At 48.5% G+C, this 68,762-nt stretch overlaps 8 protein-coding genes across 20 annotated transcripts; 2 read left to right on the top strand and 6 right to left on the bottom strand.

Annotated features, from left to right (window-relative positions):
- Positions 1-8,554: 8,554 nt before the first annotated feature.
- Positions 8,555-9,757, bottom strand: LOC120660994 (fasciclin-like arabinogalactan protein 1). The gene has a single exon (XM_039939669.1). The coding sequence runs from the start codon at positions 9,674-9,676 to the stop codon at positions 8,870-8,872; it is 807 nt and encodes a 268-aa protein (XP_039795603.1). The 5' UTR covers positions 9,677-9,757; the 3' UTR covers positions 8,555-8,869.
- Positions 9,758-13,452: 3,695 nt separating this feature from the next.
- Positions 13,453-13,932, bottom strand: LOC120662712 (classical arabinogalactan protein 11-like). Its single transcript, XM_039941803.1, has one exon. The coding sequence runs from the start codon at positions 13,930-13,932 to the stop codon at positions 13,453-13,455; it is 480 nt and encodes a 159-aa protein (XP_039797737.1).
- Positions 13,933-15,114: 1,182 nt separating this feature from the next.
- Positions 15,115-17,876, bottom strand: LOC120660993 (protein MICROTUBULE BINDING PROTEIN 2C-like). Of its 2 annotated transcripts, none has more exons than XM_039939667.1 (5): positions 17,592-17,876; positions 17,450-17,498; positions 16,850-17,134; positions 15,743-15,964; positions 15,115-15,587 (listed from the first exon to the last, which is right to left on the bottom strand). In XM_039939667.1, exons 1-5 carry the CDS (start codon positions 17,666-17,668, stop codon positions 15,438-15,440), a joined length of 783 nt encoding a protein of 260 aa, XP_039795601.1. In that variant the 5' UTR covers positions 17,669-17,876; the 3' UTR covers positions 15,115-15,437. The 2 variants fall into 2 exon arrangements, with proteins under 2 accessions (XP_039795601.1, XP_039795602.1); XM_039939668.1 differs by having other exon boundaries at positions 17,450-17,501; positions 17,598-17,864.
- Positions 17,877-22,683: 4,807 nt separating this feature from the next.
- LOC120660992 (dof zinc finger protein MNB1A-like) lies at positions 22,684-24,152 on the bottom strand. The gene has a single exon (XM_039939666.1). The coding sequence runs from the start codon at positions 23,755-23,757 to the stop codon at positions 22,987-22,989; it is 771 nt and encodes a 256-aa protein (XP_039795600.1). The 5' UTR covers positions 23,758-24,152; the 3' UTR covers positions 22,684-22,986.
- Positions 24,153-30,954: 6,802 nt separating this feature from the next.
- On the top strand, positions 30,955-40,013 carry LOC120660989 (protease 2-like). Of its 7 annotated transcripts, none has more exons than XR_005669786.1 (14): positions 30,955-31,355; positions 31,919-32,076; positions 32,355-32,577; positions 32,677-32,818; positions 32,925-33,128; positions 33,969-34,103; positions 34,405-34,533; positions 34,869-35,257; positions 35,846-36,056; positions 36,199-36,392; positions 36,546-36,807; positions 36,950-37,029; positions 37,484-37,619; positions 39,485-40,013. XR_005669786.1 is itself a non-coding variant. In XM_039939663.1 (12 exons), the coding sequence occupies exons 1-11, from the start codon at positions 30,994-30,996 to the stop codon at positions 36,793-36,795; spliced, it is 2,397 nt and encodes a 798-aa protein (XP_039795597.1). In that variant the 5' UTR covers positions 30,955-30,993; the 3' UTR covers positions 36,796-36,807; positions 37,484-37,841. The 7 variants fall into 7 exon arrangements, 1 of the variants encoding a protein (XP_039795597.1); XR_005669787.1 differs by lacking the exon at positions 39,485-40,013 and adding an exon at positions 38,702-39,379; XR_005669785.1 differs by lacking the exon at positions 39,485-40,013 and adding an exon at positions 37,700-38,144.
- A 536-nt stretch (positions 40,014-40,549) lies between these two features.
- On the top strand, positions 40,550-43,892 carry LOC120660991 (rhamnogalacturonan I rhamnosyltransferase 1-like). Its single transcript, XM_039939664.1, has 8 exons — positions 40,550-41,155; positions 41,551-41,618; positions 41,795-41,883; positions 41,960-42,125; positions 42,226-42,515; positions 42,597-42,801; positions 42,883-43,037; positions 43,315-43,892. The coding sequence occupies exons 1-8, from the start codon at positions 40,894-40,896 to the stop codon at positions 43,556-43,558; spliced, it is 1,479 nt and encodes a 492-aa protein (XP_039795598.1). The 5' UTR covers positions 40,550-40,893; the 3' UTR covers positions 43,559-43,892.
- A 1,605-nt stretch (positions 43,893-45,497) lies between these two features.
- LOC120660988 (transcription factor BIM2-like) lies at positions 45,498-53,308 on the bottom strand. Of its 6 annotated transcripts, none has more exons than XM_039939659.1 (12): positions 52,991-53,306; positions 52,731-52,844; positions 51,890-52,198; positions 50,605-50,817; positions 48,134-48,260; positions 47,948-48,017; positions 47,764-47,859; positions 47,621-47,659; positions 47,308-47,518; positions 47,066-47,207; positions 46,640-46,766; positions 45,498-46,009 (listed from the first exon to the last, which is right to left on the bottom strand). In XM_039939659.1, the coding sequence occupies exons 1-12, from the start codon at positions 53,001-53,003 to the stop codon at positions 45,896-45,898; spliced, it is 1,575 nt and encodes a 524-aa protein (XP_039795593.1). In that variant the 5' UTR covers positions 53,004-53,306; the 3' UTR covers positions 45,498-45,895. The 6 variants fall into 6 exon arrangements, 5 of the variants coding, with proteins under 5 accessions (XP_039795593.1, XP_039795592.1, XP_039795595.1 ...); XM_039939658.1 differs by having other exon boundaries at positions 52,731-52,853; positions 52,991-53,304; XM_039939661.1 differs by lacking the exon at positions 47,621-47,659.
- Positions 48,468-50,589, bottom strand: LOC120660987 (pentatricopeptide repeat-containing protein At3g12770-like). The gene has a single exon (XM_039939657.1). The coding sequence runs from the start codon at positions 50,532-50,534 to the stop codon at positions 48,558-48,560; it is 1,977 nt and encodes a 658-aa protein (XP_039795591.1). The 5' UTR covers positions 50,535-50,589; the 3' UTR covers positions 48,468-48,557.
- Positions 53,309-68,762: the final 15,454 nt, after the last annotated feature.

Below are 68,762 nucleotides of genomic sequence, written 5' to 3'. Positions count from 1 at the left end.
GTCGCCGGGCATGAAGACAAGGTATTGCGGCTAGACAAGGCACTCTACGGCCTCCGTCAGGCGCCGCGCGCGTGGAACGCGAAGCTCGACGAGACGCTGGTGGAACTCGGGTTCAGCCACAGTGAGTCAGAGCACGCGGTCTATGCTCGCGGGGAGGGCGCTGCTCGGCTGCTGGTGGGAGTCTACGTCGACGACCTCATCATCACCGGGAGCGACGCCACCGAGATCGCCAAGTTCAAGCAGCAGATGAGCTCCAGGTTCAAGATGAGTGACCTCGGTTTACTCTGTTTCTATCTGGGTATTGAGGTGCAACAGGGAGGCGATGGCATCAAGCTCTCCCAGGCGGCGTACGCATGCAAGATCCTGGAGCGTGCGGGCATGGGTACCTGCAACCCGTGCCATACTCCGATGGAACCCCGCCTGAAGCTGTCGAAGGCAAGTACTGCAGCGCCGGTGGACATCACTGAGTATCGGGGCCTTGTCGGCTGCCTCCGGTACCTGGTGCACACAAGGCCGGACATCGCCTTCGCCGTCGGCTACGTCAGCCGGTTCATGGAGCGCCCCACCTCCGAGCACCTCAACGCGGTGAAGCGGATCCTGCGCTACATCGCCGGAACGATCGACTACGGCTGCCACTTCAGACGCACCGGGGCGGAGCTGAAGCTGCTTGGTTTCAGTGACGCTGACATGGGAGGCGACATTGATACCAGGAAGAGCACCACTGGTGTGCTGTTTTTCCTCGGCTCAAGCCCGGTGACCTGGCAGTCCCAGAAGCAGAAGGTCGTCGCTCTCTCTTCCTGCGAGGCGGAGTACATCGCAGGGACGGCGGCGGCGTGCCAAGGCATCTGGCTGGCGCAACTCTTGGCTGACCTGCAGAGCAAGCAGCGTGCCGCCTTCCTGCTAAAAATGGACAGCCAATCAGCAATCGCTCTCAGTAAGAATCCTGTTTTTCACGATCGAAGCAAGCATATAGATGTGAAATATCATTTCATTCGAGAGTGCATTGGCGACGGGACGATGGACATTGAGCACGTCCGCACTGAGGAGCAGCTGGCTGACATCCTGACGAAGCCGCTGGCACGTGATCGCTTCTGTGAACTCCGTGTGCAGCTGGGTGTTGTCAAGATCAGCAAGGAACATCAGGCTTAGGGGGTGAAATGTAATCATCTTAACCCTGTGTTCCCGCTCAAACTCAAGTTCTGGTAGCATAGTGTTGGGCTCGGCTTGGATGATCATATCCTCCCGAGCGCGTCGTTGTAACGTGGCCACGGCGTGCGTCTTGTTCGCGTCGTGGCGAGTGCAGCCGCTGGCTGCGCGGCATGGCCTGGCGTGTGGGATGGCGCATGTTTCCAGGGTCGTGGCGCGCATGGCGTGCATGCCGGAGGGCGTGAGGCTAGCTCCGCCGCTCCTTCTTTCTCGTTTCCTTTTACAGTTTGTAGTATGTGTATAAATAGGAAATATATATGCAGAAAAAGCTGTCACAGTAGTGCACGGCACCAAAAAAATCCACTTGTGTTCTTCTCTGTTCTTGAGAGTTTGAGAGATAGAGAGTTCGCCGGAGTAACCATTCCGGCCGCCGGTGAGAAGTCCGGCTGACAAACAGTATAGAGGCCATGTCATTCTCCTGACCAAGCCCAGGCATCCGGTGATGGACGACCAAGAGGGATCCGCCGTGCAGCTGCGGCATCAAGAGGAACTAAGTTCTGATTCAAGGCATTCTCATCCCAAGACCGTCCACCCGGATTTAACAGATCACATACTCGCACTGCCGTTGCCCCGTCCATGAGACTCACCGGTTTCAAACCGATTCCTCCTGGGAGCCACTGATCACTCCAAACATTTGTTGATTGCCCATCACCAATGCGTCTAATACATCCCATCTGAAGGACTTTTCTTCCGGTCAAAATAGCATGCCAAGTATGAGAGGCGTTCTTCTTTTTGGTGGCTGACATAAAATCACTGGTGTGGTAATATTTGCCCTTGAGCACACGTGCACAGAGCGATTCCGGATTAACCATGAGCCTCCAACCTGGCTTCCCAAGCATCGCACTGTTGAACAGCTTAGGATCTCGGAACCCCATGACTCCTTCAGCCTTTGGCAAGCACATGTCCGGCCAATTCCTCCAGTGCAGACCCCGCTTATCTACCCCATTGCTCCACCAGTAATTGGAAGTAGCTGTCTTGATTTTCTGGCAGGTCGCTGGAGCAAGGACAAAGCAACTCATAGAATAGGTAGGGATAGCTTGTGCCACCGACTTGATCAAGGTTTCTCGTGCAGCACAGCTGAGTTGCTTCTCCCCCCATCCATTCATTAGACCACGAATTTTAGTTGGGATAGCCTCGAAAGATTCCTTCGTACTCCTCCCAACTGCCGTGGGCAAGCCCAAATACTTCTCACACAAAGCTTCATTTTGAATCCCAGTCGCATTCTTTACTCTCTCTTTCTCAGTATCATCACAGTTGTCGCTGAAACATATTGCTGACTTAGCCATATTGACTAGCTGACCAGAGCCCCTTTGATATTGGTGTAGGATCTCCATCAGCCATTATCCTCCTCTTTCCGAAGCTTGTGTAAAGATTAAGCAATCGTCACAGCAGACAAAAGATGGGAAATCCACGGAGCATGAATTCCCACCCGAACTTCTTTCGACAAGAATTGCGGGCCGATGTTCTTTAGCAAGCTTGAGAGACCCTCTGCACACAGCAAGAAGAGGTAGGGCGATAGAGGATCTCCTTGACGAATGCCCCGAGTCGGCGTAAAAGTCTCCGAGAGTCTTCCATTCACCCGCACACGAAAGGACACCGTCGCCACACATTTCATGATAAGTTGTACAAAGTTCTCATGAAAGCCCACTTTGAACAGGACAGCTTGAAGATAACTCCATTCAACCCTATCATAAGCTTTAGCCATGTCCAGTTTCACCGCACATCCCCAACTTTTCCTTTCTTTTGCTTCAAGTAGTGAATACATTCATATGCCACTAGAACATTATCTGTGATCAGCCTGCCCGAGACGAAAGCTGAATGCTCTTCAGATATAAGTTCATCCAGAATAGTTCGAAGTCTATTCGCAATCACCTTAGAGCAAATCTTATACAGAACATTGCACAAGGAAATAGGTCTGAAATGTGTAAGATCTTGTGGGTTTTTTTACCTTGGGACTTAAAACAAGAATAGTACTGTTGACCGCCGCCGCCATTTGGCCACCATTCAGGAAGGAAAGAGCTGTTGTGGAGATGTCGTGACCAACAAGTTCCCAATGGCGCTGATAAAACCCCGCCGTAAAGCCATCTGGCCCCGGTGATTTATTCGGATGCATCATGAAAACCGCTTTCCGAACCTCTTTATGGGAGAATTCCGTGGCGAGAGACACATTCATAAGCTCCGACACTCTCCTCGGTATATATTGTGTCACCAATTCCGGAGCTGTATCTTCTTGTGCCGTGAATAGGCTTCGATAGAAACCAGCTGCCAAGCCTTCCAATTCCTCTTGCGGCTCACACAAAGAACCATCTGCTCGACGCAGCGCTCTAATTTTATTTGTCCTGCTACATTGCTTTACCTTTGCCTGGAAAAAATTAGTGTTCCGATCTCCCTCATGCAACCACTGTACCCTGGACCTTTGCTTCTCCATGGCTTCCTCCCGAGCCAGGACTTCTGCTAGCCTTGCCATAATCTGTCGCTCCTCAGCTACCGGTCCAGCTCCGATAGTCTGGCCACGCACAGATTCAAGCTGCCTCCTCAGTTGTCCGAGTTCTCCTTTCACCGAGCCAAATTCCTCTCGATCCCACCGGGTTAGGGTGGATTGTAGGTGCCCCAGACTTACACTCACATCCTCCAGGTTCATGCACCCACCATTCCATCCCCCGGTCACTGTGTCATTGTAAAGATGATGCCGCTGCCACATATTCTCATATCGAAAAAGTTTTCCTCTACGGCCTCCTTGCAAACTCCCCGATTGGGGAATATGCACCAGCACTGCACAATGATCAGACTCCGTCGTTTGAACATGTGTCACAGAGGACTCGCCAAACATATCAAGCCAAGCTTCATCGGCCAGACCCCGATCCAGTCTGACCTTCACATTTTGTGAGTCCTCCCTCCGATTGTCCCAAGTATACGGCAATCCTTTGTAGCTCAAATCAGAGAAGCCACAGTAATCCACCGTATCTCGGAAGCCATCCATGCACCACCACTCTCTTTCATTGCCACCCATCTGTTCCTCCGCATGGAGGATCTCGTTAAAATCGCCTGCACACAGCCACGGGAGGGTTGCCTGGTTAAAGTTTTGTTGTACTGAAAAAGTCACTTATATACCTTTATGCCAAGCTCGTGTTGCGGAAAGACAACGTTTCGGAAGGATATTTTAACATTTTATCAGTCTGCTGCTAGAAGTTAGCACCACAGGTGTGTCTTGCATTTTCAGCTTGTAAGGGCTCCATACAAGATGTCTAGATAATGATATGGGAGTCAATATCATGTATTTGTTTTTAGAGTTTTTACAACGATGACACACATATCCGATGATCACGTATATCACGTTGCTCCAGTGAATGCGCCTTTTACCACACATCCAAAAATAAATTGTTAAAAACAAGCATGTCCATACGTGGGCACGGGAATTTCGTTAAACCCTAACGGTGCGGACTTGCACGCTCAACCTCCTTACATACACCACCGCAGGTGTGGGGCTACGAACTGTGCGGGGAGAAAGACATTGCTGCAATTACAGTTGTATATATCCCTTTATGATTTTGTTTTATCCCTAAAAATTCCATTTATATTTCACATATTTATATATAATGTCCCCGCAATGTCTTGTTCTACCTTCTAAAGGTAGATCAGGTGCACTATCATCTCCCTTGCTATAGGACTGGTGAGAACACTGAATCGCAAGGCAGACTAGTTTGCGCCCCAGCGTCGTCCTCTCTGGGCGACTTAGGCGGCTCCCCAACACCCACCCAACCACACCTCCGCCGCCGCTCCTTGCCTCCGCCGCCGCCGGAGTAGCTCGCCTGAAGTCCAGTGAGCTGCGAGGATGTCGGCAGCGGGGCCTTCCCCCTCATTCCGTCTTCTTTCCCCACCACACACGCCCTTCTTCCTCCCTTCCGCTCTTCTTCTCTCCGACGCCCTGGACATGGCAGACGGCTAGATCCGCTCGGGGGTGGCCAAATTTGCACATTGGTGGCTGGATCGACGCCTTGCTGGCTGTTCCAGGCTGGTACCAACGATGGTCGGTTCTAGAAGAGATGGCGGCGGGCGAGCGAGCGAATGGTGACTCCTGTCGGACTCCTCGGCGGCCCTGCAGAGGGCTCAGTGCGCCGGCGGCGGTCCGTCCCTGCACTTGTCATGGTGCCGTGGCGGCAGCCCAGTCCAACAGCGGCCGGGGGCAGTGACGGACACGACGTAGCGGCGGCATGCATGATATGGCTGCAGGCACGGATCTGCAACGACGACCGGCACTAGGGGGGTGCAATGGTGGTGCGGTCGTGCACCAATCTCGGCAGAGCAGCGGCATCGCATTTGGCGTGGTGGTCCGCAAAATCTATCGGGTCTGTGCAACAGTGTGTCGGCGACACCACAGTGCATGGCCGATGGCGGCTTCCTCGGGTGTACGCCAACGCCAACATCTCCATGGTGACGTCGTTGACTGCCACCTTGTGGAGGCGCCAACTGTCTCTTTACACTGTTGTGATGATGCGGGTGAAAACCTATCCTTCCTTGGGACGGCGTTGACGACGCCATTGGCGTCGTGTCCTTCTTGAAGACAACGTCAGGCATTTCTGGCACGAACCTTGGCTCATGTCGATGGCGCTTCTAGTATCGTGTCCTTCCTGAAGTCGGCATCGGACATTTTTTAGCGTGCTGGTTTCAGCATTCGTTGCTTAGCTGTGGCAGCGCGCCTCTTCCCTTTCTTTGTTTTCTTTTCTTTCTTTCTAAAATATGAAAATACAAATAAAAGGTAGCAAGTGGTGGCGGTGTTGGTTTGGGTGCTGCAGGGATGGCGCTCGGGTGGAGACCGGCTAGTATGGCTGAGTACGAGTTGTGCGGAGTGTTGTTATGCGGTTTGTGTCGATGTTCCAATCCAGCCGGCCAGAGTTGTTGCGGATCATGTCGATGTCCCAATCCGACTGATAGTTGAGTTGAGCATATATTGATGTCCCAATAATCCAACCCACTTGTGTTGTTGTTTCTTCCATTTGTTTTATTGCTTAGTCTAGGTTTTATCTTGTTTTAATATAATCGGCAGCTCACCTGTTTGGTTCGTTTAAAAAAATTCTCATTTGCTACACTTTGGATCAAATGGTTCAAGCTGGGCAATATTTGTATTCAAATCACAATATAAACCATAACAAGTGGAATGCCAAGGATTGGGAAAAATGTTACATGCCTACATTAATGTTTTAACATCAAAATTTGGGCGAATGGCTGATAACCACTGGACTAGATTTGTTGGATATACCTAATATGGATAAATATCGGGCATATACGTCCATAGGAGGTGATGCGAATTGAGAATATGGTGGCAGAGGACTTGAGAATAAGACAACGCAGAGCAGCAGAGGAGCATATTGGAGAGAGTAGTGACTAACTGATGCCTCCATTTCAAGGAAGCTCAATATAGCACCATACACCTATTCACTTCTCCGCCAACAATTATCCTCCAACAATCTAGTGAAATGTTGCACTTTTGTGCTTTCAACATTATGTTCCCTCTAAGGTTCATGTTAACCAAGTCGTAACCTACAATCTAATATTATATATGTTTTCAATTATATTCTATATGTTGACAATTGTATCATGTACTTGTTAATAGCAAGTTTTTTGCATTGAGCTAGCAGTGGCCCTACGCAAATGTTGACGTAATTATATAGGGGTCAATGTTCATGAGGTGAATCACGAAGATCTATAAGCTTAATCTTGTACAAATGGCACTGTATATAACACGAACTGTATATAACTCAGCATCAATGTACAGAAATAATTGCACGACAGTCTGATGTTATCAACTATTACAATTAATATTTAAAAACATAAATTATGAAAATATCACACAACTCAAAACACCTTTAAGAAGAAGAAGTAAAAAAAAATAGATGAAAGAAAAACGCATATTCATATAGGACGATCATATATCCCAACAGACCGCCTCACCCTGCGAATTAAGAATTATTATATTACTGTCTGAATCCAATCCGGCGATCACTGCCAGTTTCCATCCCGCTTCCAATCAAGCGGAGCGCTTCAAGGGCTGGAGTCGTCCGAGTCGCCGAGACCGTCGATGCCCTCGGGCCCCGGGGCGGCGGCCGGCCCGCTGGAGCTGTCCGGCGCGTCCGCGGCCGGCGCGTCCGCCGTCTCCGCCGCCTCGACGGCGAGCGGCGCCACCACGAAGGCCGCGAGGAGGAGCATCCCCACGAGGAAGATCGCTGCGCGAGCCATCGGCGACCGGCGTGTGCGTGCTCCTCGGTTTGGCTAGCTGGTGCTCACCCTCCTTGCGTTTGCGCTTGCGGCTTTTGCTGCTGATCGGCGTGGCGACGACGGGTGCCCGGCCCGGGCTTTATGTACGGGAAGGCGGCGGCCATTTTTAGGCGGCGCTGCGTCCGCGGCGGCCCCTGGCCTTTGGTTGCCTCGGCGGTGGCGCGCGCTCGCCGCTGCCCGAAACGAGCGCGGTTGCGAGCAGGTGGTGCGCTTGCAGTTGGGGGTTCGTGGCGCGCTGACTGGCTGTGCGATGGTTGGGGGTGCCCACTGGTCAGCCGGTGCCGTCGACCGCCGTGGTATTCGGCTGGGACCGGGCCTGAGGCCTACGTGGCAGCCTGCCAGGTTTCTTGCGTGACTGCTCGGCGAATGCTGAGCCCACCCAGATTTACGCCATCATCGAGTGAGAGTCACTGACAAGATTTGGTTTCGCTTCATTTGCTGTGAGCGGACCGACAGTCCAAAGTACTTTCCCGCACCGAAAGTTGTTTGGAAGCCCCAGTTGGCGGTGTCATCAGCTCTGGAGGCCCACCGTTCCGTCGTCGGTGGAGAGAGCTCAGCTCTTTCGGTGTCCCGTCGCAGAAGATTGGGCCGAAATGGAAGCGCATGCGTGCCATCTGTTGGCACTTGGCAGCAGTGCCGCCACGATCAACCTCGCCTTGTTTGTCCTCCTGGCCGAACACCAAACAGTTACCACTAGTACACTCCAAGTATTTTTTTACTGGTATAGCCGTACTTCTCCTGTGTGGCTTGCGTTGTTTGACCTGCGATGAGTGCCGAACGGCATCCACCGACAACTGGAGTCGCAAGAAATGAATGCGCAGCGGCGGCACTCGGTTCGGAGAAAAGGATCCGGCGATGGAATTGTTTATGGGCTCTAGAGAAGACCAGCAGAGTAGGTTCAGATTTTGCAAGTGAGTTTTGACCGAGAAGTTTTGTTATTAGTCTATATTTAATATTTAAAATGTGAAAATTTCTCTTTCAAAAATCTAAAAATCCAAAGTAAACTAAACACACTCTAAGTTTCTCTCGGACTCTCTAACAACCATTGCAATTGCAACCATAAAACCACCAAAGATGCGCTCGACAAAACCAGCAATTCAGCATCCACATTGCATTAGTCAGAACAAGAAAAAAAACAGAGCGCTCCTGATGAACTCTTGGGCCTCACTCCAGCGGAGCACAGGTACCAAAAAAAATCAAGGACAAAAAACTAAAATGAAGCACAAATATGTAAGCACACATACACTATTGGTTTCCTTCCAAGAAAGAAGCACAAATCTCGCAAGCACACCAGCACGCCATCACACCCATTGACCCATGGCCACACGCCATTGGATCAACTCCGAAACCGAGAACAAAACAGAACGAGAGAGAGCCCCTCGATCGATCGCTAAGCCAATACGGATGCCCCGGCCACGGTCGCCAACGCGGCGGCGAGCCACCACCGGACGCTCGGCGCGCGGGCCGCCGCAGCGCTCTTCTTGGCGTCCTTCTTCTGGTCCACCGGAGCAGAGCCATCCGCGTCGGGCCCGGGCGCGTCGGCCACGGCGGGGGCCGGGCGGTGCGCTGCCTTGCCGGCCGCCTTCGGCGCGTCCGCGGCGGGGGTCGGGGCGGGCGCCGGCGCGGGCTTGAAGAGCTCGACCGGCTGGACGACGGCGTCGATGACGTAGATGGCGAGCGGGTCCTTGTCCAGCGCCGTGGACTTGACCCGCGCGGGGGCGCCGGCGGACGCCGCGGTCTTGATGGTGACGACGTCGCCATGGTTCTGCAGCGTGAAGTTGTAGTTCTTGGCGGCGCCGTCGGTGGCGAGCGTGTTCATGGGCCCGTTGTTGGACTTGAGGCTCCCCAGCGAGTAGTGCACCGGCACGGCGTGGAACAGCAGCAGCTCGGCCTTGCCGTCGGCGGTGAGGTTCCTGTACTTGGGCAGGAACGCCTTGACGGCGTCGTCGGAGGGGCAGAACACCGTCATGCCGCCCTCCACGGCCGACTGGTACGTGGACGCCGCGTCGGGGGACGCCGCGATCAGGTCCGCGAACGCCTTGCACCCGCCCTTGGCCATCTCCGCCGTCACGTTCGGCGGCGGCGCGGCGGGAGCCTTCGGCACGGCCGCCGCCGCCGTCGTTGTGGCGGCCGCGAGGGCGAGGAGGAGGAGGGGAAGGGGGAGGGGGAGCCCGTCGGCGAAGAGGGGGCGGCGCATTTTGCGGGGGCGGGGCGTGGAGCGCGGTGGTTTGCGTGCGCGTGGGAGTGAGGGGAGTGGGAGTGGGAGCAGAGGACTGCCACTGGCGTGCACTTAGCTGGGTGTGTCAGCGCGGCGCCCCTGGACTTGAACCTAATTGCAAGACCTGCCATTTTCCCAAACATTTTCTTCCCATGTATAATGGGCTAATTGCTCCTCCGAACGATCTTCTTTGTCCTATCCTGCTATCCATCACCGTTGCGCTTTTCTCCTCCACCTCGGCTTGTCTTCACAAGTTGATCACTCCATCCAGATCTCGTGGCGTGTCGTGTGTTTGGTTGGATTTTTCGTGGAAGGGCACCTACTTGTTCGCGCATGTACACGTAGTTTTGTCCATTTCTTCACCTAGCTGTGCTTCATCGTAATAAAAAGGTCGACCTACAGAGAGAGGGGGGGGGGGGGTTCTTTTGTAGCATGCGAGGAGCAATCGAGAAGAATGATGACCGGGCCTTGCAAATGGGGCATAAACGGTGAGCAGTGGGCCCGCAACAGGCCAAACAAAATCCACACGCCTACTAATTGCGCCTTACTACTCCTGTGTCTGTGTCCTATGATATCACCAACAGAACAGTAGTACTACCATATCCCACCGCATTGATCAAGAAAAGTTTATACGGACGGAGGGTGTACACCCGGCCTGTCATCCGCTCCCCACCCATATGCTGGTGGCAATGATTTGCCCGGGGACAGGGCCACAGGGGTATTCTGGGCAAACAGTTGCTCCTCAGGTCCTCGTGCTCTAGATCTTACTTTCACTTTCACTAGCAACCGTCCCGAGGTCCTGTTTGGTTTTCATAAGTCAGATGACTTATAAGTTAAGTGATTTAAAACTAATAATTTATAAATCATGTATATCTGATTGTATATGACTTATAAGTCATTTATTTCCTACTCGTCGCCCTCCCCCTCCCCCTTTCTCTCTCTCCTCCCTTCTCCTCTCTCCCCAATCCCCAGGCCGGCGGAGGATGGAGAAGACAGCCGCCGTGGTACCCGGATGGCCGATGCCTCCGCCACGGCGACGAGCAGCAGCGCCAGCAGGAGGCGCGGGGCATAGGTCCCCTACCCCGCCCATTTTCTCCCTCACCACCGGCGGAGCGCCCTCAACCTCCTCGACGCCGGCCATGGCAGGACTTGCGGCGGCACCCTCCGTCCTCCGCCCATCCCCTCCCCCCTCCTTTGCCCGGCCGTCCGCGCCCGCCTCGGCTCCTCCGCCGGCGAGGTGCGGGTGCCAAGCGCCATGGCGAGGCGGCGTCCCGCTCGCTGCGGCGTCCAGGCGAGACGGCGGCGTCCCGCGCGCCGCGGCGTCTCCTCTGCTCCCCTCCACCGAGCTCGGCGCGGCCACGACGCGGACTCGACGACGGCGCGAGATCCTCACTCCTCGCCGCCGCGGGCAGAGGAGGGCCTCGCCCCCGGGGAGGAGGGGGCTTGGCGAGGAAGCGAGGCGAGCCGGCGGTGCTGCAGCGCGGCGAGGAAGTGCGGCGGCCGGAGCTGCTGCGGGCGCGGCGGCCGCGGGGGATTCGGCACGAGACAGGGCGCGGGGTGGGGGGATAGGGTTAGCCATGGGCCCCACGCGAAAAAAAAATATGTGGGCCCCACACGCCGAACTTACGGTTGGCGTGCAACACAGCAGGGAGAAGCTACCGGTGGCAGAGCATGTGCATGTATTGCATCCGGTCACTTCAGCTCGGCACGGATATGTGGCGTTGTGTATACGGTATACCTGCTTGTCATCAATTGTAATTTGTATGTAAAACGTGTTACCGGCCTCTTAACCCTGTGCGCCAGCCCAGTTCGGTCGCGGCAGCAGAAATGCAGGGCTGCTGGGCGGTGCAAAGTGCACGTGCCGGCGTCGCTTTCCGCTGGATCCCCCCAGCGCGCCGGGGCAAGTTCCAACTTCTAACTTGAGCCCGCTAGGTAAAGCCCAAAAATTAAAGCCACACGAATCCGATGCTAGCCTCGGCCCTCGGTGCACGGCGGTCGGCGGATCGGAGCCAACCAGACAGCCGGCAGATGTGATCTTGGGAGAACAACGACGGCCCGATCGTCCCATCCGACGGCCGTGCCGGCCTCGAGGTGCCACGGGAGTTCCAACAGGCACGTGAGGACTGAGGAGCGGCCCTGCATCTCAGTACTCCGGTGCAAGCCGGGGCCGAAGCTTCAGGCGTGCCCCACCGGGCAGCAGCGCCCGCCTACCGGGAGGGCCATGATTACGCCCACGCCTACGGGCTACGGCGGCGGGCTGTCAAAGCCTGCTTAAAGCCAGCAGCGGCGCCACCAAAGACAGATGCAGCAGCAGCCAGCAGCAGTGAGGTAGCTAGCTAGCTCGGGGTCAGGAACTGATCATCAGGAGGGAATCACCGGCTCACCACCGCGGGCTGGAAGTGGAACGGTGCCCGCTCCTGCGCTCCATAGGAGGAGAGTACGTGTGACGCTGCCATGTCGGTTTGGACGAGACGGACAGGCCGGCCGGGTTCGCCGCAGGATGGTCCCGCTCCCGCGACATGGAGGTGGCCGCTGTGCAGGACAAGGACAAACACTCGAGATCCGCCGCCCGCAGGCGCTGGAAACTTGCAGGCGACGACGAGCGCCGGTACCGTAACCGGTGCTTGCGCCACGCCGTGGGCGGCAGGCGCTGGCTGAGTACTGCTGCTGGGAAGAGAACCCTGCTCGTAAAATGTTAACATCACGTAGGCCTTGTTTAGAAATTCAAGATTCCAAAACTATCATATCACATGCATCAAGTATTAAATTTAAATGAAATAAAAAATTAATTGCATAGTTTGTTTGTAAATTACGAGACGAATCTAATTACTCTGATTAAATCATAATTAGATACTAAATTGCTACAATAACACATGCTCTAGTGATGAATTAATTAGACTCATTAGATTCGTCTCGTAATTTATTTCCGGAATTTATAATTTATTTCGTAATTAGTCAACGTTTAATACTTCAAATATGTGCCGGCATATTCTATATGATATTTATGAAGTTTTTGCATTTAAACAAGGCCAACTGCACGTGGCTCCATGGTCCAATCACGTGGCTGCTCAGTCCGACTATGAGATGGATTCTGCTGGGCAAAATCAAAGACGAAAATCTTTCAAAAATACTCTGATAAAAAAATAGAAATAGCAGCTCACCAGTATAGGCCTTGCGGCCAATAGCAGGCAGTCTGGGCCAACATACCATACCGGAGGGTGGAGGCCCATAAGACCAAAGACCTCTGGGTCCAGCCCAGCCTTTCTACTGAAAGCTAGAGTTCTGTTGTTGAGGTTACCGGAGGCCCATACATGACATTGCGCGAAAATAATGTTTTCCCTCCCCTGCTCTAGGCAACTTCGAACTTTCACATCGCATGATCGCAAGGACACCCCAAAAAAATTAGTTTCCATAGTAACATGAGAACATCTCATCATTGTTCCATGCGACATACTAGAACAGACGCAAATCCATTCTCACTGGTGTATGCTCATTCATCCAGATCTCGTTTACGTGCATTCTTCCGGAGCAAATCACCAAATCAAGCACGCGCATGACGCTTTTGCAAAGCAAAAATGATCCGATCGGGAGGAACTGCTCAAACGAAAGCCAGCCATCGCGGTTCCTCCACGAGAAGAGATGCGTGGTCTGCATCGCTCGCCGCGCATGCGCACGGCTGCGAGCCCTCCGTTCCGCCCGTCCTCCGAGCTCCACCGTACCGCCGGGGGCGCCTCGCCGTCGATCGCGCGGCCGCCTCAGGAAGCGGCCACGGCGCAGACGGCTGCGAAGACGACGGCAGCCACGAGGCTGCGGCGGGTGGGGACGATCGTGCTCGCGCCGCTGTCCTCGTCGTCGGCCGAGGGGCCGGGAGCCGGCGCGGGGGCCTTGGGGACGGCCGTCGCCGTGGTGGCCGGGCTTTCCTCGATTTCCGGGCCGGCCGCCCCGTCGGGCGCGAGCACCTCCTCGTCCAACACGTCGTAGTCTTCGGAGGACGGGGCGGCGGCCATCTCCTCGGAGGACGGGCTGGTGGCCTCGGCCTCCGGGGCGCCGGCTGGGGCCTCCCCCGGCGACTCGCTGATCCCGAAGAAGGGAGCGTAGGCCGGTGCCACGGTGGGCGCGTAGTCCAGAGGTGGAGCGGCTATAGAGGGCCCCTCGAATTCCGGGGATTCGTCGTCCTCCGGGTATTCCTCCGGCGACTCGCCGATCCCGAAGGGCGAAAGGGCCGGTGCCATCATGGGCGCTTCTCCTTCTTTTTCTTCTTCTTCTTCTTCTTCCTCATCATCTTCTTCTTCTATTTCTTCCTCCTCCTCCTCCTCCAGGAAGGCTTCGGCAGGGGCGTTCGCGCCGGGTGCCAGTGCCATGGTCGGCCCCTCTCCCTCTAGCGAAGCGGCGGCAGGGGAGTTAGCGCCGTAGGGCGCCGGCGCCTTGGCGGGGGACAGCCTCCACAGGGTACTCTCCATCTCCATGGTATGGAGTGAACCGGCATGATCAGGTGCCCGGGCGGGTGCCCTCGACGGAGACGGCGACGGCGACTCGGACGACGCCTCCGGCGAGGGGCTTGGCGCCTGCACGTGGACGCCGACAGCCGTCGCAATGACGGCGAGGAGAATGGCGGCGAGCGCGGGGGCGGGGGCCATGGTGCAACGTCTCTTGGGGCTTAGTTGTTCAATCGACCGGCCGGAGCAGGGGGAGCTGCGGCCGTGTGACCGTGGTTAGTACGACGGAGTGATGCGGACTTGCGGAGGAGGTGACCTACTGACCGCGGGGCGAGAGAGACGGAGGTGGCGCCCCTATCTTTGGCGCGGCGGCAGGGGCCACCACCTGGCACCGTGCCATGCGGTGGCGCGCGGAGCTCCGTTCGCATCGGCGCTTTTGGGACGTTGCCGTCGGTCGGATCAGGCGGCGCGCACGCTCAGAAGTCGGAAACATAGAACTGCATTTTTTTTAAAAAAAAGAGGATAATAATTGAACATTGAGGATCGGTGGATATCTAAATACGAGTGCATTGGTATCTAAATGTGTTGTCACAAAAATATGTTCTAATATGTTTTTGAAGTTGCGTTTGAAAGGCTGCGTTGGTTTTTGTAGGAAAGTCGGAAGTACCTCAGTTGGTTTGTCAGGTCTTCAACCTGTGTATCCACTTTTTTTTTTGAGACGAAACCTGTGTATCCACTTGTGTTTGTATTAAAGCATTGACAAAAATTCGGTACTCGGCCAGAATCTGAACCGGAGGGAGTCGGAACTCGGAAGGCCGTACCTCATTAGGTTTGTCAGGCCTTCAACCTGTGTATCCACTTGTGTTTGAATTAAAGCAATGACAAAAATTCAGCACTCAGTGAGAATCAGAACAGATTTATCGTTGAAGTTCCCTGTTTATAGAGAAACAAATGGCCAAATTGCAAGGTGTACGTGCAGTATGGGCGACAGAAAACAAGAACTTTTCGGTCATCAAGGCGAGCTGAACCATCATGTAATAAGTTCACTAAAAAGGGTACACGATGAAATCTATAGGAGGTTCAGTCGTGTACACCAGTACACCACGGTTCATAGCGTTACTGGTTACAGCAAGCTCAGAGGCGGCGTGGATCGGATCCAGAATGAGAGAACACAGACACTAATCCTCTGCAATGCAAGGCCCTGAGCAAGCACTATGAGCTGGGACGTGCGCCACAAGCAAAATTCAGCGATCAGCAGGGGTATCAATAAGTTGCTCCTTTGGTTACGCAGCGGTTCAGTCTGGTCAGAGTACAAAGGCCTGGAGCCTTAGTCTTGCCTCGGTTACTGCTTCCAGGAAATCATTGGTAGGGTTCTCTTTTGCAGCAGCTAGAGCCGAGATATAGGACAAGATTTCCTGCTCCATCTTCTCAACGTCAATGTCACCAACCTCGTCCTGCCGCATATCAATAGGAGCAGCATGTAAGAATTCAGAAAGAAAACACAAATATGTGCAAGCTTTAACCAGCCTAGGGTACGCTAGTACAATAAAGAAAATTGGTATTATGCTAAAGACAGAAACAGAACATCAGCAAGGAAAAGATAACTTACATCAAGTTGAACTGGCTCACATTCCAATGATAAATCGTCGGTTCTATCCTGAGGAGAAGGGGCTCGGTCATTCTCTGTTATTTTCCTGAATAGCTTCATGAGAGCAGACACTTCGGCATCCCTAGAGGCTACATCGACTTGGAGTTCTTCCACCTTCTCATTTGACACCTTTGCCTGCCACTCTAACTTTTCTATTGCTGCCTGCTTCTCTGCTAGCATGATCTACAATCCATAAATGTTGCACAAGTTGTTACCACAGTTTTGCTACTAAAGTTGTGATTTCAGTGAGCACTTTTAGTTCTATCATATAAATAAATAATCAGTTATTGCAGGGCCTAGAGAGAAAAACATCATATATATATATATATATATATATTTTATATATATATATATATATATATATATATATATATATATCAATGGATAGAGGTGTTCGGTCATGAATAACAGGAACATGATCACTTATTTTAAATCTGTCACTTAGCAATAACAATTTAGGAGACACTGCAGGATGTTTAAGGGGAGAAATGATCTAATGACTAATGGAATATGTCTTTTCTAGTTTTCTAAGAACATAATTATGAAGTGGAGCCCTTTTCTTCTTTGAATACGGAATGGCTGAACCCATGAAACAACAACACTGAATGTCAGGCAACACTGCAACAGTATAGAAAAAGCCTCAAACTGTAGCACCGTAAGTTTCTTTCTTCAGTGCAGTTCAACATGAATCATGAAGTGATGATGCAAGGCTGGACTAACTGCTGTGGATCATCATGGGTTTATGAAAGATTGTGTACATCTAATGGAACCATTTTCAGCATGACTATTAAAATTAGTCCTCAATTCAACTACATAGTCTTCTATTATCAACAGTGAACAATGCCAAAAAGAAAATCACAATTGTTGGATTTGTCCCATTAAAGTGTTAAAATAACTTAAAGTAAAAATGTTGAAACTGTACAACAAGGTACTAAACAACCTTCTCGAAATTATAAAGACAATAATGCAGTAGTTAGGGTGGTGCTTTCTTGAATGAAAGAGCTCCAAAGGCAACAATATATTGAATGAACGCAGTGCAAAAGAAAAATTGAACAAATTGTAATTCACCTTTGTACCATGCAGCTCCGAACCAGCACTTTGGATCAGCAATTCCTTCTCGGAGAGTTGGCTCCTCAGCCCATCAACAGCTTCATTCGCAGAACTAGTTCGGCTGATCAAGTTCTCAGCGGATCTCAGAGCTTCCTCCTTCTCGAGCAACTCCCTTTGCAGGCCACTAACATGCTCCTGCAGAGCAGCAATCTCTTCTCTCCGCTTCTGTGCTTGATCCACTTGCGGCCGCTTCTTGGCAGGCGTGGCTCTGGTTGGCCTTACAGCCTTGGGGGGGTCAGGCACCTGCACATGGAGATGTTGGTAGAGAGATCAGCAACAACCAGCAGTACCACAGTAGCATGTCTGCATTTCTGGTAACCGCGATGGGCACTAGTGAAGGATAATTCCCCACTCCAGTTCATCAATGCACTGCCCAGTGCCCACTCACCACAGCTTCTGTAGCACAACCTGGTACCCAAAATTAAAAAAAAAAGATTCGAACTTTGAACACAAGAACCCCAACCCCACTAACTACCAACAAACCAACACCTGATCCCAAAAGCTAAAAAAGCGTGGCAAAAGTTGCAGATACTTCGATATGGGATAGCAAAACCGCACCTTCTTGGTGTGATTTGGAGCTGTGGTGTACGATATCGAAGACAGCCGTCTGCATCAGGAAACGAGGAACAAACAGCTGAAGCGAGTTCAAAAAGATTCAAAACGAAATGGCGGTGGAAATGCAGATCGAGGGAAGGGAGACCTGGAGGAGGGAGCCGAGGACGCGAGGCCACCTCGGGTCCTCGTCCTTGTGGTGGGGCCGGCCGGCTTCTCGGCCATCTTCTCCGGCGGGGGCAGCGGCGGCGGCGAGGGGAGCACGGTCTCTCAGGTGGTCGGGGTCCCGGGACTGGTGGACCGATTCTATCCTGCAGCGTCGTGGACCCGTGAAATGGCCGGATGCGCTTAGAGCAGCAGCAGCGTGTAGACTATTTGGGTAGTGCTAGGATTGAACACATCAACCGGGTGCTCCAGAGAACAAAACTCTCCAGCGTATAGTCCTATCTCTATAAAGCTTGGAGCAGCTGCTGGACATTTTTTTTTATGTACCAGCTACTTGCAACAGTGACTAAAAAATATTATTCTATTTGAAGCACCGGGTGCAAAGTCAAGTATCATGGCTAAGGTGGCGCTCTAGAGCACCCACGTCACCAGCGTATAGCAGAGGGGAATCTTGGTCTGGTGGCTTCAGAGCACCCTCAAAATTGCTACGCTGGAGCTGTTCTTACAACACTACCACTAACTGGATAGTGGGCCCATGGTATGGTTTAAGTAGTAGTACTGCGCCTATCAGCAGGTTTTTGTATTTTTTTATTTCTTTTTAAAAAAGAAATAAATTGTTTGGATAAGAAATTGAATAACGATCTGCGGGGTCCAAATCTGTTTGTTAATTAAGCTGAAATTTGAAAATAAAGTGTTCCAGTGATAGGAGTTTAGTGGTTTGAATCAAAACTATACTTCAGAAAAATATGAATCCAAGCTGAACTCAATTTAATTTTTATCTTAATTAGTATGAACTTATCAGCATTGATAGCTATTTCTCTTGGCGAAGGCAGGCTGGCTTTTTTTCCCGGGTAAAGTGTATTAAGAGTTCTAAAACTTTTCTTGGCCTCTAACCTAAGTACACAAATCTCTCAAAGTGATCAATTGGATAACTAAGTCCTTTAAATTTTTAGACCTTTTATGTGGTTTGCAAGTGAGAACATCCATCCATTCGTCAGACCTAGAGTGAATATATAGTGCAACACTAAAAAAAGTTGGATCTATATCCTTACTTTGCAAGTTTGCAAATCTATGATATGCCCCTATTTATTTTCTCATTGGTGTCTTGTATGGCAGAAAACCGCGAATTAATCCCGACGTGCGTTGGCCAGATGTGAAGCGTGCAAAATGTGTGATTTTCAAATGGTGATAACATCAAAATGCAAGAAATAGCTATTGACGATCTTTAAATGCTAAATTCGACCGACAACTATATTCAAGAACAAAAAAAACCTATACATCTTTCTCACATATTTCATTTACAATAACCTAGTTCCACATGTATTGGCAAATAAATATTTTCAGGGACACAAGTCTGTAATATGGGAGAAACAAACAGAAACACAGTCAAAGTACACAGAAAATCCCATCTGATGAACACCCAAAGATGAGAGGTCCCACCTAAGCAGAGCAGACCACTTTACTAGGACACGAATCACGGAAGATCTACACTGGGGCCTGTTGGAATATTAGTGAATTGCCCACATCTACCCATCAGCTTAAGATTTTTGGTTGAATTAGTTGGTGCATGCAACTCAAGATGATATCAAAACCAAAGGTCTCGAGTTTGAATCCTGGTTAGCATAATTAATAAAACAATTGTTGCTCGCTCTTATTCTACGTATGAAGTCTGAGGGAGCCTCCACGTGAGAGGAGTGTTGGAATATAAGTGAATTGCTCACCTCTCCCCCGCAGCTTAAGTTTTTGGGTTGAATTGGTTGATGTGTGTAACTCAATAGGGCCCACCTGCCAATTAGCTAGAGAAAGATGGTGCTAGGAAGGCGCCACCTATGGTCGGCCGAACCTAAACAGCCTCCCGACATGCACATCTTTGGTGGGAAGATCTCCCGCGCTCTCGGATGCTAATGTTTCTATACCAAAAGATGGCGGGAACCGACCTATTTAAGCTATAAAATGAGTAGAAGAGCTCGCTCACAACACACACACACACACACACACCACATTTGAAGCCTCCCCCTCTCTCTATTTGTGACTTGTAATCCTTAGGCGAGAGGAGCTAGGCTAGAACTTCTATTAGTGGTGCAAGTCATCATTGGGATCATTGAGCAACCCTCGATCTCTAGTATGGCTTTGTATTTGACATGTTGCTTTGTATTTGACATGTAAGTATCTTCATGGTTGCTATGCTTGGTAGCATGTCATACCATGTTATGTGCCTTGCTTAAGTCATGCAATTCATATGTTTAGAATGCTTAAGTCGTGCAATTCATATGTTTAGACTAGACATCCATACTGAAGCATCGGTTTCGTTGTCCTTTGGGCTTGCTCTTGTTCTTTACTTGTCCGTCCGAAGGTGGGAAACCCGGAGGACTAGAGCAATTTCCTCACACACGAGCATGGTGCTCAGGTACGATGGAATCCGTCGAATATGATTGTGCCGCACGGAGTTGTAGGGATAGGTGGCAGGTGGTGGCAGTCCTGCCCATTCTTTCTACCCCATGTTCCGTCCTTTCTACCCCGTGTTTGGATATGGTGTAGGAGTCTAAGAAACTATCTCAACTTGCTAGCAGACCAGTGTTGGGTAGTCTTCCCATATGCACTATATATTTGTAAAACCCTTGCTAACTTGGAAATTCCTTTAGGACATTCTTTATATGTCTATACTCCCGCTAACCTTTGTTTATTTGTAATTATTTCTTCTTGAGATTGGCTTGTGTGTGTCACATTACCTTATTCTATATCATGACTTAACCTTGTATGAAATGCGATGTATACCTTAATCATATTGTCGTGATTATGTATCTAATAAACTCTTTTACACCAATGCCATCCTTTGGAAAAATATAAATAACGTTACCTTGATACTCTCTAGTGAAATGCTACAATGGTACATCCATGCGTTTGCGGATTTATCTCCGAACATTAAGAAATACCAAGCCGTGTTCACTTTTGTACTCTGTGCGTCCACATGACAGTTAACATGGCTAGTGGCCCTCTAGGATGTGAATTTGGGGTGGGTGGGGGGTTCATTTTCCTCCCTTTTTCTCTTTTCCTTCTTCTTCCTTCTTCATTCATAGTTGAAAATTGTTGAAGGCTTTGAGGGGCTCCATGGGCTGCATGGTGGAGGATGCTAGTTCTGCCCCTAAACATGGCCTAAGTCTACATGAATTTTTTGTTTGGATTGAAACTTTTAAGATATGTGGACCTAGGATCTTATCTGTTTATAAAGATAGAGAGTGTGTTGTATGTTGACAATGGATGAGTGTGCACACGCATAAATAAACATTTTCTCTGCATTTATCAAAAATGATGTTTGACCTCGGAATTATTACAGGTTACGAACTCTAAAGATCGTCTAATAATATGTACCCACGTTTCGTTGAAACGAAGGCAAACCAACCACTGCTCTAAACCCAGGTCTAATTTCGTTAAAAAAAACAGGTCTAATGATGTGAATCCTGAAAAAGATGGTCGTTCTAACACTGAGTGTAAACGAGCACTATATCACAAGTGTTATGGTACAACAATGAACCATTCTGCCAATGCGAAAGAAGAGTTTCATTTGTTGGGATATTAGTAAATAGTTGGGCAATCTTTCACTTGGCCTGAACCCATAACAGTTGTGATCTGAAGCTTCGGGCAACTAAAATATGGTAAACACATTATCTGTTCGACTAGGTGTGGCTAGTGGCTCGACTAGGTGTGGTTGGTGGTTGTGGCTGATTTGTTATAACAGAAAAGTACTGCTGTCTAGTTGGTGGCTGGTGCTGATTTGATGTGAGACAAAATCACTGCTGGCTGGTTACACTTTAGCAGCGGCATCAACTGCCATCTGCTGTGATGAAATATTGTGCTCAATTGGTTGCTGACTTTGATCCGCACACCTGGGCCTTGTTTGGTTTCTCTCCGTGCTAGGAATAGTGTTACTTTGACCACTAATTACGATGTCAAACAAAGCCAGTTTACAAAACCAACTTCAGAATCCCCGCGCTAGTGATTTTGAAGAATCTAATGAGACCTTTGACCGCGCGATTAGAGGATAGTTACTGTAGCATCACTATAGCCAATCATCGATTAATTACCATCATTAGATTCGTCGCGAAAAATTATACTCATCTCTGAAAAAGTTTTGTAAATAAACTTCATTTAGTACACTATGCATGCGAGATTTTCTTTGCGGAAAATGTGCACGCTAAAATTCTAGCGTGATCCAAACAAGGCTCCGGTCGACGAACGATTCTCCCCAGTGTTGGCGGCGACCTCTCCGCAGCGGGTTGGCAACATCACCGCGACCTTGAGAACGCGACACAGCCATTAGCCCGCGGGCCTGCGGAATAGTCGGGCTGGACGCTCGGGCTGTCGCTGACGTGAACCGCGGGCCGCGGCGCGGAGCGGCCCTGGCCCCGTGCCGCCCGACGCGAATCGCACCCCGACACCGACGCGTGGTCGTCCCTGGCGCGGCGCGCGGGACGCCCCCCGTCGCCGTCGGGAATCGAGAGGCGTCGCCGTCGGGAATCAAGGCGCTGTCGGCGCCCGCCGCGGCCCGGAATTTCGAAGCGCCCCCGCGACGCCGACGTCCAACCGAACGGAGGACCGCCGGCCCGGGTTCCACCGGCCCCCCGCACGCCCGGTCCATGCCACCCCATTCGACGCCGTACCGTGTACGCGCGTGCCAAACAAAACTGCCAATCACTCGACGCGCGCGATCGCGCGGCGGCATCGTTGGCGCCGTCGCTGCCTGCGCGTGTACGAGCACGCGAGCCGGCCGGCCAGACCCGACGGAGCCGAATCTAAGAATTCTCTCGGCTCGCCGCGTGACCCCGGCCGCGGATGCACGACACCATCGATCGAATCTCATGACGCCGTTGCTCCGGGATTTATGCTCCATCGTATACAGTAGTTTCCTGCGTATTACTATGTGAGGATAAGTGGCGACCCAACTAGAACATGATCGTCGATCTATGGTGGCTTAGCGATAATATTAGTTTAACGTTTTCGAGAACCCGGCGCGACACGCTTGCAGCGCCCACGAGTCCCTAGTAGTAGTAGTCGCGGTCTCCTTGCTTCTGTTCTTGTGATTTTCATGGCCTTTATTGAGAGCACCATGAATCGATTAGCTCATACTAACAAGCACAGAGTTGTTGCAAATCCCAGCTAGATATCCCATGTCAGCCTTTAGGTTGGAGTAAAAGCGGCGATTAAAACCAGCAGAACAATAGTAATAAGAGAACTAGAGGGGTAGAGTGATCACTACAGTGGACTCAGGAAACTGCGGCAGCCAGCTTCAGCTTCAGGAGCTGATCATGATGCGTCGTCGTCTCGTGCGTCCTGATGGTTGATCGGTTAACTTAGCCATGGTGCGCGCTCTGCTCGCGGCCTCACGGCAGGTTGAGGAAGAGCGCCGGGTCGGTGTCGGCGAACACGCCGGTGCCCCAGTAGGGCCCCAGGTCGCAGCCCGACGGCCACTCGAAGTGGTTCGGGTCCGGCAGCGGCTCCTTGCCGCCATCGGCATCGCTGCCAACGTCTGCGAGCCTGACCCCGGGCGCCGTGGACGTGTCCGTGAAACCGCTGACGGCCGCCGGGGGCGCGGTCGGCATCTCCGTGGCGGCAACCGTCGCTGCCGGCTTCTCCTTGGCGGCAACCGTCGCTGCGGGCACCGGCGCGGCAGGCTTCTCCCCGGCGGCCACCGTCTCCGGCGCGGGCGTCGGGGCGGTGTTCGCGACGCCGGTGATGGCGGCGGCGAAGGCGTCCGTGCCGGGAGCGGGGTCCGGGGCCGGGGCGACGCGGCGGCGCTTGGACTCCTTCGACCGCTTCGTGCTCCTGGGCGCGGCGGCGGGCGAGGGAGGGACCGGCGACGACGACGACGAGCTCTTGCGGGTGCCGCCGCCGACGGGGACGTTGCGCAGGGAGCCGCCTTTGGTCCAGTAGCGGCGGCACGACCTGCAGAAGTGGCGCGGCTGCGACGTGTTGTAGTTGTTGTAGTAGCAGAACTTGGTGTCCCGCGACTCGCACCGCGGGCACGGGTCGCCGGCGGGCGCCGGCGCGGGGTCCTCCGCCTCCGCGGCCGTCGGCGCCGGCGGGTAGCCCTTGGGCCTGCGGAGGTCGACGCCCGCGAACGGCGGCGCGGGCCGGCGCCCGGGCTCCTGCATGCGCGCGCGCGGCGGCGGCGTGGGACGCCGGAGCGCGCACGCGATCGGAGCGACCGACGCAGGTGCTGCCGACGAGCAGAGCTAGCTAGCTAGCCGGCCTAGGCGGGCAGCCGGCGTGTGGATCGGCGCAGGCGGATGACGTTGTGTTTCGGCCGGGCAGCGGTGGTGGTCGCTCTCGGGTTTATGGGGGCACCGGCGCCCGGGTCGGGGAAGCAGGTCCGGTGGTGAAACCTCGCGACGGGCTCTCTGTCTTTCTTACCGCCGCCGGGGCCGACGCGTCAGTGGCCGGCTCGCGTCCACGCGCGCGGCGCGGTCGGTCAAGTGGCGGGCGCGCATCGAGCGGCGCGGCGGCGCGGTACGTGAGGGAGGTGAGGTGGGTGTTGTGATGTGAGAACTGTGGAGTTGGTCAGGCTGGCGCGGGGCGCCCGCGCCCACGCGTCACCGTACAGCTCCTTGACCGCGGCACAGTGGCGACCGGCGGGGCAGGGGCAGCAGGAACCGCCGAGAATTTGTACTGTGCCGGGCGGTGCCGTGCGCGTCCGTGGCGCGCGCACGGGCACGGCGGGGCCATGCCGCCAGCCAGCCGCGACCGCGACCCGCTGGTCTACCCCCTTAACCTACCGTGCCGTACCAAGCTCGCCCTCGCGATAACTGCAGCATCGTGGCACGGCGTCTGCCCGGCTGCCCCCGGCCCCGCGCCGGCGGACGTCGGTGTACTGGAGCTGAAACTCTGCGGCGGGTCAGCTACAGGTTCTGGCGGCCGCGCGTGGGACCATTGATCGGCCCATTCGCTTGGTGGGGCAGTGGGGGTGGCTCACTGGCTCGTCGCCACGGGCAAGCGTGTCGGCGGCCATCGGCCGCCGCCGTGGGGGACCTCGGCAGCATCGACGCGGGACGGCCGGCGCATTTGTTCAGGGTCCAAGGCTCCAGCCTTCAAGGTCGTGAGGCTGAGAGGAGTAATCCAGTGAGGGAGGCAGCGCCGGGCGACGGAGGAAGGGTGGGTGGCCACCGCGGCGACGCCGGTGGGGCCCGAAGTTAGGCGAGGGGGTAGTGGCGCGCATGTGGCGCGATCGTGCGGATGGAAGGATTGATGCGCGATGGTTGGCTGATCGTGATCGCTGGATTAGGCCGGGTGCCTGGCGCGAGCGGGATGGGCTTGAGGTGTGGAGCAGTGTGTGTGGAGGGAATCGGCGCTACACGGGCAAGTTCCTTCGTGCCGTCGTACGCTCTCTACCGCTTTGGCCGGCTAGCTTGGCAGAAGGGTGGCACGAAACCTTATTTCAACACCTGCAGCTGCAATCTATCTATCTATTATATTAATAAGGGAGTGTTAAAAGAAGTCACCACGTTCGCCGAGAGGGTCTAGAAATTCCCACGTTAATCTAAAAAAAGAAGAATTTACACTATTAGATTTTATGAAGATCTAACGTTCAAACTAACTCAAGAGTTCATATCAAATACGATTAATAAATAGCTAATTTCGAATTTAAAAATTAAGAAAAATTAGAACATGACAAAGAGTCCATGCTCAAATACAATTAGTAGATAGCTTAATTTAGAATTAAAAATAAGGAAATTACGGCTTAACCAAAGAGTCCATGTTGAATAAATTACTAAATAGACAAATTTAGAATTATAAAACTAAGAAAAATAGAATTAGCAGTCGACAAAAATAATATTAGCCAAATAGCTAAATTAAAAATTAAAAATATAAATTCTATTATATTATTAAGAGTGTTAAAAAAAGCCACCACATTTGTCGAGAGGGTTTAAAAATTAAAAGTATAAAATTCTATTATATTATTAAAAGAGTGTTAAAAGAAGCCACCACGTTCGTCGAGATAGTCTAAAAATTTCTATGTTAATCTAAAAAAGAGAAGAATGTGCACCGTTGAATTTTATGAAGATCTAGACTTAAAGTAACTCAAGAGTCCATATAAATTATGATTAATAAATAGCTAATTTCAAATTTTAAAACTAAAAAATTAGGACATGATAGAGAGTCCATTCGAATATTATTAGTAAATAGCTTATTTTGAAATTGAAAATAAGGAAATTAGGACTTCACCAAAGAGTCCATGTTGTATACAATTACTAAATAGGCAAATTCAAAAATATAAATTAAGAAAATTAGCATTATCATTCCACAAAAAAGCCAAATAAATAAATCAAAAATCAAAATTATATAAAAAAAATTGGTATCAAATATGACTAATAAATATATAAATTCAAGAATTAGAAGACAAAAAAATTATTGTTGATGTGTGTACTGATTAAGAAGGAAAATAGCTAAATAAATAGTATAGGTCAAATGCAATAATAAAAACTAAAAATTGAGTTCCATGCCAAATAAAATTAATAAATACTCATATTTAATGAAGATCTAAATAGTATTTGTGTATATGATTTACACCGTTCAATTTAATGAGGATCTAACAGTCTAAATTGGCCAAAAGAGTCCATGTCCAATTTAATGAAGATGCAACATTTCTAAACTATCCAAAAGTGTTTGTATCCAATTAAAATTAAATACAAAGTCCGCATGACATAAAAACTCACGTTACCATCTATGTCTTGCATTAACCCTCCTTAAACAACAACAACAACAACAACATAGCCTTTTTTCCCAAGCAAGTTGGGGTAGGCTAGAGATGAAACCCGAAAGAAATAAGTTCAAGGTTCAGGCACATTGATAGCTAGTCTCCAAGCGCTCCTATCCAAAGCTATCTCTTTAGAGATGTTCCAATCCTTAAGGTCTCTCTTAACTGACTCATCCCACATCAGTTTAGGTCTACCTCTACCCCTCTTTACATTATCGACTAGCTCGAGGATCCCATTACGCACCGGCGCCTCAGGAGGCCTTCGTTGGACATGTCCAAACCATCTCAGCCGATGCTGAGTAAGTTTCTCCTCAATTGGTGCCACCCCGACCCTATCCCGAATAACTTCGTTCCGGACTCTATCCCTCCTTGTGTGCCCGCAAAACCACCGCAACATCCGCATCTCTGCTACACTCAGTTGCTGCACATGTCGTCTTTTTGTAGGCCAACATTCAGCACCGTATAATATCGCCGGACGAATTGCTGTCCTATAGAATTTGCCTTTTAGCTTTTGTGGCACCCTCTTGTCACAAAGGATGCCAGAAACTTGCCGCCATTTCAACCAGCCAGCTGAAATTCTATGCCTAACATCTTCATCAATGTCGCCATCCTTTTGTAACACCGATCCTAAATACCGAAACGTATCCTTCTGGACCACCACTTGCCCATCTAGACTAACGTCTCCCCCCTCATGCCTAGTCGCGCTGAAATCGCACATCATGTACTCGGTCTTGGTCCTACTAAGTCTGAACCCTTTCGACTCTAACGTGCGTCTCCACAGCTCTAACTTCCTATTAACCCCTGCCCTACTCTCGTCAACTAGCACCACATCATCAGCAAAGAGCATACACCAAGGGATCTCACCTTGTATATCCCTTGTGATCTCATCCATCACTAAAGCAAATAAATAAGGGCTCAAAGCTGACCCCTGGTGTAGGCCTATGTTAATAGGAAAGTCAGTGGTGTTGCCATCACATGTCCGGACAAACGTCGTCGCATCTTTGTACATATCCTTAATGAGGGTAATGTATTTGGTTGGGACTTTATGCTTCTCCAAAGCCCACCACATGACATTTCTCGGTACTTTGTCATATGCCTTCTCAAGGTCAATGAAGACCATATGCAAGTCCTTCTTCTGCTCCCTATATCTCTCCATCAATTGTCGTATTAAGAAAATCGCCTCCATGGTTGACCTTCCAGGCATGAACCCAAATTGGTTTTGGGTCACACTTGTCCCTCTTCTTAGGCGATGCTCGATGACCCTCTCCCAAAGCTTCATCGTATGGCTCATCAGCTTAATCCCACGGTAGTTAGTACAACTTTGAACATCGCCCTTGTTTTTGAAGATAGGTACTAATATACTTCTCCTCCATTCTTCCGGCATCTTGTTTGACCGAAAAATGAGATTAAAAAGCTTAGTTAACCAAACTATTGCTCTATCTCCTAGGCATCTCCACACCTCAATGGGAATACCATCAGGACCCAACGCTTTACCTCTCTTCATCCTCTTCAAAGCCTCCCCGATCTCTACCTCCTGAATTCTCCTCACAAAACGTCTGTTGGTATCGTCAAAAGAGTCATCTAACTCAAGGGTAGGGCTCTCACTCTCCCAATTAAAGTGAGAGCCCTCCTTAAAGATGCAAAAAAAAATATTATAGTAGCATAAGCGTGACAGCACGATCATAATTGTATTGTATCTGTACTATAGAAAGAGATAATTTCTTTCAAATATCTTCGAAATGCCCTGCACTACGGCGCGACCATAGTCTTTGCTCGAGATTCCGAATCACAACTTTTTGAGTCTCAAGAAGGTCCTACGGTACATGCAGTTGCATGAAGCACACTATATTCTACTCAAAATCATTGTCGAACTCAATCAATCCATTTCTTCCGGAGCAACCAAACATCAAGATAGGGATGAAAAAAATAATGACGATGCGCAGAGTTTAAGATATTGCAATCTACTGCAACACCCTCAGCACCTTATGATTGTCAGTGTGGGCCAATGAATACGCAGGCCAATCAATGTGAGAGAAATATCCGCTGAATAACCAATGCTTTATTTCTCCAAACAAGGATTATCATCGTAAATGTTGCATATTCCTGAACAACTTCAGTTATACAAACTACTCTGATGGTGGTTAACGAAGATTCATGATTCTGTGGGCATACAAATAGTTCCATCAAGTAATCATTGCTAGGATAAAGGGTAATGCACCAAAACCTACAAATAAATGTGACTATTTATTAGCTCAGTCTAAATAGATGCATGGGAAAAAATCATGGACTTAGTCATTTGAGGAATCAAATAACATATATAATTCTTAATATTATTATCCCTGTCTAATCTTCTATAAGTACATGAAAAAAATACTAGGCACGAAACACAAATGTGATCTATACCTCTAAAGAAGTATAGAGAAAGAAAAGAGAAAAGTATAAAGAAGCAGCAAGGTTGAACGGGTAAGAAAAGTATAAAAAGAATAATAGAAAAGGAAGGCATGCATAAATGTTGCATATTCCTGAACAACTTCAGTTGTACAAACTAATCTGATGGTGGCCAACGAAGATTCACGATTTTGTGGGCATACAAATAGTTCTATACAAGTAATAATCACTAGAATAAAGGGTAAAGCACCAAAACCTAAAAATAAATGTGACTATTTATTAGCTCAATCTAAATAGATGCATGGGAAAAATCAAGAACTTAGTCGTTTGAGGAATGAAATAGCATAAATAAATTTTAATATTATTATCCCCGTCTAATCTTCTATAAGTACATGAAAAAATATTAGGCACGAAACACAAATGTGATCTATACCTCTAAAGAAATATAGAGAAAGAGAAGAGAAAAGGATAAGGAAGCAGCAAGGTTGAACGGGTAAAGAAAGTAGAAAAAGGAGAATAGAAAAAGAAGGGAGGAAAATTGAGAAAATGAGCGAAAAAAGGACAAAAGTGAATTTATTGGTTTAGTCTGTAAATAATATCATTAATCACTACTATGTTATTTCATACGAAGTTATGTTATTACAAAATCATATTATAAATTATGATAAAAATATTAAATTACAGCCATGGCACGTTGGAAATTTGACATCTTCCATATATTCATGAAAAAAATTAGGACAAGCGGTTCTACCGAACGGTTTTCAAAACAACTATATATCCATAAGAGAAGCCGCTACATCAAAGAAGCCACAACCAAAGTTATTTTAGCCACAACTTCAGACCTGGAGCACTACTAATCTATCCCAAAGTTGATTGCCTACAATACAAAATAAATGATTCAAACAAATATATGTGGTCGCTGCTCCTCTTCGCTCAGAAAAAACAAAAGCCCTGAGGCACAATACTAAATAGGGAACTTCTCAATTAGATGCATCGGACGCGATACACACTAATCAATTTCAAATATACAGAGGAACATAATGGAAGACATAAATCAATATAAATAGCTAGAGAAAATGGAAGATAAAGAAAAGATTTAGAAACAACACTAAAGATATATATGGAACTATCTATCACCGAGATGACACAACTCTAAAGTAGGCAAATTTATGCAGTCATATGAGCTAAAAACTAATAAATTGTTCAGTAACCAAAGTGGGAAGAATAATAATAGGTTCGGTTAAATAAAAAAAATAAAACATTTATGCATTAATATAGCACACACACATATATAAGCTTTGCATAACATTTACCAAAGTCAGCAGGAGACCCCAACTTATTTTTTAACATAACTTTTTTTGTCTAATCCGTGATTATTTTTATTTCGCCATCGTGATGAGTCAGATCTAGGTCTGCTAGATGCTTCTTAAGTGCTCTAACAACTACACTAAATATATTTTCGCACATACATATAAATATATTTCATAACTACTTACAAAAAACTTTATATATACAAATATGTACATTATGCATCTGTATTCAAGGTGACTCAAAATTAAATTCAATCATCAAATTTAGATTTTGCAGGTTAAAGTGCTAAAATATGCAACTATAATATAGAACAAAGCAACATAAAAATTAATAATTGACATGAACTTCTATGCATCAAAACCTGCAGGTAGTATTCAACAAGAGCAAACGAGAGGTAAATAAATTACCAAATTAATCTCTTCTGTCAATGTAATTTTTTTAAAAAAATTAAATAAAAAACTATCTACCCGCGCTATTAGCGCGGGCCACCTTGCTAGTTGTATATCATTATAACTATGTTAAGTTTAGATATCTCGCTACGGAAAAAAGGGGATGTAGAAGGGACAAGCGATGAGCATGAAAAAGTAGACCATAGCATTTGTGTAACAAAAAGGCATCCTATTCCTATATTTTCTCAAGTTATAATAACTAAATGGCGTTATTAAACAATATGATCATAGTCATAACTAAAGAGTTATAATATGCTCTAATTTCATCGTCCTGAAAATAGTATCAACTAAGTGAGTACTACATTTGCGAACATAAAACTATAAACAAGGCGTAATCATATTTTTTAGAATAATATATTGGTCTTTTTACCTTTGTAGGATGGTTTTTGAATTTGGACGCCTAAATAAACCTCATCAAAACCCCACCAGGCCCAGCCCGCTCCTCCCACAGCAAACTTTGCAGCAGCAAAACCAAACAAACCGGCGCGATGCTCCGCCGGCGCCCGCGGCCCGCCGCGTTCCTCCGCCTCTTCGCCACCTCCTGCCGCCGCAGCTCCCTCCACCCCTCGCAGCCGCAGCTCCCGAACCCTGCCGATCTCCCGCCGCCGCCGGTGGCGAAGAAGGTCCCGTTCACCGTGTCGGCGCACGGGAGGTCGTGGAGTGACCCGTACCACTGGATGCGCGATACCTCCGACCCGGACCTCGCTGCTCTCCTCGCCGCAGAGAACGCCTATGCCGACGCCTTCGTCGGCTCGGCTGGCGGCGGCGGCCTCCGCGCGCGCCTCGCCGCCGAGATGCGCGCCCGGCTGCCCCCTTCCGCCGCCACACCGCCCCAGCCGTGGGGCCCTTGGTTCGTATCCCGCTGCCTCGTTGCTCCGTTGATTGGAATGTGTTGACGCGGTTTTCTAAATTGTGGCGATTTCATGGCGTTATTCTACTCCTGTGATTTCTGAGCATGTGTATCTAGTCTAGAATCTAGATATGGTTTGGCACGCATCCGTTGATATGAGATTTTGCACTTCGACTGTTTAATTCGTCCAGTACCTACATATATGGCTGTTTTCTTAAACAGGGCGTGTTGTTTAAGTTGCTATTCTGATTTTCAAATGTTTGGTTCGTTTTGGTTTACACAACCACAACTGGAAAGGTTTCTCTTTCTCTCTATGTGCATCTAATTGAAATTGTTTTTTTATGTATCTCTTTTTGTTTTTGAAAGTAAGTGACAGCAACAAAGAATTTAGTGGGAGTGTGGGACTATTAGTTTTATATTATGTTGGTTCCGACTGGTGTAATGTTTATAATACAAGTTTTGGTGGTGCAATACGTTTATAATACAATGTATATGTAGTTCTCCTTTCGCAAAATAATTCAAGAGGTAGACCTTAGAACATATAACTCGTTTTTCGGATCCAGGTTGTATTATCAGTATGTTCCAGAGGGAAAGGAATACCCTGTTTTATCTAGGAAGTTGAAGCCCTCTCATGGTCTAGCACGAGCTCTGCTGGATTATCTTTCTGGTTCAGAGAAGGAGCAAGTGTTGCTTGACTGGAATGAGGTTGCAGAGAAAAATGGTAGGTGCTAAATTTTAGTGGTATGTAATACATGCTTAACAATCAAGATCTTGATCTAGTATCCTGTTCTACCTCTGTTTAATTTCATATTCAATGATTATTTTGCTCATGCAGTTACTGCTTAAACATTGCCTTTTTTTTGTCCTTTTTAGATAATGGAAAAAATTATCCAACCTCTACCCATGCTTATTTGCTCATATTTACTGATTTTCAAAACGAGGATGTTGTTGCTTGGCTATGTACATTTATTATTTTGTAATTTTGCATGTTATATGCAGGTTATGTGCACATTGGGAGTTGTCGAATCTCTCCAGATCATAGGTTCCTTGCATATACAGTTGATACATCTGGTGGTGAACTATTTTCCCTTGAAGTAAAAGATCTTCAATCTGAGCATGTCATCTTTAGCTCACCAGACAAAGGAATAGTTAGTTTAGCATGGGCTCGCAACAGTGAAAGTTTGTTTTACACTGTCTGCGATGAGACTCTACGTCCTAACCAGTAATTTCCCTTCCACCAAAGGTGCTATATATTCTAGTATTATGAAGCTTGAACAGTTTTTGACCATTTTCTGTTTTTTGATATGCTGACATGTGACAGGGTTTTCTGTAAAAAGTTACAATCGCATGAAGCAGGGTTTCTAGTTTTCACAGAGGAGGATGTTAACTGTTGTGTAGATATTACAAGCACAAAAGATTTTAAGTATATAACTGTCAATTCTAACACAAGGACCTCATCTGAGGTAGGTTTCCTTTGAAACCTTTTCTCTGATTCCAATTGCACTTTGCAGCATCGATCTTCTGCCCTTTTGCATAGATTTTTCTTATATTTTGCTTGTATGCCCGCAGGTTTTTGTGATGGAATCTGATAATGTAAGGGAGGGCTTATGGCCTATACGGAAACGTGTTGATAAAGTTCAGTACTTTTTGGAGCACCACCATGGGTTCTTTTACATCCTTACCAATGCTCCTGTAAATGACACTGAAATGATGACTGAAGGCTACTATCTGGCCAGGTGTCAGGATGAAAAGTCATTGGTGGATAGGTGGCAGGTGTGTCTCTTTCTTGTGGTTTGAAGGTGATTAGCTTCCACTTTGGAATTTGGACATACATTCATAGAGCTGGAGCACGAACTAGATATTTAGGCAGCACTTATTACTTTAGTATTGTTATAAGATATTTTGTTTGGTAGCATTGATATCTTTAAGAGAAATTGCAAAAGCCCACCTGCAAGCTAGTGGAGTTTCCAAATATCCTCTCACATCTCAATTTACAGTCTAACACTGACAAGTTTTATATGCTTCAAATACCCTCTCTACTCGTTGACCAACTGATGTAGTTGTCACATAACCTCATTGGGTGATTTGGTTTGTCCCTAATATTGCGAAAGACTTTTTCTCAGCGATCACAGTGGAGACTGACTCTATTTTCTTCAAGTTTGAGTGCAATCACTGCCCTATGTGTTTCTTCTACTTGGCAAGCTTTGGCACAATTATTTGTGCATGTAGCATCTCTAGCATCTCATGGTAAGTGTAACAAGTTAGCTGATGTTGGAGGGCTAGACTATAGCTACATTGACCAGTCAACACTCAACGGCACAGGGGAATCTGAAAACACATAGAACTTGTTTGCGTCAGACTATAAGGAATTCTGATGTAGGAGGGTATTTGAAACCCCCCTGATTTTCAGTTTTGTTTTTCAATTTTTCCCCATCTTTAATATCAAAAGATGCTGATCACCTCCGCCTTTGAAGGACACAAGTTCATTATAATTGTCTAGCATGGGTAAATCATTGTTGTAAACTGTAAGCTGTTACTTTTATTTAAGCAATTTTGTTTGAAATTAGTGGTCATAATCTTTTCCTAAGTTGGCGATTGTATGTCTATTTCTAGATAGTGACATTCCCTGGGTCGGACTGCACCATTCAGGATATGGATATTTTTCATGATAATTTAGTTCTCTTTCTTCGAAAGAATGGAAGCCCTCTTTTTTGCTCCATCAATATGCCAATTGATGTTGATGTTCAGGTATATTTTCTCAGTCTTGTATCATCTGTCATGTGGTTTGTTTGTAGTGAGATAGAACTCATAGATGTTTGATACTGTAACTTTATTAATAACAGTTGTGGATTATAAAATGTATCCTTCCGGTCAGATAAAGAAGTCCTTCCAACCAGAAGAGCTAGTTCAAGTAACACTTATCGTGTTGGTTTGAATGATGTCTTTATCTGGCCGGAGAGTATTAATTCTCTTTGTTGTTTCTATGTTTGTCCCTTCCGATGCTTCTTAGAGAAATGAGATTGGTTTACTACCTTTATGGATGCTGCAGGGGCCAAAGGAAGTTAATGATCTCAACCCATGGTATTTCCCGGTACCATCAAACATGTGCAGTATTATTCCGGGATCCAACAATGATTTCATGTCATCTACTTATCGTCTGGTTGTTTCATCGCCTGTGGTACAGTTTTTATCTATGTAAAAGTATTTTTCTTATAATATTTTTCATTCCAGATAGTACTAGACGTCCTTTTCTTGAGTTCCAGACATCAAGTATCCGATGCTTTCATTTAACACTACTAGAGCTTAGAGTTCAGTAATTACATTGTGTCACTGATGGTGCTGTTTGGCTTCACTTACCTTGCAATTGGACGTATTTCACAATACTGTACAGCTAAACCATACTTTTCCGTCATATTAAACGTCTTATTATTTGATTAACCAAAGTATCGTGTAGCATGGACTTGCATGTTAATTAAGTTTGTTTGTATAAATCTGTAAATTTATGTGCCTCAGATTCCAGACTTAACTGTGGACTACGATTTGAGAAAAAAGACTTTCACCATTCTTCATCAAGAGGAAGTAACTAGCCTGTCTGCAAATCTAGGCACCGTGGGCAAATCCAATGTTTCAAGCATCCAACAAAACCTGCAGCTTGTTGAAACTTCACAAAGTTGGAGTGATCTTTCCAAGCTATACTTATGTAAAAGGATCGAAGTTATATCACATGATGGTGTTTTGATACCATTAGTCATTTTGTATTCACGGGAAGCACATCGTCATGGAGAATCACCTGGGATCTTATATGGCTATGGATCTTATGGAGAAGATTTGGACAAAAGCTGGTGTTCAGAGAGGTTAAGTCTCCTCTCTCGAGGATGGGTTCTTGCATTTGCAGATGTTAGGTATGTTCAGCTTATAAAGCTGCAGTGACTACTGTCCCCACCATCTTTCAGAATTTTATATGAAGATTATTTGATAAGCAGCCTAGCACTACAACATATCTGGCGAGGAGGTGCTGCAAACCACTATAAGAAAAATATTATCCACTGAATCTTAGGAGCACAAGAATTTTAACCTTTAGTTTCTGTTAAAGACATTATTTGCTAGCTTATTGAGATAAATGGTACTCCGTCTCGGGCAAAAATAATGTTGATTTACTGTCCTGGCATATATAGTTCCTCATCCAACAATCCCTTGTTACAGGGACATTGGCCAGATTTCTGAAACTAGTTGTTTTGTAGTCATGAAATTCTCGTATTCCCCCCCCCCCCCCCCCCCCCAAAGTTGCTTGGAGGTTTGAACAGACACATGTAATTTGGCTTAGCTGGCAAGGTCTATGTGGCATAATACAAAGCTGCTGATAGTCAGGAATTCTCTGCAATATGAACAGAATACTATTTTTTGCCTTCTTTTTTCATTGTCATAATTCTTGTTTATATTGATAATTCTGGTTTTATGAGAAGCACTAAATCTTGAGCCTAATCATGTAGGGGTGGAGGAGATTTATCTTGGCATCATGCAGGAACCAAATCTAACAAGATAAATTCAATTCATGATTTTGCTGCATGTGGTATGCATCTCATCAAGGCAGGCTTGGTTCACCAAAATCGTCTTTGTGCTATAGGCTGTAGTGCTGGCGGTCTGCTGGTGGGCGCAGTCATTAATATGCTTCCAGACTTATTTTCTGCTGCAGTTCTCAAGGTAAATCAATCAGCTCAGTTAGACAAATTCTTGGGCAAGTAAATGGATTCATTTTGCACTGGTTTTCTGTCCCTACTTGTGTTCTGGTAATGATAATTTTTCTTGGGTTTTTTATCATTAACCTGTATTTATATTAAAACAGGTCCCTTTTCTAGATATCTGCAACACAATGTTGGATCCTACTTTACCTCTCACTGTCTTGGACTATGAAGAGTTTGGTGACCCTAATATCCCAGCTGAATTTGAGGCGATCTGCAGTTATTCTCCTTATGATAACTTGTCATCTGGTGTCTGCTATCCACCAGTCCTGGTGACTGCCTCGTTTAATGATACAAGGTTTTTCCCCTAGTATATCCATTCTTTTTCAGACTTGATGGATCATCTGCATATATTTGTTCCATGTTAACTGTGAGCTCACGTTTTTTTACTTATTTTTCCTCTTCATGTCAGCTTCCTTGTCAGTTCTTCATTTCCTTCTTGGTTTGACAGGGTAGGGATTTGGGAAGCTGCGAAGTGGGTTGCAAAAGTGAGAGATATCACATGCAGATCCTGTTCCAAATCAGTTATTCTCAAAACTAATATGCAAAGTGGCCATTTTGGTGAGGGTGGGCGCTTCATGCACTGTGATGAGACGGCCCTCGATTATGCATTTCTCATGAAGGCCTTGCAGTTGGATGACAACTATTGCTTAATGGACCCATGCCTGAGGCTTCTCACGGAACAGATTTGTGCGACTTAGTGCAAAACTGAGGTAATTACCTTTTGTGCTCTGTGTCATAGTGGACAAGATTGCATCCTCATAATTGTTGATTAAGACCTTTCATTGGAAAGTGATGCACCCTTGAAGTGTCTTTTGGCTTTTAATAGACAAGTTGTGGATTTTGGAACTGCAGAATATCAACTTGTTCTTTCAAAATACCACGCCTGGATGCTGTTCATCAGCAGTGCCAAGGTGAAGTGCTTATCAGTTAAGGTTAGTAACCTGGATTCTAGGAGTAAGTGACACAATTGCATTAGAACAAACAACTCTCACTAGAGCAGTGGAAACATTGTATCTAGCATACTGAAAAACTTGACCTGCGGGGGGTAAGACCGCCCCCACGGCATTTTTTTAGAGGTAGAATGACCTTCTCACAGCAGGCCAAGAAAACCCCCGAACCCGTGCCCCACCCGTACACGGGGGCCCGTCGCCTTGTGAGTTTGGCCGGGCTCCACAGTGCTTTGGACATGAGGCAGGCGAGGGGGTTTTTTTAACCGGAGGCGGAAATTCGCCCCTTCCGGGGATCGAACCCACGACCTCCGGAGTGCCGCCGGACTGCCAACCAATTGGCCCGACATCCTTTGGCAGCATACTGAGTCTAGTAATCTTACCACATGATTTTTTTTCATGCACTATTTCTTGCATGAAACCAGTTTTTCCCCTGCAGTGGTCGAGTAGGCCTGTTGCTCCGTTATGGCATGTGTTTCTAGTTGATAACCTGATGGTGTTAGATATGGAGCTATTGGGAAAGAATAAATGGTTCAGCATGGATGTTGATTTTGACTTCCTACTTCCTGGACCAGGTTAGTGCATGTTGCTTTCTTCTCTTTGGCTCATCTGACAGATGATATGCTGTTTTTACACTATCTTAAACAATGATCAGGTTACATGTCTCATTCTTGTGCACATTTTTATGGTGTAATTGCTCTCATCCTCTTGCTATGCCACATATGTCCAGTGCACCATTACAAATTAAGTGATGACTTGTTGAAACGTATTGAGCACATTTCTCGGAGTTTGTCCTCGTCATGGTTTCTTTCTTTCTTTTCTTGTGATGATCCTAATCACCCTTTTCTATCATATTCATATATGTGTCCACATTCGCTGTGTTCGCTTGGCTTGCCAGCCAACCAGCCAGCAGTACTATTCTCTCATACTAAATCAGCACCAGCCCCCAGCTACCAGCCAGTTAGCAGTACTGCTATCTCATAACAAATCATCACCAGCCATCAGCCACAGCCAAGCGAACACAGCGATTGTCCAATGCAGCAAAACAAAGCAAATGATGACTATTTGAAACGTAGTGGGCACATTTCTCCACGATACCCTATTTTAAGATTGCACTTTCTATGCGTTTGAATTATTTAGGCTTGTAGTGCACGGTGCTCACACCAATAAGTACCATTTGGTGCATATCGGTCCGTGATATAAACAACTGTCATACCTGGAATATTATAGAGCTAACAAACCCCAAGGATAAGTCGTGGAGTTCAATGTGTCCTTGTTTCTGTCAATACGCATTACCAGGTTCTACTGTACGGATGCGGTTATTGTTACTCCGATACCCTTTTCACCTCCTATGACTCAAGTGTTTCCAAGTTCCAAACCATGTTCCAGATGTGGTTATACCAGCCACCTGCGCCTAGTGGTGAAATTGAATCTAGAATAAAATACCTGGATCTGATTGCTGGCTGGTGTTTCAAATCAATCTTAGCTTTGTTGGAGGATTAAAAAAACTGTTGGAGGATCCGATAACTGACCTCTGAATCTGATTGCCTCTGGTTACCCAGTGCTGGTCTACTCCGTATCCTTCGCTTGGCTTCATGATTTTATCATGCACTCATCATCACACACACACACCTGATTTCGTGACTCATCTCTTTAGGGGAAGCGTTCAGTTGGTTATACCAACCTGCATGAGGTTATGCGACCTCAACTTTACATAGTCCGCAGGTAGGACGTGCTATGATGCCATTATGGGCGTCGAATGGCAGTGTTGTGTGGTGTGGTACTGTGGTTGGTCCATGCCTCGATGGGATTTAGCTACTTTGCTTCTCGTTCGCGCCTGCTCTCGGTTCTAGCTCCGCAGCGGGTGGTGTCAATGGAATCATTGGGCAACCGATTGCTTGGTGGAGACGCCGGCGGCGTGCGTTGGTTATGGTTGCTATCGCTGTCCGCGAGTTCTATGATGCGATTATTGCATCACCATTGGAGTGCGCGGTGATTATTCTGTTGCTGTGGTTTACTTGCTCCGAACGGCTGGACGCCTGGTTATCAGTGTTGATGAGATGACTGGTGGTATAATGCCGAGATATGATGGTACATAACGTACGTCGCTATGGATGGACAATTATTATGCCGGCATGAGGTTCGGAGGTTTGCGAGAAGTTTTACATATTTCCATTTTTGTTTCGTAGTCGGGCGTCTTTTAAACCTTGTATGCGGATTGCGACATGTGCCCTTTTGCGAATATATAGCCATGATAAAAATTTGGCTATGAAACAGTTGTTTTTTTCTTCCCCTGTCACTGACGATACCAGAACAAAATTTCAGTTTGGTATCACGACGAGATTGGTGCCATTGTGAGAAGAATCTTTTTGGTTTGGCGAGCAAACCACTTACGGTTGCCATGAACAAACAACTGAAATCTTGCTACAATTTTTTTTAGACCAAGACCAAACAGACCTCACGTCTACAAGCAATGCCTGATATGAGTGGGCTGCTTTTGGCCGTTTTCAAGTTGAAGACGATGAGGCCTTCAGGCTCTGTTTTTGACGCTTCTCCACCGGAGAGGTCCACGTCTTCCATGCTGGATATCCTGGCCGGTCACCTTCGTGGCTTCATCCATGAGCGCTGTTGTGGCCTTGTGGGTGGGTTGCATGCGCCAGCACAGAAGAAGCCCCGCAGACATTCCGGCTGTCGCCCACTTTCTTTTCCCTTTCCCATTTGACTTTGTGGCCCGTGTATTCTCATCAGCAGGTTATACGAACATTCTGACGTGTGGTCATAGCCTAGCCACCAGTCGGCCAGTCACCCATTGTAGGCGACAGTTTTTTTTCTTTGATTCGTCCTTCAATGAAAATTTAAGTATATGTAGATTTGTCTTAAGTCAGTTCTTTAAATCAGTTTTTTTTTTCCACACGGTGTAGACAAACCCACCTATATGAATATATGCGGGTGCATGCATTGTATTCCTATGAGCATCTCCATGGGATCACCTGTCACTGTTGACGGGCATAGTACCTGTAATTCTTAGAATAAAAGTTAAAAAAATACGAGCGTACGAGCTGAGGTGAGTGCTCGAGCTTGTGTGGATTTATTACAACATATGAAATTTAAACACCGAACTGATATTAATATTCAAATTTTATATAGTTTGACCACAATATACCATGCACATATAAAAACTATTTTTTAATATTATATAGATAGACTGCAGAAATTACTGGTGCATTATAAAATCAGCTTTTATAATATAGAACTAGTACTGTATTAAGATACTGCATTTATTGATACTGATAGCCGATGTTAACAGGTTTAACATGAGACAGAACTGTATTTATACTTGTGATAAGACGAAGTAGACGACTTTGAAGGTCCGCCGTGGCGCAATGCGTGCTTAAGGTAAATCGGAGGCTTGGTACTTGGTGCACCCTGTCCATATTCACTCTTCCTCTGACATCCGGGCCCGCACATTGGTCTACAACTCTACTACCCTCACGGAGTCACGGGTTCATAGCCCCTGCCCTCGCTGACCGTACGGACAGGCTCCGTGTCCCCGTGCGCGTACAAATAAGCCACCCTGGGCGGCCACACGGGGGCGACTTCACACGCGCCTCCTCCTCGCCGCCGGTAGTCATCGCAGCCCCCACGGCGGCGCGGGCACGTCATCGTTCGCCGCCCGGCGCGCGCACGCAGGTTTCGGCAGGGAGCCAAGAAGGCAAGAACCATACAGACAGGCAATAGGCCGAGACGGCGCTAAGCTCTGGTCACGGGGGGATCGCGAGAACCTCCACAATTCAGGTGGCCTAGAACTCCAGGAGGGAGGTGCTTCGGCAGCGTCGTGCCTCGGATGAGATGGGCGGCGGCGGGAAGGCCGAGAAGGCACGGCGGTCGTCGGCGCGGGTGAAGCTGTGGGTGGCGCGCGCCAGCACCGTGCTGCTCTGGACGTGCGTCGTCCACCTCGCGGCCTACCGGGAGCTGTGGGCGCCCAGCGTGCTCACCAGGTGGCCCGGCTGCCTCACCCAGCCGCACGGCGTGCAACTCCGGTCGGAGGCGGTTGCTACGGCGGACGGCGGCCAGAGGGAGGCAGTGCGCTCTATGGCGCTTCCGCCCAAAAGTAATTGCTTGCTTCTTGGTTTCCGGAATATTTGCGAATCAGGCTTCCCTTCTTTCTTTGGTTAGGAATATCTAAACTTCTTTCTGTCATTCCCTTTTGAACATCCACTTCTCCTTTATTATCCGGGGAAAAAAGATTCTATTCTCAACTTCTCCCCAAAAACAGATCAATAATTTCGAATTGTTCAGTTTTCCAGCTTTTGTTGTAGTGTACTTGATATGTTGTTTTTGTGCAAAAGTCTCTGGGGTTATTTCCACTAGTCCAATTCAGTTCTGTTCTCGTTTTGTCTAGTCACCGACCAATTTGTCATGTATTTTCATAAATTCTTCGATGAATTATACCAAGACCCAGTAGTAGCATGGCCAGTCGTTTGATTTGTTCTATACTGCATTCAGGAATCTACAAAAACAATGGCTATCTGATGGTCTCCTGCAACGGTGGGCTTAACCAGATGCGAGCAGCTGTAAGTACTGTGTATCAAAATCTTAATACAACTATCAGAGAGTTATATTCTGAATTTCTGCGCTTGTTGAAGTGTCCGCATATTAAAGTTTATATTTATGAATCCCTGTCGCTGTTAAAACGCTGAAACTCAAGCCCAATTGTTCTACTTTTTCTTCCTTTTTTTTTGTCATACAGATTTGTGATATGGTGACAATTGCAAGGTATCTGAATGTTACTCTTATTGTACCAGAGCTGGATAAAGCTTCATTTTGGGCTGATCCTAGGTGATAATTTCTTTCTTCAGTCACTGCAAATTCACTTTCAGTTGTTTTGCCTTCAATTTATTCTCGTACTTTACAGTGATTTCCAAGATATATTCGATGTGGACTATTTCATAGCATCACTGAGAGACGAGGTCCGAATTCTGAGACAGCTGCCTCCAAGAATGAAAAGAAGAGCTGAAATGGGATTTCTTCACTCCATGCCACCCATCAGTTGGTCTGACATCTCCTATTACCATCATCAGGTTTGGTTGCATCTTCCTTTTTTCACTAATGCGACATCATGAGCTGAAACTATATCCGAAACCAGGTGAAGATTGTAAGTGTTTGTTTGGGGGAAAACAGATTCTACCTCTGATAAGGAAGTACAAGGTTCTTCACCTGAACAGGACAGATGCTCGCCTTGCAAATAGTGGCTTACCCATGGAGATTCAGAAACTAAGGTGCCGTGTCAATTATAATGCATTGAGATTTACCCCCGAAATAGAAAACCTGGGGAGGCGTCTGGTTCAAGCTCTCCGTCGGAATGGACCATTTGTAGTTCTTCACTTACGGTATGAGATGGACATGCTCGCCTTCTCTGGATGCACACATGGTTGCAGCAAAAAGGAGGCTGAAGAGCTCACGAAAATGAGGTATTACATCATCATCCTAAAATTCTCGAGTGGTTTTTGCAATAGATTTTAAAAAAATTAATTATATTTTGAACTTGGAAGATATGCCTACCCATGGTGGAAGGAGAAAGTGATTGACTCTGATGCGAAGAGGAAAGATGGCCTCTGTCCTTTAACACCAGAGGAAACTGCATTGGTATTACAGGCACTCGGCATCGATTGCAGTTATCAAATTTACATTGCGGCAGGTGAAATATATGGTGGACAAAGAAGAATGGCTGCCCTTACCTCTGCTTATCCCAATGTGGTCAGTTTTCAGCATCTTTAATGGGTAGTACTGCATTCTTATGATTCAGTTCCTAAAACATTTACTATTGGTGCTGATCAGGTTAGAAAAGAGATACTACTACCTTCATATCTCAGTCTTTTCCAGAACCATTCTTCCCAGATGGCAGCACTAGATTATATGGTATCCTTGGAGAGTGATATTTTCATCCCCACTTATGACGGTAACATGGCAAAGGTCGTAGAAGGTCATCGCAGGTACTTTATCACATCCTAACAAGTATTTTTTTAGCAATAGAAGAACTCACATGCGTGGTCATCCTTACAAGTGGACGCTGTGCTTGACAGTTTTGCCAAATTATGTTTACGTGACAAATGTTGGATCCTTGTAATAATAGAATGTTGGGCTGGGTGTGGTGTAATAGTTACTTTCGTAATGTGAAACCTGAAGTGTCATGAACTTTTGTCATAATAAACCTGTTAGTCACTTTTCAACTGCTAATGCGATCATGTCTTACTCCTCTTGTGAGCACAGATACCTGGGGTTCAAGAAGACGGTACTGCTAGATCGGAAGCTCATCGTGGAACTCGTTGATCAGTACAGAAACGGCACACGGAGCTGGGCTGATTTCTCCTCCGCTGTCAAGGCGTCACATACCAGCCGCATGGGCGAACCGTCTAGGAGGCAGGCGATTCCTGACAAACCCAAGGAAGAGGACTACTTCTATGCGAATCCGCACGAGTGTCTGCACCAACCTGACGATCTGTCAGCCTTGTGATCGCAGTACACGCCTGAGGGGCGGCCTTCCAGAATTCAGAACCAAAGCACGCTTAGGTAGGATTGGCAAGGACTATACTCCAGATTGGATTGGCAATAAACGGAGGCCCCGTTTGTTCTGATGAACAAGCCTAGTGACAGATAAAAGGGGTCTCCTTCACTATTCGTAGACACACATTGATGACGTGATTCACTGATTCTTATTCTTTGTCCAAAATAAAACGTTTTTTTTTGTAATTGTTTGTACAGAAAGAGAGAAATAGACATTGTGATTTTGTCTCTGTTACAGTACTGATCTTCCTTGTGACGATGCAAATACATACACGATGAAGTTCTTCCGGTGTGCAATTTGGCATTTGTTCCTGAAGTGCACTGCAATTCATGGAATTCAACCCGAACTGTATTTTACTACTTTAGGACTTTTTTTTGTTCCATGTTGACCTGAAGCTTGATAACTCCAGAAGCTAAGCTCATCAAGTGGAGTAGATGACACGTACATGAACGAATATGTGACGCAACGGAGCAGTACGCCTTCGGATTCCCTCCGCAAGCAACAGCGCACGAGCAGCGGCACGTACTCGTGCACGCGCCGTCGTCAACCGATCCCCCCTAGCGTCATCGTACGCGGAGATTTCATTATGAAAGAACTCGTGGAACTTTTTTTTTTGGCCAGAATCTGAACGCGGCCAACTCGTGGATCAGGTTGCCGACGGGATCTGCGGCGGCGCCGTGAGATGATGGGCGGCGGCGGCGTGCGCCGGCCGGACCCTCTCGCCGCGCATTTTTGTTTTCTTTCCCGTGGTGCCGTTGGATCGCACGATCGTGACGAGGTTCGCATGCGCGCCGCAGTCGCTGGGGCCTGGCTTCTCGGAGGCTTCGAATCTGGGGTTCGGATTTGTCGCTTTGATTAACCACCATCTCTCTCTCTCTCTCTCTCTCTGGCTGAGTCCACAGCCCACCAAATCCATCCAGTTGGCATTAGTGCTCACTAATCAACAGCCCGGTGTAGTGCATTATTAGTGACGGATTGCATGATCGCACTACTAGGACAGTGCGTGTGGACTAATAAGAGTCAGGCGTGGTACCGCCCGGACGTCCGATGGGAAAGTTACTATGGGACGCTCCGTTGCAACATTGAATAAGACATCTACAAGGTGCAGCACTGAAAATATATGAAAAAACTAATTAAGTCGTTTGACTCTCTTATACGAAAATTTTCGCCACAACATGAACACTATGTTTCATGCAACATTCACCATGAAACAGGTGAAAATAACAATTGCAACATTGAAGATCAACTATTGAAACATATTGGAGCATACGATTTTTCTTCCCCATCACACACCCAAGTCAGCCACACGGCGTCCCACCGGAGAGTGACTGCGTCTCTTACGTTGCCGTGCTCGTCCTCATCCGGCTACACGGATCGACCCTCGCCGGGTCACCGTGCCTGCGTCCCAACGCCGGCGGAGCGTCAGCGCGTTGCGTAGTCAAGACACGCCTTTAACGGACGTGCCGGTCGGTGGATGGCGGTGGCACACCGCCGCCAACCGTCGTGACGTTCGGCGACCATCTGGCCACGCCACCCCACCGACCTGCAACCGCAACCGCCGGTGCCGCTCACCCGCCGGCGACGAGATAATCAACTAGCTTCCCGCGCGGGCGCGGCACCGCCGGGTCCGCTCGCGGCTTCGGCAGGCGACCCCGGCCCGCGCGTGCGTGCGGCGACAAGCCCGGGCCAGCCACAGTTTCTGGTGCCCGCGGTGGTGTGTGCAACCACGGCAAGCACGGGGCGCGGTGACGGGCCGGGAAGCCAGCACCGTCTCCTGTGAGGCGGTTACCGGGAGGGCAACATGGTTTCAGGAGTCGGAGACGATTCTGCAAGTTTGCATTGCACTGACCATTGGAGAAACAAGAACAAGACGATTAATTAGCTCACCGATACGGTGCAACGACACTATGCAGGGTACTCCCAAGAGAACGAGCAACTTGACTAACAGGTAGTCTGGTACAGTTGTTGGAGATATCTTACAGGTTTACTACAAGCCTACAGCATAAGGTTTGTCAAGGGTGGGGAAGCTTCTCATATGAATGGAAGCCTGTGTACAAGAGCGGCTTCACAATCCGCAATGGAAGCTCCAGGGGGTTTTTGTTTTCTCTAAGTAAACAATGGACTAAAGAGGACGGCAGGAGCGATCAAACAAAAGAATGCACCGGGGGCCTCGTTCATCACAGAACCTGTCACAGCTAGCACAATGTACAACCAATCCAAGAGCCTCCCGTTGGCTGGGAAGGAAAGAATGATCAATCGGGTCCGGGAGCAAGGCGGGGACCATCATCAGCTGTTGCACAGTTTATGCCGCTTTGCTGCATGAGAGAGGTCTTCAGCGCCACCACCCAACATCGCCAGCTGCTGACCTATTTCGTCGCTAGATACTGGGTCCGTTGGTTCCTACACGGAATTGAAGTGCCAATGTCAAAACATGAACCAGTGGAGATAAATGGGGGAGACGAAAATGTTGAGTTTCAGATGCCTATGTGATAATCACCACTGAGCTTCCAAGGTTTGCATAGAACGCTGCCCAGTATCTATAGTACTAAGGATGCATACACTTCCATCATCAACAAGCAGGCTCAAAATTTCAGCCATTATCATCTCATACTAGGGGTGTGTTTAGTTCATTTTGGATTTTGGAAGGGAATCTTTCAACATTTGAAGTATAGACTAATCACAAAACTAATTATAGATCTCGTCTGTAAACTACGAGACGAATCTAATGAGTCTAATTAACCCATCATTAGCACATGTTTACTGTAGATTTACTGTATCAGTTTAGTGTCTAATCACGCCCTAATTAGGCTCATTAGATTTGTCTCGCGATTTACAGTCCATTTGTGTAATATGATTTATTTTTCAACTATATTTAATACATCATGCAAACGATTTACAAAAATTTTGGATTTTGGGATTTTGGATCTAAACACGGCCCTACATGGGTTGAACAAACGACTGAACTAACTTCAGTTTGCTGGCATGATATCTTTTAAATGAGCATCTGTGCGTATGGTGGAGGTACTATACCTTGGAGGGTACACCAGCAGCAGGTCTCTTGACTGCTCGCTTGCCCAGGTTGATCTGCACAGAGATGCTGGCTTGGGACAAATCTACACCTGAGCTTTGAAGGGCATGAGTCAACGAATTAAGTAACCTGTTATGAACAAAAGAAAACAAGTAGATGCATCAGCATACTTTTATTTTTGGCAAAGATAACAAATTTCTTAATTGCCACACAATTTGCTCTCTGAACTCAGCATCATGAAAGAATCTAAATACAAATGAAATAAAAAGAAGAAATTTCAGGTGGGTAAAACCTATTGCTGGGCCCACACAAAGGAAAAATAAAATGACTAACAAAGGAAGACAACTATGAGATATTGACATTAAGGACCGAAATACTTAGGTAGGAAAAACATGAGTAACAAAGAAGTGATATTCTTTATGACTCACTCTTGGGAATATTGACTGGACACACCGATTGTTCCTTCATCGATTGCCAACTGCTGGTTGTTAAGCATTTGACTGTTCACTGCACAATCATCCATAGGGGACAGACCTGCCCATTGGGGTTGGGACTGAGATAAAGCATTATCTGCATATAAAGAAAGGCTCATAAGTAACCAGTGCTGCTTCTAGTCTCAGAAAGCACCTCGGAGAATAATGCAGGATCACAGGTGGCGCATTGATCGTACTTGTAATAATTGCTGGAGTTTCTGCTGATCTGTAGCACACGCTAGCCATGTGATCAGTTTCAGTCTGATCCTGTGCCCCTGATGCAGCTGCAGATGTCACCATGTTGTGATTATCATCGAGCCTCCCAGTGAAATTAGATCCAGGAGAGGATCCATTTCTCAAGAAATGTGAAGTGTCAGGCAGGGAATCTCCTGGGAGTTGTCCTTTACTCTGCAGCATAAAAATAAGTATACATAAGATGTTTGCTGAAAAAACTCAATATAATCTCAGAGATTCCATAGGGCAAATGCATTGTTAGCAACAAACACTTGCCTGCGCATTTTTCCAGAATGATCGAAAATACATATTTGACTGCAAAATGTAAAACTACACTCAGACACAGACAACCAAGAACTGACTATTCCTTTCCTAACAACAGCAACAACTATTGCTGCTTTAGAGCAAGAAGCAATTACCCATGGAAGTGTCTTTGCATTTTCTTGGTTCCATTCTGGGAATGTTGCCTCATACTTTTGTACTTTCTCTTGCAAAAACCGTATATATTCGATAACCTGCATTAGAAAGGATGGCAAGAAAAAACCATGTTAATCAACTGAGAAAGATTACGAGGATAAAACTGGAAGGTGTTGAAAACCTTACCTCCAAGAGAAATGTTGCTTTATCTCTCTTTTGATCACTGTGTGGCAACAGCTCCCTAAGTATCCGAAACCTGTAGGAATGAAGTGGAGTAAAAGAAGAAAAAAAATCCATACAGAAGTCAAAACTTATTTCCGTGCATAGAATTGATCATAAAATTACAAAAGCTAATCAATAATAGCTAATCACCTATCATTGATTTTGCTGCGTCTGCGCTGCTCTGTGGCCGAGTGTTTCGACCGTGGTGTGTTTGGCTGTGGATCTGTACCACCATCGCTGCAGCTTCCACCCTTCCTGTCCACCCTTACTGTGAAGTCTGTTTACACAAACACCATCATAAGTATGTGATAGCATAGAAAATAATGTGTAAGCCCTTTTTACTCATCTTAAAACAAATTATAGTTGTTGTGCCGCTTCTTTTTATGCAGCAATGCAGCATTTTTTTATTTGAGTTCCTTACCATGGCTTTGTTATGGCAAGGGATACACAACAGAATACGTGTTTTGCTCATGCTGGGATGTCATTATGCCAAGGGAAAGAATTATGGATACGACCAATTTTGCCTAACTGTTATACATGCTCCCTCAGGAAGAACGAGGGAGAAAAGGGCCATTCAAAAAAAATATTGTCGGCCTCCACCTCCAGCTGGAGTTGGAGAAAGAAGACTAAGCAATGCAAAAATCTCAGCAGCCCTAGGATGTGAATGATCCCCTGCATGGAAGGAGTGCATCTCCCCGTTGATATCAATGGAGCTGCACCCTGTTGCCTTGCTAACACCCCTCTCTCTCATGGTGAGCCTGACACCAGCAACATGGCTCCACATTCCTGCAGATGCATACAAGTTTGCAAGCTGCACATAATGCCCTGCATTGGAATGCTCCAGCTCAAAAATGTGCTGCGCGGCAAACTCAGCCAGCTCCATGTCTGAGTGTCCATGCATCTTGCAACCGTGAAGCAAGGCACCCCACACACTCATCTCTGGTTTGATGGGCATGTCCATTATAAAGTGGTAAGCCCTGTCAAGATGACCAGCACGAGCAAGCAGGTCCACCATGCAAGCATAGTGCTGGTGCCGGGGCTCAATCCCATAGTCATGTTTCATGGAATGGAAGTAGCTCCACCCTTTCTCCACGGCACCACTATGGTTGCAAGCTGAGAGGAGGCCCAGGAATGTCACATCATTCGGTTTCACCCCAGCACGCTTCATGTCCTCAAACAAGGTAACGACCTCCTTTACATGGCCATGCGCTCCGTAACCACCAATAAGTGCACTCCAAACGACCACATCCCGCTCCCTCACATGCATCCGTTCAAAGACTGTATGTGCACGGTCAATGCTCCCTGCCTTGGAATACATGTCAATCAGTGCTGTGTTAACAAGCACATCATCCTTATAATCGCTGCCTCGGACATAGTCCTCCATCCACTCCGCAAGTTCAACGGAACCAAGTTGAGCACAAGCCAGGATCACTGACCGTAAGGTAACAGAGTCGGGTGTCATGCTCCTCACAACCTTCCTCATCTGCTTGAAAAGTTGCACCGCCTCATTGGCAAGGCCATTCTTAGAATAACCTGATATCATGGCATTCCAAAGGATCACGTTGACCCGTGAGATTGGCACCCTGTCGAAGAGTGCCCTGGCAGCCATAATGCACCCAAACTTTGCATACATGGATGTCAGCGTGATCGCCACATCTAGTTCATTGTCAAAGCCACTCTTGACAACAAAGGAATGAGCTGCTGTGGCACCAGGCAAGTCATCAAGCTCCATATACGCTTTAAGGACAGTTACTAGCAACACGAAGTCAGGGCACACCTCACTATGCATCATTGATGCAAAATGATGGAGCCCCAGCAAGGGGCAGCCATTCTGCACAAGCCCCGATATTAGTGAAGTCCATGAGACAACATCCCGGTCGCACATTCCCTCAAACACTTGACGTGCACTCAAGGCGTCGCCACAGGCAAAGTACATGGCTATGAGTGTATTGTCCAGGAAACGAGCGTCCACCGCATGTGCGGCGACACGTAGCGCGTGAGCGTGCGCGGCGCGGCCAGGAGTGGACTTCAGCACGTCCGCGATGGCAGGGGCGGGCGGGAGGAAGGCCGAGTGGCGTGCGCGGAGAGCCAGGTAGTGGCCAAGCGCGAGGGAAGGCAGGCGGAGGCGAGAGGCGAGGCGCGCGGCGGCGTGGAGGAGTTGCGGGGTCGGGTGAGGGATTCCGTCGAGCAGGTGGCGAGCGAGCGGGCGGAGGCAGGGGGACGCGCGCACGCGGCAGGCAGCGCGGAGCAGCGCGAGCGCGGCGATTGCGGGCGAGCCTCGGAGGCGGCCGGAGACAAGCAGGTGGGCATGAAGCTGGTGGACGTGGGCCGGCTGCCACTGCGAGCCGGCGCCCGGCGCCGGCAGCGCGTGCGAACTCATCCCTTCCACACTACCCGTCCTCTTCCTCACCGTGGACTCTGCTAGACCAACAGGGAGCACTGCACCCGATAAGTACAAGAATGGTGCGTTCTCGAAAACAATTTTTTTTAAAAAAGGAACAGGGGGGCGGAAATCGTCAGAATTCCGGGGGGGAAAATTACATGTTCCCATCAACCCAGAACTGACATGCAACAAAGATGAACGAATTCCTCGTAGATTTAGCGGAATTGGGGTAGCATACCTTTGAGCGAGGAGGAGACCTCGCGGCGCGCGGCGAGGCCGTCGTCGTCGTCGAACCCCGCGCCGCCGCTGGATCTGGAGCCGGACTCCATGACCCCGGCTCCTCCGCCGCGCCCCGTCCTATCCTGCAGCGCCTGCTGCTGCTTCTGCCGCGGCGGCGGCGGCCTGGGCTGCCCGGCGCCGGCGAAGGGGAGCGCCCACTGCTGCTGGCGCCCTGCGGGGTGGAGGCCACAACACAACAAACACACAAAAGCGCCCGCCTTCAGCTTTAGCCATTCTTTTCCGGAGACATATCTGGTGCAATCACGGAACTGGTGAAATCACCATGCAATCCGACTAAAAAGGTCTTCAAAAAATTCTGAAAAAATCATAAATGTGCATCTCGGTCTACCCCATCTACATATAAAATTTCATGGTCAAATTCATCTTACTCTAGAAGTTACAAAAAAGACAAATTTGGGCTGCATTTGAACGTTACTGATTGTCAGAAAATTTGTCTTTTTTGTAACTGCAAGTATAAAATGAATTTGATCGTGGAAATTTATATGTAGATGGGATAGATCGAGATGTACATTCATGATTTTTTTCAGAATATTTTGAAGACCTTTTTAGTCGGATTGCACGATGATTTCACTAGTTCCGTGATTGCACCAGACATGTCTCCTTCTTTTCCCAACAGCTACCGAAGGATTGCGCAGGCGGAAGGCGTGCGGCCCCACATGCCGGTGGCGTGGTGGGGCGGGTGGGGTCGGGGTGCCAGCTAGCTTTTTTTTTTTTTTGAGAGAGGGAAGTAGCAAGACGCCCGCCGGGGATGTAGCCGGCGGCTCGGCCAGCACTGGGCCGGGCCCGGCGGCCGAGCACCTGGAGCTCACGTGTGTGGGCCGCGCGATGGGACGCGACACCAGAGAGAGATGCTGAATTGCACGGGCAACATGGGCCCCTGAACGGACCCGGCTTGCTGGCCGGTGGACATGCACGAGGCCCGTCCGTCCTCTCGCTCCATTCATTCCAAGACTCCTCTCTCTCGAATGCACTGTTGAGACACACACGTAAACCCCGCGTGCACGAGACGAGTAGCCACACGACACGCGCGACAGCGCCGGCGTGTCCGTGTGCGTTGCGCATGGGCGCACGCTACGACCAGCTAAACGAGACCGTGCCTGCCATTACTAGTCTACTACTGTGGGCTGGGTGGGAGTGAGACCGCGGCAGGTGCTGCTGCGTGTGGCTCGTGCACGTGCATGCACGCGGCGCAGGACTTAAGTTGAGTCGTGTCGTGAACGCACCTCGCGCGGCCGGCTGGAGCGCCGCCGCGGGCTGGCCCCAGAGCACGAGCGGCGGCTCCGCCTTGACGACGGCGGCCGCCGCCGGCGCGACCGAGACGGGCGCGGGGCAGATGCTGAACGTGCCGACGCCGCCGGGCAGGGGCAGCGCCTGCTGCCTGGAGGCGGCGGCGGCGGCCACCTGCGGGTGGCGGTGCCTGCTCTCCGCGCCGGGGGCGGCGGCGGGCAGCGCCGGCGACGGCTCCGGCGGCGGCGCTCCCGGCTTCTCCAGAGGCTGCAGGAAGTCGTGCGTCTTCAGGAAGAAATTACTACCTGCATGCAGTAGCTTTTCACCTCATCAGTGCTTCAGCAGTGGCTAGTACTACGAGCGAGTGAGCAGTGAGATTGAATCGAATCGACACGATCGATGGCTGATGACTAATGATACCCGCGCGTCCGGGCTAATCATGATTAGGTGGAACGGAAGCCCGGGGGTGGCCGGGTGGGCCCCGGCCAGATGGGATGGAAGGCCGTCGACGCCTCCTTGGGTCCAACCCACACGTGATCCGCCGTTGCTTTTGCTTGTCGCTTCTCATCGCCGGCCAGCTTAGTTTGCACGAAAATTCATTTATTTAAACTAAACCCAATCGCCACACGTCGGAGCAAGTAGCTGGTTAATTAATTAATTAACTGGTTGGAGCCTGGCTTGCTTCTTTCTCCTCCCGCCGGCGCCGGTCAGTTGATCCCCGCAGGAACAGCTAGCCGAATTGTGCGAGCACCCCCTCTTCTCAGATCTACCTACCGCTACCGCGGAGCTCGAGCGAGTAGAATTTGCCATGAGAGAGAGAGAGAGGTGTATGAAGACCTTGAGAGGGAGGAGGTGGCTTGGAGTCGTGGAGCTGGAGAGGAGCGTCCTTATAATTAGCTGCGGCGGTGTACAGCGAGAGGAAGTCGTGCTCGTGCGTCGCCGCCTTGTTCCCTGCAAGAACTCACGCAGCATGCAGAGAAAAAGAAAAGGTTATAGCTGAATTCGGCGATCGATGTTCATCCACCAAGCAATGGTTCGAGCTAGAGAGCGAGGAACGCCACAAAAGAAAGCCATGGTAAGCATGTACGTGTGCGTACCTTGGATGCCCATAATCGTCGCCCGTCAATCGCAGCGCCGCCTCGCCATGGAAGCCGGCTGCCCGGCCGCGCGCCGCCCAATTCTCCTCAGCTAGCACCGCGCGCCCCTCCGAACCGGAAGAAGCTGGCTAGCCGCCTGTGCAAGAAGACCCTCGGATCGGACGGAGAGCTCTCTCTGGTTCTCACGTGACGTACGTGAGAGGCGTTTCTCTTTCCTCTCCTCTCCGACCGACGTTTCTTCGGCTTGGCTTCGCCTTCTCTTCTCCCCCCTTCCTGGCCTTCTCTACCAGCAGCTAGCCAGCCAGCGATCTGCGGCTCGGCTGCTCGCGGGCGGGGACGCTTTATACGGCGCGTGCGCGGCGCCCGTCAACTGACCACGCCCGCGCACGCGAGGGGGGCGGGGCCGAAACGGCGGTTATGTCCGGGCGCGCACGTGCCGCCCCGGTTAATCCACCCCACGCCGTACTGCTGCTCTCTGCCAAAGCGACCGGGCTTCTGGGGTTAATCCAGAGGCGGGCGGGGTCACGCACGCGGGTTAATTAGGGCGGGGGCGATTAGATGTGGGTGGCCGTGGCCCGACGTGGACGGGGGCGAGAGCACGCGGGGTCACGTGACGGTAGGGGGCGCGTGGGGCCCGCGAGCCACATGAGGCCGGGAACTGCGGGCATCCCCGCGGACGGAGACGGCGCCCACCCCCCGGGTCATGTGCTCCAGATTCGGCCAGGCCACTCCGGCCCCCGTTCGGCCGTTCCACCCACGCCCGCTGCCTTCCCGCCCCGCCCGCGCCCGGGGACGGGGAGGCGTCGGGCGTCCTCCATCGGGAGATAAGAGAAGAGGGACGACGGATCATGCGTCCACGCGAGAACCACAACGAGATCGCTCGATGCGGCTGCGACCGGTGACAAGAGTTACCTCAGCTCCGCAACAAACGTTGGGTACGAAAGAACGAATCGCTTGGGACTTGGGAGAGAACCGTCCACGCGACCAAGCCACCAGCTTGTGGTTTACTACTCCGCGCCTTTGACCTTTGCTGCCTTTGGTTCTCGCTGAGCTCCTCCCAGCGCTTTACCCCAGGCTTTTATCTTTCTATCCTGTCGCTCCGCGGTAAACCGGGTGGGTGAAACCGGGGATGGAAAAAATTTCCTGGTAAAATTTTCATGTGTTTGGTTGGAAGAGTTGGGAATTTGGGCCCACGGGATGGGGCCTTAGGTGTGTAAATGTAGCAAATACATTCAATTCTCCTAACGAAATATGTGGAAATGTTTCCATGAAATTTTTTTCACACCGTAACCAAACAGTCCCCAACACTCGCAGGCCGCTTCACGTGGCGCCTACAGGACAAAAGGCGCCGTATCTACTCGTCTTTTTTTACCGGAGCCGTGTTTTGTTAGGGTTGAAAAAAATTTCGCGAATTTTTTTTATCTTTGACCACTAATTTAGAGCATTAAATAAAGTCTAATTACAAAACCACATGCAGAACCCCTGGTAAATTCGCGAGACCAATCTAATTGGGCTTTTGTCTACGTGATTAGAGGATGATACTGTAGCAAATTATAGATTAATTACCGTCATTAGATTCGTCTCGAAAAGTTACACCCATTTCCTAAAAAAATTCGCAAATAAATTTTATTTAGTATTCTATGTATGCATTCGTCTTTTTGTGAAATTTTTTTCGTGGTACCAACCAAACACGGCTCGCTTCCCGGGGAGCTCACCGCACGGATCGGCACGTGGCCCGCCGCACTGATCGGCCGGCTCCCAGTGCGGCAGTGCCACCGCCCGCGCGCGGCGGCACGTAAACTCCACGCCTCCTCGGACAGCACCAACGCACCGTATCCGGAGAGTAGGGATGGATCTAAACATCCGAATTTTTAGAACAAATTTGATATTTTAAAATAGATATATTTAAAATTTTATGCTAATCTTTTTTTTATATTATCAAGCATATTATTACACATAAGAATAAAATTTTGTATAAATTTTTTTATGTATTATTTGCTCCCTACAATTAAAAAGGTGAAAAAAGATTCGTATCCGTATCCGATCCGTATTCAAATTTTTATATCTATTATTTGAGAATATATATGATGAATTTAAGGTTTAGTTTTTATGAATCTTTACAAGATCAATGTTAAATACAAGGTTATGAATTTACTATGTAAATTCTATATCTTATTTGTCCATAATCGAAGAAAAATGACCAAAAATCTGAGATTCGAATAGACATCCGAATCCATCCTTACCGGAGAGGACGCACGTCACACGCCATGATCCCAATCCTGATCAAGAGAGACTGAGAGAGAGAGGAGACGGTCTGCTCCTCTGCTAGAGTCGCAACGCGACGCAAGGTTCCCGCCCCCGTCGTTGGCGCGCGCACGCCGAGGGAGCTGGCTGCGGGCGCGCGCGCGCGTGGTGGGGCGTGGCCGTGTCCCCCGCGGCGCGTGCTTCCCGGGGCTCGGCGTGTGGCCTGCCTGCCCGCCTGCCTCGCTCGGTGCCGTAGGCCGGTGGCCCTCGTAAGCTCGCGACCCCGGCCGCGGCCGCACGCATGGGCATGGCGCCGGGAGTCGCTGCGGCGCCCACAGAGGCCAGAGTCCACGCGCGCACCCGGCGGGAGCGCGCGTGCTGATGCTGGGCGGGAAAAGGCGCGCGGGCCTCCGTACGTGATCTCGGGGAGATCTATCGCTCTGCAGGCAGCCGTCGTGTCTCTGTCTCCCGTGTCGCGTGCGGCGTGCCCCGGAGAGGCAGGGCCGCCGGGAGCGGCAAGGCGACCATAGCCATACCGAGCTAGCTCGAGCTCCGACTATACTTAAAGTTACCTGATTTTAACTAATGTAATAGTGTATTCTACAAGGAAGAATAAGTCGAAAGCAGACAAATCGAACAGAGAGAACTGAAAACGTGGTCTTTTTTTTTGAAGCACCCAGGAGCACTGGGGAGTCATGTAAGACTTCGGGCGCCCATGTTGACCAAACTTAACACAGACGAGGCTTTCAGAGTAGTCTCGAAACACGTCATACTGCAACACTCACACCACCATACGCGCACACACACCCCACGCACGCTACAGTACCCAGTGGAAAATCCTGAGTCGAGCGACGCTCGAACTCAGGACTGGTGGCCTCCACACCTGGAGTGCCCACTGCCCGAGCTAACACTCGGTTCCGAAAACATGGTCTTATCCTCACCGTGTCAATGGATTCTACATAGCTAACGTGTGATGTGTCACATTTGTATAAATTAGACTGTACACTCGACGTCGACGCGCGTGTCCATTCGCCACTCGTCGCGATCCGGACGACGACGCTGACCGGGCGTGATCCTGCTCGGTTGTTTTCCCCCATCACGACAAAACGGAACACGTGCGGCCATCAACTATCATCCGGCTGCTTCCTAGCCAGTGGGTGCCGGCCTAACTCCAAGCGGAAAGTTGAGGAACGGTGCTGCGCCTGAAACACATGCTTCGCTTGCTTTTGCTTCCCGAGGTCGTGCGCGCAGCTACCTAATGCACTCCAAACGCTTCGGCCCTACGCTTACAACACTTGTTCACTCCGTCCAAATGGTTGCTGGCATTTCCCTTTTGGCGATCCACGGGAGACCAGCCCGCAACGTATGGTCACGTAGGATACGACGAGAGATCAGCTGAGCACGAGCCCGTGGGGCCGGGGGACAAGCGCCCGTGCGCGTGCGCAGACCGCCTGGCTGGGTGGCCCGGCCACGCACGACCCCGCTCCCACCCGTCACGTCCAGACGCGAACAACAGCCGCGCCGCGCGGCAGCCGGCAGATCGACGGGGCGGCCGCGGCCGGGCGGGGCCTTCTTGCCGCCGCTCGCCCAGTCGGCCCGGCCCCCTCCCCGTCGCCTCCGCGCGGGGGACCAGTTCTGGAATCGCTGCGGCGCGGGACCGGCTGGCTCACGTGCGTGCCCTGACACGCGCGCACGTGCCAACAGTGGCGGCACGGACTGCTGCGGTCGCGGCCTGCCTGCGGGATCTGAAAAGGCAGCCGGCGCCACGGGCCGGTAGGCCATGCCGGCATGCATGCATCTCTGCGATCTGCGTGGAGGTGGAGCCTCCCTGCCCGTGGCCGAGCGTGCTGGGATCGATAAAGCCGGCTCGATGATCCAGCGGTGAAAAAGCTAGGCAAGCGAGCACCAACACCAACCTCAGTCCTCAGCTACGCCGCCCGGCCCCACAAGTATTCCTGATCAGCTCGTGACGCTTTGTGGCCCTAGTACTAATAGCGGTAGTGATGCACAATATAACAGCTGCAAATCTGAAGAACAGAGTGCATCAAAAAAGGGGAGAAAAACTGAGGACGGGAGGAGCCAGTGGCAAGTACCTGGCCGCGTGTAAAGCTGCGTGCTTGCGTGTGCAGAGATAATGATACAGTGAAATGCCGATTGACCCAGCTTCAGGATCGTAAATAAACTGATCGAGCGAGGAAGAACGAGATTACGAGAGCAGCATCTCCGCTTTGGAAGACTTGTTATATACTTATATATTTGTTATATACTTACATATTTATATATATCCCGGTCGATCGACAGCAGCATCTCCCTGTCAGACAAAGTGCGACGCGCTAATGATTTCCGCTAGACCTTAGCCGTACGCCGACCACCAAGCCGCAGCAGCCAGAGCAAATCGTTCCAACTTTTGCATGAGTTGTCATGTCGGAGTTTGTTGTACTAGTATAATATATCCGTGGGCACGTGTATCTATACATCTCGCTTATGGAATTGATGGATCGACGGTGCTTTAGATCCAGGGGCCATATGGGGTGCGCCATCATGCGTGCACGCAGCATCCACCATGCATGTGTGCACCGGTCGCCGCTTTCTGCTTTTCCCTTTTATTCGATCCCTACTTATTACAAAATCGAACGTGTAGACACGTCCAGGAATTGTTCACTCGTCGTTTTCCTTCTCTCTTTTTTCTTTTCAATTTTTCGTCACTCGTATATCATACGGCCGGATCGGTGGATACGTCCATGGGTGCTGCTGTTAGATGTAAGCATGTCCAAGAGCATAGTGGCACCAATTAAAGCAGATGCAGCGCCAATGTAATGTGTCCATTATCTTTGCCCGCGCAGCGCGCATAAACGTACTAATCTAGCGTACAGCCTTGCAAATTTGAGTGAATTCCTTCATGACAAATTGGCGATTTCTCCCCATCTCTTATTTGCTGCTGCCATACAGTGATGAAATAATAAGGGATGGATTAATTGCCCCAGCCTGCTGGACAAGAGAACATATCTGGTGTTACGATATACCTTTAGGTAAAGGTGTTACCGTATTACCAAATTTAATTACACCTAAACTTACGAATAAAAAATTATCCAAAAATATTAATGGGTAGAACACATAAACGTCTACTATCATGCAAAGTTTGAGATTGAACAAAAACTTGTGCAAGAAGACACAAAAAATTGAAATTTGCACTTGAATAGTTGCGGGTTCAATTGTTGATGGATGATCCGCAAATCGCAACCATTCATGTGCAGGTTTCTCTTTTTTTTCTTCCTGCACAAATTTTTTGTTCACGCTCAAGCTCTGTTAGATAACTAGGCATTTTTTTGTATATTTTAATTCCAAATATTACTAGCAATTTTATGACATAAAAGAGTGATAATGTGTGAACAAAATATGTGCTTGTGTTCATGTTATTCTCACTAATAAGTATGAACAAAATATTAAACCAGAATAGGTTTATAGTGTACCCCAAGGCGGGACCAGTGTCGGAGGCACCGGGTGCGCCGTTACCAGCTGGAATAGACATTCTATTCGACTAGCCTTGCCTGATGTAGCCGAACGATGTCGATGCAGGAAGATGTTCGCAGTGCAGTCCGAGCGGTCACCAGAAAGTAGACGAAGTAGTCGTTCACGCCGGGATATAGACGAAATAGTCATTCAGGGAGCGAGCAGTCGCGTCAAGACGCTCCCCAAAAACTTGATTGCCCGCTATCCCGTGCAGGACCTTCAGCGAGCAGAGGTTCCGGAGGCCTGCTTTCGCTAGAGCTGTGCGCGCAGTGCTAGCGATGCGAATGGCAGAAAGCAGTAGAGGGAGAAGGGAGAGACCTGATTGCCCGCTATCCTGTGCAGGACCTTCAGCGAGCAGAGGTTCCGGAGGCCTGCTCTCGCTAGAGCTGTGCACGCAGCGCTAGCGATGGGAATGGCAGAAAGTAGCAGAGGGAAAAGGGAGAGGTCTCCTAGCAAGTGCTTGTGTTGTGTGTATGAATGGAGGAGAGGCTGGTTTATACAAGCGTGGAGGTGCCTCAGATTCAACGAATCTGGACGCTGTAATTGTCTTTGATGAGTGCAGTTACTGGTGAATCAATGCCAACCATAAAAGACATGATTCTCCTGTCATCACTGTCACGATTATTGTCTCTGATTGCATTCAACAACATTTATTATCTTATTGCATTCAACAACAAAAACGTCATCACGTGGCACGGCGCCACGCACCGCCCGCCGCGCCACGGCCACGGCCTCGGCTCGACGAGGCGAGCGAGCGCGCGCGCGTGTGGTTCACCGACCTCCTCTTACCGGTTTCACAAGTAGTGTACACAGGGTCCACCCTTTAAGTCGGTTGAGATCCTCTTCAAATCCCGATACGGTATTAAGCAATTGATTCCCTAGCATTTAATAGTGTGTTTTGAATTCTTTTAATGCATTGAATAGAATAAATGGGCCAAGCCCATTATTCCAACAAGCTCTGCATGATGGTAGATGCTTACATGCTCTATCCATTCATATTTTTAGATAAATTTTTCACATAAAAAGTTATGTGTAATTAATTTTAGTGACATGGTGCCACTGATGCTCTTTTAACTACTACGCTACTGGTCCTTTCGCCCGAAATTAAAATGTTTGGTTGCTTGCTTTCTAGACTTATACTAGCTATTGTGGCCAGCATGGGTGGAGCTACATGTAGGCCAACCTGGGCCATGCCCCCCTTCCTTTGTGCAAAGCATTCAGGTCGTAGGCTGCAGACACAATCACAAGCAGCAATGCATCATCTTGGGAAAGAAATACAGTCCAAAATAAGTTACATGGAATGTGTTTCTGCTAGGCTAGTTAATCCCTGTCGATTGTGAAGCTCAATTACAGCCCAAATATCTATAAAATCATGGTTCAACTCTCTCTCTTTTTATTTTGCACACATGACTGCATCGGTTAGTTTTGAACATGTTCATGGCTAGCGACGGTGATGTTCAGAGAAAAAAAAACGAGGCACTTAGCCCCTCTAGGTCTCAGGGCTGGCTCCGCCACTTGCCAGCGATTTAGCTGTGCCGGAGGTTCAACAGAACTCGTTTGTAATAATAATTCACGAAAAGATGGGAAAATGAGAGGTAAAGTGATTAGATCGTAGGTAGTTTAATTAAATCACGTACACCTATGATGACAAACAGATCACCAAATAAGAAATGAAGGCATCGCATCCGCGACCACCAATATCCGTCTCAACTGGAAATTAAGGAAAAGAAAAATACCAACACCGACCACAAGCGAACCCATCTATCATGCTGGCTGTTTGTATTGTAAGCGCAGCACGCCCCACCCCCTAGCTAGCTAGCTACTCATCACAAAGCGACACCGCAAAAAAGTCAGAAAGAGCGGTGCATGCAGGAATAAATAATCACGCGATTTTATATATTTAGGTAAAGCAATTAGCCCGGCATTGTGCCAGAGAGGAAGATTCCGAGCCATAATTAAAAATCAGAGAAAGCCTGAGTTTTTTTAAAACGAGTAGTTTACCGCCGTTGGCGCGCTTTTGGACATTCCCTCTGCGCAGGGGCCTTCTCTTTCTTTAAGGAATCAGCTTAGGGATCAGTAAATAAATCAGGATTAGTTTAACTAAGCTTCTTGTGGGGTTTGATCCCGCGGGTTGCAGCGTGTGTGTTCGTTCGGGAGCGCATGTGAGGGTTTCTGATGGGTCTAGGACGGGCGGGTCCGGGTCGGTTTCTACTCTGCTCGTGAGCTACTGGCTGGCCGGGTCACGCACGTGAGGGAGCCGGGCCGGCCGCGCGGGCTGGGCCATGTGGCCAACGCACTGCCGGTGGCCCGGCGGGCCCCACGGCCAGAGGGGGATTCGGTACGGGCTGGCCACGGTTGGCGTCCTTTTTGCGCTGCGAACAGGGTTTGAAATTTCGGCGAAATTTTTCGTTTCCGCTCGGTACCGGGGAAAAATATTTCGGTATTTTCCGAAAATTTCGTTTTGAAAATTCAAAATTCAAAAAAATTCGGCCGAAATTCACCGAAATTCGCTAAAATTCACCGGAATTCCGGAACGGAATTCCGTTTCCGCCGGTCACCGGGATTTCACCTAAAAACGAAATGGTTAACCCTGGCTGCGAATCGCGAGTAGCAGTCGTCGTCTAATACGGAGTACTCCCAAACAGATCGATTTCGGATGGAAAGGCGTTTTGAATTCCATGGCGTGGACTCTCGTACGTACGGCTGGGATCTGTCCAAAAGAGAAATGACGACGTCGTTATGGTTTTGGGTGGCTGGCTGTCCTAGCCGCCCGTCGCTAGCGGGGTAGAGTGTGGCCGGCTCGCCGCTGCGTGCCGGAGAGAGCAACAGCCCGCTGCGACCTCGTTCCGGCGTACGGCATAGCCAGTTGACACTACGTACGCTTGGTGCTACTGCGAATATTCGCAGGTCGATGAGCGAAACGCGCGGGCGGGCGCACGCGGCTGTTTTTGATGTATCTACGTGTACGAGGCGTGCTGCGCCGGGGTCGAGCGACGAGCCTGCGTGATCCGGGCTCCGGCGGCCGGCGTCATCGTTCCTGCTGTCGTGGTCCACCACGCAGCGCGACCCGACACCGGCGATGGATGCGACCTACCCGACTATTCCGCCTCGTGGGCCCAAACTTGACTGGGCCATCTCAGGGTGTAATGAGGCCGAATTCCGTCTAGGTGGTCCGTCCGAGCGCAAGCGAAGCGTCGAGCGGCCGGCCGCCGCCCGCGGGCCAGGCCAGGCGCCCAGCCCGCGCCTGCCGCGGTTTTTTTAATTTTTAATTTTATATTTTCGTTTTTTACAAAAAAATATATTTTCGTGTTCGAAATTTACATGAATATACCCGGCTGCCCCGGCAGCAGGGCGGCCAGGACCTGCCCGCCCGGCAGCCGGGCGGTAGGGGTTTATCTGTAAAAAAAAGTCGACAAAAAATTGCGCCGAGGTCCCTGGAGGACCGGCCGCCCAGCAGCAGGGCGGTGGGCCCTGGCCGCCCGCCTGGAGAGCGACCGGTCCCCCAACCCTATATAAGGTGTTGGCTGCCCTTCACCCCCTCATTTGCCTCACTAAAAATCCAGAAAAAAAGAAAAGAGAGGGAGGGAGGGAGAGGAGGGGTGAGGGAGAGGCAAAGCGGCGAAGCCCTGCCAGATTTTCATGACGACGATTGTATGTAACTAAAATTTTCTACATTTTATAAATAGATTATGTTGTAATTATTTTTTTGAAACAGTAGATTAGCAATCAGTTCAATTATTGTTAGGAGTGATTAGTGGTACATTTAGATGCAGTTACTTATAGTGATTAGCGTTGATATAGTACATTTAGTGTTAGATTTAGTATTAGAAAATACTAGAAAATTGTTAGAGAAGTATTAGAAAATCAAAAAATTGCAATATAATATTAGAAAATTGTAGAAAATATTAGAAAATTGTAGAGAATTATAGAAAATGTTAGAAAATTGTAGAGAATGTTAGAAAATTGTAGAAAAATATAGAAACTATTTTGTTGAAACAGTAGATTAGCAATCAGTTTAATTATTATTAGGATTGATTAGTGGTACATTTAGGTGTAGTTACTTGTAGTGATTAGTGTTGATATAGTACATTAGCAATCTAATTAATTAATGTTAGTAGTGATTATTGCTAGATAAAATATTAGAAAGTACTAGAAAATTATTAGAGAAGTATTAGAAAGTATTAAAAATTGCAAGATAATATTAGAAAATTTATAAAATGTTAGAAAATATTAGAAATTATTATAAATTGTTAGAAAATCTTAGAAATTATTTAGGAGTAAATGTTGACAGCATTTTCGATCTTTTAAGATTTGTATACTAAGTTTTTTTTTGTTGCAGTTCGAGGCCTTTAGGTTGCTTGAATTAGATTGCTCACTGAATGTAATGAGGATTCATGGCGGGTCTACGATGAGCATGCCAGCACAACTCGAGGCCTGGACCACTCAACGTGATAGAGCCCGAGGCATCCTTCAGGCCTTTGGTACGTGGACGGAGTACGAGGATTCCTACGGATCGTCGCAAGCGTCGACGTCGGTTCCTTGTGGCCCCGCATGGCAGCAGTCTCCCTTATACCACCGACAGTACGAATGTATGGTGTGATATTTACCGATCCGTATGTTTATATGCAGTATTTAAATACGACTCCACACAGGGTACGGGTACCCCGATTCTCAGCCCTATGGAGGGCCAGGTGCCTCGCGAGGGGCTCCATTTCAAGGAACCCAGTTTACCTGTATGCCACCAACTGGAGGGACTTTAGGTAAATATGTGGTGCATAATTTTATTTGCTTATGTTTTATGGTCGAAGGCTCATACGTTATTATTTATACTTAGGATCACAACAGTTCACCGGAGCGGGGCCGTCTTTGTATCACCCTATGCCGCCACAAGGAGGATATGAAGGATCTTCTTCCTATCCACCACCACCACCACCACCACCACCTCCACCTGAAACACAGGGTACGTAGTATAATTTGTACGGAATTGCATTCACCTATTGAATGTTGCTTAAAATTTTTTTTTGTGATCTGTAGGGTGGTCTGAAGACAACGATGCGGCCTCCTTCGACGACTTTACACGGTTGTTTGCTAAGCCTGCCCAGGATGATGATCCCAGCTTGCATACACCTGTGGCTTTGTTACGCCGTCCTGCCAGAGACGTTGGGCCACCGGAGCGTCATAGCTACCCTACAAATCACGTACACGCACAACGTAAGAGAGGTCGGAATGGTGGTTAGTTGTTGGCACTTGTTTCTCTATTGTTATTATGGACTGTTTTGCCTGTTCGGATTATGGTTGTTTATGATTATGGTAGTTTATTTGTCATTTGTTTCTATAGATATTATTGATGTGAACTTGTTATGTTTATGGGTTCCATAATGCTCGTGAAATAAGGGAAGTTCTTGCAAATTTTTTCTGTGATTTAATGAAGGACAAGTTAGGTGCGGGAGGAGTTAGCGACCGAGATCCCGCCGACGATGATGACGACTACTGCATACAGCGTAAACTTCGTGACACGCTCGTATAGCTCAAAATAGGGACCATAGTGTATCTAGCTGCGAGTACGAGATCACAGGTTGCCACTGCTCAGCACGGCGATCACGGGTTTCCCATATATCGCATTGTTTGCCCAAACAAACGTGACAAAAGACGACAACCCAATAGCAGTGCCCTTTCACCATTTCAAAAAGATGTGACAACACGGCAACCACACCATCTCACCTTCAAAGCACTCTCTCGGGCGAGGACGACGGAACTGTCATTCTACAGCGAAGGTCTGTGGCGTGTAGTGGGGAAGGCAGCATCTAGGCATGATCGACTGAGAGGCAGCGATGCAGTGCTGTGAGTCTGCATGCACTTAGATGCTCTGCATGCACAGAGATGCATCGAGTAGTTAGTTCGAGAATTGAATCTAGCCTTTTCAGTGTTCGTTCAGCTAGCCTCTTCACTGTGTTGTCATGTAGACTTTTCAGGTGCATTTACACTCCACACTCCGTGTATCAGACCATTGTGCGCCTATAAATACTCCGAAGTTTGTGAACTCCCAGCAGCACTCAAACACCAAAGCTCATTGTATACCCAATGTCTGGAGGTGGGTCTAGCGGGAATAATTACTACGGTTTTGGGAAAGGAAAAGGGGGAAGAAAGGGAGACCCCATAATATGGGAGGGGCCTCTTGGACCTGATTCCTTTCCGGAACCAGTGTTTGAGTTTCCGCCACAGCACAAGAGTGAATTTACCAATGAAACTCCTCTTCGACAATACAATAACCGTAGAGAACCGTGGCTAAAATGCAGACATGGTGAGGACTGCTTAATGCAGATGTGCACCGACGGGATGGATGGCGGTCGGCGTTTCTTCGAATGCCCACACGCATGGGTAATACTCGGTTGTTTTATTTCTTTATCCTTATTCAGACATCTTACATGAAATTTATTTTGCAATATTCAGATGCTCTAGAAAACTGTGGTTTTACCAGGTGGGTCGATCCTGCACCAATTGATTCAGTTCAGGAGTTCATCGAGTACCTCCAGATAAAGATCTTTGATCTGGAATGCAAGTTGAACCATTACGAGGAAGTGAGTGAGAGTAACAAAGACGACGAAGATGATGATACCAGCAATGCTGCCACTTCACAGGATGAACCATGCACTATTCCTTACTGCAACTGCCCTTGTCACAAGAAGAAGGGCCCTGCCCCTCCGGCACCACCGCCTGCACCACCTGCAATGGGTGGATACTGCGGAGAAGGCTCAACGCAGTTTGCTACGTGGGGGTACGGCTACTAGGACTACCTAGTGCTAGTGACATGCTGCATCGTTGTGTTTGTTGTATTTTTTTAAATTACCTAAGGCATGTTAGCTTAGTTCAGAATCTGTTTACCGTAGTTGCAACGGGTTCTGCCATGCCACTGCATGTCTGATGTGTGTTTCATTAACGTTGTATTATGATGTAATTCCTATGGTTTACATTGTGTAATGTAGTTTTTAGTTCTTAATTCTTACTGTTATATTTGATGTGTGGTTCACAGTATTCTAGTCTCCTGAAAAGGTTCGAAAATATTAAAGGCAAGTTCGAAGATTCACTAGATTGCTTGTGTGCGTGGCACCTCAGCGCCGTGATCTGTGGCGCCAAGACGTGTTATCTCGGTGCCACATATTACGGCGCCGACCCCTCAGGGTCTATTTCTGCAAAAAGTTACAAAAAGGGCACATATGTGGAATTCTTTCGCGAAATGGGCTAAATTGCAAAAATTACGGCCGGTCGCCCCGCAGCCGGGTGGCCTAGGGGGCCGGCCGCCCCGCTGCCGGGCGACCGGCCCCCAGGGACCTGCGCGCATTTTTCTCCGCGAAATTTTTTTAGAAATGCCCCTGCCGCCCCGCTGCCGGGCGGCCAGGTCCCGGCGGCCCGGCAGCGGGGCGGCCGGGGTATATTCCTGTAAATTTCCAAATCAAAAATATATTTTTGTAAAAACGAAAATAAAAAATATGAAAATAAAAAAACCGCGTGCCTGCCTTGCCTCTCCTCCTCTCTCGCAGTCCCGCCCACGCCGCCCGATTTCTGCTCCTCCCGGTGGCGGGAGCCCGGAAGCCGGCACTGCGTTCCGCATGTCATGCAACTGGCCCCGGGCGCGTGGCGCGTGCCCTCTCACATGAGGCAGCCCACCCTTGGACACCAGCGTGGTAGCGCACAGCGGCAATGGCAACAACTGCTAGTCCGTTGCCTGCACTGCCCAAAGCTATAGATGGCCAAATGGGCGGCACGGCACGACCCGGCCCAGGCACGACTAGGCACGGCACGCGTAGGCACGAAAATATTTTCGTGCCGTGCCGTGCCGCCCAGCGTGCTGGACCTGAGACCCAGGCACGACACTAGACCCTTTCGGGCCATGCCGTGCCGCCCGCCGTGCTCGTGCCGTCCAAGTGCCCAAGCACGAGCTAAGCACTAAAATCCCAACATGGCTCATTCAACGGATCAATTCATCTTGAATAACAAAAAATGACAGAAATCAATAAAATATAAAGTCTTAGGCTCACAACACACATACACAATCCACAACACACAGCAAGAGATAAGCAACAGATTGTTAAAGGATGAGCTGTTTTGTGCAATGGCTGCCTCATTAAAAAATATTTATGTAAAAACTCACACCTCGTGAGAAAACCCTAGATAGGAAAAAAGAGTACAGCCCAGCTCATTAAGTTCAAGTTCCAGTCTTAAGTTCACCTCATACAGTCATACAGCGCAAATAAACTATCCTATTACACAGCAGCTTGTGTTGGATTTTCATCAAGGTACTAATCTTCATAAGCTGCCTCCAGGTCTCCATCCTCCACCATGTGCTGAGCTCTTTCATCTGCAGCCTCCCAGTCTTTGATGCATGTGAGCATTTCTACCATCTCTGGCTTCAACTGACGCCTCCTCTCCTCTATGATCCTGCCAGTTAGACTAAAGGTAGATTCTGAAGAGATGGTAGAAACAGACACAGTTAAAACATCCTTAGCTAAGATAGAAAATACTGGATAAGACTATTTGTGCTCATGCCACTAGGTCAAGATGTTGAAATAATCATCAAACTAGCTGACAGTGCCACTATCTAGGTAGGTAGTAAGTTCAGAAGAAATACCATATGCACCACCAGTGCTTGCTGCTTGCAGCAAAGCACTTGCAGATATCCTTCTACTAAGAGGAACAGTAAAAGAGCCACCAGGACCAACACTGCCAAGACCAGACCCAGGAGAAGTAGAAATAGAAGTAGAACCATCACCAAAGATCTTACCCCCATTGTGCTTTTTTCTTACCAGTAGAAGGTTTATGTGTAGGCCTTGCCAATCTAATAGAACCAAACTTGCTTTCATTCTTGGCAAACATGTCAGATAGTGCAGCTCTCACAGAGGTAAAATAAACAGAATAGTCAGTACCAGTTAAACTAGAGAGCAGCCTTAGAGCATTGCTAAAACCTTTTATTTTAGCTCTAGGATCCATGATGAATGCAATGGAATAAAGCAGAGGCATGTCATTACAGTACTTAAGGTATTTAGATTTCATAGGAACTACCAACTCTCTAAGCATTCTGTCATTTTCATAATTTTTTAGTTGTCTAGCAATTTTAATGAGATTATGCAACATAAGTGGAGCAGTGGGATAGTAAACACCAGATAAGACAACAGTAGAATCATAAAACAATTCAAGGAACTCTAGAATTTTTTCAGCAACATACCAATGTCCATCAGTTAAGAGATAAGGAGTACCTTCTGCTCTAGGGTACTGGGTTTGGATGAACTCACCAAATATTTGCTTGTGAGTAACAAGATGCTTAAGCATGAGATAGGTGGAGTTCCACCTCACATCCATGTCTAATTGAAATTTCCTAGGCCTCACACCCACAGCAATACAGTAGGACTTATATGCAGCAATGCGCTGGTTAAAAGAGTTCACAAATGAAATAGCAGTCCTAAATGCTTCCAAGTAAGTTTTAAACCTTTTCAAGCCAGACTTAACAATCAAATTAATTATATAGCATGCACATCTCTGATGCAAGTATTAATCACCAATATAACCTCTAATTAAAGGTGTCAGTGCTTCCATAGCAGGGGCATTAGCAGAAGCATTATCTAGAGTGATAGAGAACACCTTATTAGTCAAGCCAAAGTTTGAGATCACAGTGTGCACACGCTCAGCAATGTTGTCACCACTATGACTGACATCAATAAGTCTGAGACCCAACACTCTCTTCTCTAGTTGCCAATCAGAATTAACATAATGACAAACCACACTAAGGTAATCTTTCTTAGCATTACCAGACCATATATCAGAGGTAACACCAACAGAGCTAACAGAATTAGAGCGCAAGTACTTCACAAGATCATCACGGCGTTCACTAAAGTACTTGGCAATATCTCTAGTAGTGGTCTGCCTACTAACAGGAGTAAATCTAGGGTTATGAGCAATCTGAATGTACTCTTTAAACTCATCTGTTTCACCAAACCCTAGAGGCAGATCAAGCTTTGCAATCAAA

Source organism: Panicum virgatum, chromosome 2N, assembly GCF_016808335.1.
Source record: "Panicum virgatum strain AP13 chromosome 2N, P.virgatum_v5, whole genome shotgun sequence".
Lineage (NCBI taxonomy): Eukaryota > Viridiplantae > Streptophyta > Magnoliopsida > Poales > Poaceae > Panicum > Panicum virgatum.
This window is presented reverse-complemented; position numbering and strand designations above follow the sequence as displayed.

Coding starts and splice junctions, on each gene's coding strand:
- LOC120660994 (XM_039939669.1), bottom strand. CDS start 9,676: ATGCGCCGCCCCCTCTTCGCCGACGGGCTCCCCCTCCCCCTTCCCCTC.
- LOC120662712 (XM_039941803.1), bottom strand. CDS start 13,932: ATGATGGCACCGGCCCTTTCGCCCTTCGGGATCGGCGAGTCGCCGGAG.
- LOC120660993 (XM_039939667.1), bottom strand. CDS start 17,668: ATGGCCGAGAAGCCGGCCGGCCCCACCACAAGGACGAGGACCCGAGGT. Junction 17,499..17,591: donor TCCTCGGCTCCCTCCTCCAG/GTCTCCCTTCCC, acceptor TTCCTGATGCAG/ACGGCTGTCTTCGATATCGT. Junction 15,588..15,742: donor GTGAGCCAGTTCAACTTGAT/GTAAGTTATCTT, acceptor GATATGCGGCAG/GACGAGGTTGGTGACATTGA.
- LOC120660992 (XM_039939666.1), bottom strand. CDS start 23,757: ATGCAGGAGCCCGGGCGCCGGCCCGCGCCGCCGTTCGCGGGCGTCGAC.
- LOC120660989 (XM_039939663.1), top strand. CDS start 30,994: ATGCTCCGCCGGCGCCCGCGGCCCGCCGCGTTCCTCCGCCTCTTCGCC. Junction 32,077..32,354: donor TGAGGTTGCAGAGAAAAATG/GTAGGTGCTAAA, acceptor TGTTATATGCAG/GTTATGTGCACATTGGGAGT. Junction 34,104..34,404: donor CAATTGATGTTGATGTTCAG/GTATATTTTCTC, acceptor TGGATGCTGCAG/GGGCCAAAGGAAGTTAATGA.
- LOC120660991 (XM_039939664.1), top strand. CDS start 40,894: ATGGGCGGCGGCGGGAAGGCCGAGAAGGCACGGCGGTCGTCGGCGCGG. Junction 42,126..42,225: donor TCTCCTATTACCATCATCAG/GTTTGGTTGCAT, acceptor GGGGGAAAACAG/ATTCTACCTCTGATAAGGAA. Junction 42,802..42,882: donor CCTCTGCTTATCCCAATGTG/GTCAGTTTTCAG, acceptor GGTGCTGATCAG/GTTAGAAAAGAGATACTACT.
- LOC120660987 (XM_039939657.1), bottom strand. CDS start 50,534: ATGGGAACATGTAATTTTCCCCCCCGGAATTCTGACGATTTCCGCCCC.
- LOC120660988 (XM_039939658.1), bottom strand. Junction 47,208..47,307: donor AACTCCAGCAATTATTACAA/GTACGATCAATG, acceptor CTTTATATGCAG/ATAATGCTTTATCTCAGTCC. Junction 46,767..47,065: donor TCCAGTCAATATTCCCAAGA/GTGAGTCATAAA, acceptor TGTTCATAACAG/GTTACTTAATTCGTTGACTC.